The sequence below is a fragment of the Babylonia areolata genome, chromosome 22 (assembly GCF_041734735.1).
Source record: "Babylonia areolata isolate BAREFJ2019XMU chromosome 22, ASM4173473v1, whole genome shotgun sequence".
Taxonomy (NCBI): Eukaryota; Metazoa; Mollusca; class Gastropoda; order Neogastropoda; family Buccinidae; genus Babylonia; species Babylonia areolata.
In genome coordinates this window covers 5,572,943-5,645,031 of record NC_134897.1, presented here as the reverse complement: position 1 = coordinate 5,645,031, position 72,089 = coordinate 5,572,943, and the positions used below count along the sequence as shown (strand labels likewise).

The 72,089-nt window shown below is 40.9% G+C and overlaps 1 protein-coding gene across 1 annotated transcript; it reads left to right on the top strand.

Moving 5' to 3' along the window:
• The first annotated feature begins 17,117 nt into the window (after nt 1-17,117).
• On the top strand, nt 17,118-69,114 carry LOC143297533 (DNA repair protein complementing XP-A cells homolog). Its single transcript, XM_076609946.1, has 7 exons — nt 17,118-17,532; nt 25,384-25,504; nt 36,941-37,047; nt 44,624-44,735; nt 56,399-56,564; nt 63,814-63,931; nt 67,997-69,114. The coding sequence occupies exons 1-7, from the start codon at nt 17,511-17,513 to the stop codon at nt 68,146-68,148; spliced, it is 798 nt and encodes a 265-aa protein (XP_076466061.1). The 5' UTR covers nt 17,118-17,510; the 3' UTR covers nt 68,149-69,114.
• Nucleotides 69,115-72,089: the final 2,975 nt, after the last annotated feature.

Sequence of the window (72,089 nt, the reverse complement as noted above, 5' to 3'; positions counted from 1 at the left end):
TATATGAAGAAAAAAAAAAGATTTAAAAAGTTTTGTTTGTTTGTTTTTTTAATTGAGAAAAAAGAAAGATGACAGGAAAACAAAAGAAGACGGAGAAGAAGACAACTAAGAGGAAAAAGAAAGAGAACACGAAGAAGGAGACGGAGAAACAGAAGGTGAAGACGAAAGAGAAGGGGACAGGGAGGAGGGGGTAGACGTAGAAGAAGAAGGCGGAGGAGAAAAAGAGAAGCAGAAGAGAATTGTGAGAGGGAGAAGCAGAGAGAAAGAATGGAGCAAGAATAGTGAGGAGCATTTTTGTCATCTGTTAATATCAGAATTGCTTTTGTATGTGCGAATGTTTAAATTGATATTCATTTATTTGTAAATAGATGCTTATCTAACCTCCTCCCCCACGGATGAGTATCAGACAGCTAAAATAAAGCAGAACGGTGGTGTGGCACAGCTGCTTTGATCGCCATGGTTTGACGTCACACACACACACACACACACAATTAAACACAAACACGCACACTTGCAAACACACAATCGCACATGTATGCACATGTGTACACGTATACTTACATATGTATTCGCACATGGTCAAGCTGTATTTATTGTTTGGATGGACCTGCTGCGACGAAACATGACAGAACAGGTGAGGTTTGAGGCCAGGGTTGAAAGAGGTGAGGAAGTCACAGTGTCAAGGTTGTCAGGGAGTCTGTGCCACGTCTTCGGGACTTGAAGAGAAAAACATCTGTGTCCGTTGGTCTTAGTTCTGACGTGAGGCATCATGAGAATTCGAATATCAGAAGAGCGGAGCTGGGAGACGGATTATAGATATGGTGGAGTCCAGACCCAATTACTTCAGAAAATGTCAGAGTGGACAGCTTCTTGTTTATTCACTCAGAAACGGGCAATAAGTGGAGATACTGAAGGAGAGGGGAAACGTGGTCAAATTTAGACGCTTTGCAAATGGGAATGTCAGCACTGTCCTGAATTCGTTCAAGTCTGTATGACAGATATTTGGGAAGACCAGCCAAAAGAGAATTGCAGTAATCTATTCTACAGAGAAGGAAAGAAACTGGTCAAGAATGACACCAAGACAGCAAACAGAATTTTTAAAAAAGTAAAACAGCCGTGCTATTTAATAGATCAGTATCATTGGACGGGCTTTCACAAGTTCAGTCTTACCATCATTTGGTCGCAGCTCATTGAGAGTCATCTAGTCCTTCAATGCACTCTCCTGTCTGATACACCTGTGTATCAATTTCAGCAATTGAGGCCGACTGATAAAGTTCAGTGCCATCTCATGTGACTTCGCACGATGACCGATGACATCCGATACAGGATCCGCATACAACACGAAAATAACTGGATCTAGGACGGACCATTGTGGACACCATATCTCAAGATAGAGTATGTACCATCCACAATAGCGTCTGTGTACGGTCGATCTGTCAGGTAGGACTTAATCAATTTTAATGCAGTGTCACGAATTCCCAAGGAAGTTTTTTTTTAAAGTCTGTCCAAGCGGATGGGGTGGTCAATTGTGTCAACGATTTCTAGCAAGCCTTTAAGAGCTAAAACAGATATTTGTCATCATCAAATCAAGAATCACGTCTGGAGTGGAGTGATGGCCCAGAGGTAACGCGTCCGCTAGGAAGCGAGAGAATCTGAGCGTGCTGGTTCGAATCACGGCTCAGTCGCCGGTATTTTCTCCCCCTCCACTAGACCTTGAGTGGTGGTCTGGACGCTAGTCATTCGGATGAGACGATAAACCGAGTATGCACTTAGCGCACGTAAAAGAACCCACGGCAACAAAGGGATCGCCCCTGGCAAAATTATGTAGAAAAATCCCACTTCGATAGAAAAAACAAATAAAAATGCACGCAGGAAAAATACAAAAAAAATGGGTGGCGCTCTCTGTGTAGTGACGCGCTATCCCAGGGGAGAGCAGCCCGAATTCCACACAGAGAAATCTGTTGTGACAAAAAAGAGAAATACAAAATACAAATACAAATCTAAAAGCTAATTGGTGAGAATTAAGTAAACAATGTAGTTCTGGATGGGATTAGAGCTGATACAATACAGTCATTTCTAGCTGTTTTCATAAGAATGACAAATTTGAGACAGGCCTATAATTTTTCAGGCAGTTATGTCCCAAAGATGGTTCCTTGATGAGTGGGCAAATCACAGCAGATTTGGAACTTTTAAGGTGGCGCAAGGCATACAAAAAATGTGAAAATGTGCTTTGTGTTATTGGTGGAATACTCTTCTTTGAAATATCTAGAACGCTTTAGTGTTGTTCATTTTACAAAACTGGTGCCTTTTCTCTAAGAAATGAATTATCCAATCATGTGGGTGTACGTGGAAAATGTCAAAAAGATGAAATTCATATGGCTCTTGTCGTTCTGATTATTGCATATCGTACAGAAGGCATTACTGTCAACAAAAACATAAAGGAAATTCTCGTAGCTCAAATAACAAAGACACAGGTGATCACCAAACTTATGGAAGGTTTTGGACCGACGAAAAGCAGCCGCGGCACCTGAGATGGGTACCCTTCAAAATTAAGCCAGAAGGGACAGTGAGTCCCAAGATTTTTGATGTTAACATGATTTTTCGTGATCTATACACTCTAAAGCACCAAAAAAAAAAAAAATACATATGACTAATTTATCAAGGGTGGGGGGAGGCTTGGGGTGGGGGGGGTGAAAGGTGGACCGTTTCTCCTGACAGACTTATGCATGTTCAGTTCGCAAGCAAGCTGTCATAATCCCCACCGCTACGGCACATCTGACGGCCATCGACCAAATTGAATATTTAATTTAATATTTAAAGCTATGTTTTTCTTCACGCAATAAAGATGTAATTGTACTGGACGTAATAACACTGATTAAATCAACTTCTTTGTGTTTTTTAATTCAGCGGCAAAGGAGACATTGCCATCGCTTCATGCACACCGCAACACATGGCTGTTTTCTCTAGATCTGCACAAATCAGTCCACAATGGCCGAAACTGAAAGAAATGATCAATTCAATTTTCATTTTATGTTCATTCCAGTTAACTCAGTGTGAACTTTAGAATAGTTATATCCAGTTAACACGTCGATGGTGTAGTTAGTGTCACTGTGTGTGTTCTGTCTATAATTTGTTTTTCTTTTTCTTTTAATTGCGAAGAAGAAAATGAGGTCATGCCGTCTTCTTACCAAACAGCCTACGTTCCAGCAACTGGGAAATGGTAATACAGTGTTTTCGGAATCCGGAAGGTGCTTCGACGAAATAAACCGTCAACCGGAAATACGGTTTAATTCGGGAGACATACAACCTATTATTGATACGACTGTGAAGATTTTTTTTCTTACTGTTTTAGGCAAATTTGGCATTGGCAGACAAAGTATTTCCAGAGAAAATGGCAATGTTAAAGTTTACCACGGACACACACACACACACACACACACACACACACACACACACACACACACACACACACACACACACACACACACACACACACACACACACACACACACACACACACACACACACACACACACACACACACACACACACAACTGAACATCACTGGACTCACTTTGTTTACACAATTGAGTCAAAAATTAATGGCAATCACTTCCCCGCAACAAAACATGCATTCCGAACCAGACCACACCAACAACAGCACTGAAAAAATTACTGTTGTTGGAAAAAATGTGTTTTCAAAGCAGGCTTAAAAGAAGTCAGCCAAACAGAATGTAGCAATTTTTCTCGCAGTTTGTTCCACAGTGAAGACGCCTGAAAAGAGAAAGATTTCTGACCCTGTTGCTTCTTCTTTACAACAGGGATTCTTCTAATAGCCTGGTATCAGAAGCAGAACGAAGGTGACGAGTTGGAATGTACACTTCAAGGTCAGAGAGGTAGCCAGGGCCAGAGCTTAAAGGGGCAGAAGATGTCAGAGCAGAAAGTTTGTAATTAATCATTTTTGAAACAGGTAGCCAGTGAAGACAGTGGAACAGAAGAGTAACGTTCAAATCTGAAGGATCTGAAAATACGTCGAGCAACATTGTTCTGAACTCTTTGGGGTTTTTTAGGCGAATGTTTTGTTGTTGTTTTTTTGTTGTTGTTGTTTTGGTTTATTTTAGAATGCCAACAAGAATATAGTTGCAGCAATCAATCCTGGACAAAACAAAAACACAGAGTAATGTTTTGGTTGGTTCCGTAGTTCTATGGCTAAGCAGCTGTTCACTGTGGTGACGCAGTTTTCAACTCCATATCAGATCACTATATCTCAATACTCTCATAAATACATATCGCTCAGTGCTTCTGAGAATCTCCATGTTCCAGTCATCACATGCTCGAATGTCCCATATTCTCCAATCTGATAGCAATCGCAGTTGCACTTCAGGGATTCACAGATGTATGTCCCAAACCTCATCTGTAACATACCTTTACATTTTTATCTGATTATCTTTAACATTATTTTTACTTTTTCTTTTTCTTTATTTGCTCTAAACAACACATTTTTATGCATACGTAATACATTTTTTATGAATATGAAATACATTTTCCCTGAAGAATCCTTTGTTATGAGTCAAAGACTGTTCTGTTGTGATGACATGTCTCGTGTATTTATTAAGGTTGTCTTTTTTTCTTTGTTACCTTGTTTTATAAAAATGAATAAATAAACGAATGAATAAATAAAAGTCCTACAGATCGAGTGGTATGTTGTGTTTGTGCTGAGACTTGTTTTTACAAAGTCATGATCACTCGCTCCATGGACTATGCCGTGCGATTTTTGTAACTCACTTTGGGCGACATCCGTCCTTTTGTGACCCAAGTCCACCTGGGTGGAGTGAGGAACATCGGAGTAAAGTACTATTTCCAAGGACACAACACCATACCGAAACGGGGCCCTGAACACTGATCACTTGTAAACGCTTAATTGGAGCTGAAGTCCAACGTCTAACCGATTCAGCCATGGCGCCTCCTCGTGAACAGAAGGGAATATGAGTGCAAGTACATTTGTGGGTAAGCCTGCGATTGTATCTGGTAATGAAAATAATATCATCTGCAAACAGTAAAATAAGAGTTCAAGCACATCAGGGGGGAACTGTATGCCGTGTTTTCCAATTTTAATGATATCCCGAGCCATCTCGTTGATAAATAAGGAAAACAAAATATTGGAACTAGTAATATATTTCACCTTGTTTTAAAACACTTGAGGCAATGAAAAGTTTCAGATATTTGGCTTCCGACACGAATATGCGCCTTAACAGTTGCATACATGCTCTGTACTGTTTTAATATTTCCTTTTCACCCCTGATAGGGAAGAGTTTGCAGTGAAAAATAATGTCAAGGGCATTTTGAAATCAATTAAAGCACATAATTTTTTTTTAGTTTCTTAATATGTTTCTGAATCATTGCAAATAGCGTGAAAAATTGTTGTGCGGTCTTTGCGAAAACCTGATTTTATTTCATCAAGAATATCATTTTTTTTTCTTCCATAACAGCTAACAATCGTTCATCGTAAATTTTCTTTCTTTAGTATTGGGTGGATAAGGGCTTCTGTCCAGGTTTCTAGGTAATGTCCAGGTGAAAACAAAAACAACGATTAATTAAGGGAACAAGGAAATCATTTATTCTGCAGACTTGAACATTTCGGGGATAACGCCATTCATATCTGCTGCGTTGTTGTTCTTATGATGGTGAATGCCCTCAGTCACATCCTCTGCAGTAATTTCGATTGTAAGTCTGTAATGCCACCACCATATGGCGAGGAGTTAGCCAGATAAGTATTGTTTTCCTCTTGTCCACTTTCTCCACTACCTAAAACAGAGAGAGAGAGGTCTTTTGACAAGAGGAAAACAGCAATCGTTCTTATTTTATGTCATCAGATTACAATGCTCTCTTAAGCACTGCAACTAAAGATTGGCAACATTGTCACCATACATATGCAAAGTACGAGTATCATATAAACAATTCAAAGAAAAAAAAGAAAAATATTCGACCATCTACTCACGCATGTATTCTCTACTTTCTTTCAAGAGCATATCAGCATCCAATCTACTGTGGTTAAGTGCATTCTAATGCTTATGTTTCTCATAAATAACAAATCCATGTCTTTTTATCTATTTTGTGTGTGTGTGTGTGTGTCTTTTTTTATGTAGTCTTTTTTGTGTGTGTGTGTGCTTGGGCAATGAATTTGGCAATCGATCTAATTACAAATCTTCAGAAGATAAAACAGAAACAAGATCGTGTATTATAACATCTGATTTTTTTCTTCTTTCTTTTTTTTGTACTATCGCCCTTTGTCGTTGTTCAGTTTGCTCATGATAGAGATTGGAAGTAAGCACTTCCCACTATGCTTCTATACCCATTAATGCACCGTTTCTGTGTAGTGTGTTGAAGCCAGTATCCATGTTTCTTGAATGCCTACCGACAGAAATGTCCACCAGCATGACAAAACAGTTCGGAGCTGTAAACAGTTATATCACAGCGGCCTGCTATTGACATCAGTTAACTGAATCTTTAGCCATTCAAACATTTTCCTGAAGATTAGACAGAACGGGAAGTAAAAATTTATATTCTGCAGTTTTTGTAGGGAAAAGACTGAACGCATTTATTTCTGGAAACGTCTGAAAATTTGTGTCATTTTCGGAAATGGCTGCTTCCTAAAGCATGACAAAAAGAGTCAAAACAAGGAAACAAATGACACTTCATTCCACTGAACCACTTTATTCCACACAAATGTGACACTTTATTCCACAAAAGTGTGAATGTGTCGACGGCAGGTGTTTGTTGCACATTTATCATGTTCAGGCGAGATAATACTGTATCCTTGGAATATAAGAAAAGTATTGTTTGTTTCATGAATTTTAGACCTTTGCCAGAGTAATGTCCCAAATTGCCAACCCCCATGTAAGCACACGAGTTCTCGCAATCCCACGATTTCTCTGTGTGTGAGGAAGCGTGGGAAGTCCCCCTTATTTTTGTCAGACATATTTCCTTTATCTTTGGAGTTGGTTTCGTGTCTTTTCCCGGTGCAAATGTAAGAGAGAGAGAGGGGGGGGGGAGGGAGAGAGAGAGACAGAGAGAGAGAGAGAGGGGGGGAGGGAGAGACAGAGACAGAGAGAGAGAGAAATGGGGGCGCGACGACAACGACGATCATGATGATGACAGTGGCGTTAGCGAAGACATCAACAAAAGACGGTGAAGGTGATGGCACAGAACTGGTTTCAAAAACTGTGTGAATGTATATGTATGTCAGTAAGTGAGTGAGTGGGTGAGTGAGTGAGTGAGTGTGTGTGTGTGTGTGTGTGTGTGTGTGTGTGTGTGTGTGTGTGTGTGTGTTTTCTTTCACTCTGCTATTTTTAAATAATACTTTCATGTTCTGAGTGTCTTTCATAAAACTGACAATCTATTTTCAGTGCAGTCTTGCATGCGAAAGGATGCTGACACAAACAGATGAACAAATAAGCGAGCATAAAATGGAGAACATTCTAAATGAATGTGACAGAAAAGGTTGCATCACAACAAACATCAAAACTATTTGGTCCAGTTTTCACGCTCCCTACGTGAGAGTAAAGCATTGTGAAACACCTTTTTTTTCTATCGTATTTATGTAGAGAGCTGAATCATTTTGATGCTATTCCAAACATCACTCTGAAAAAATTTGGTTCAAGTCTTATTATGTTATATTGTGTCATATTATATTATATAATATTATATTATAGTTCTGTTTGAGTTATATTATATTACATTACATTATATCATGTTACATTATATTATATTTATGTTTGAGTTATACACATTGCTTTAATTCCTATGTTTGCCATTGATTCCGATGTTGAATTTGAGGTCGACGCACTGCAGTGGTCCATGAGGATCAGAAGAAAACGTTGATTAATTCGTATATGGGAGGGAGTGTAAGCCCACGATATCTTGCAATCCCACGATTTCCCTCATTTTAAGAGTGACTGCCAGAAAGTGTGGTCGTTCCCTCACACGTTTTCTCACAATGTGTGAGAGAGCGTGGCAAGTCCCCTTTATTTTATCAAAAATATTTCCTTTATCATCGGAGTTGGTTTCTTGTCTTTTCACAATGCAAATCTTGGAGGAAAACGAGAGAGAGGGAAAGAAAAAAGAAAGAAGGGGGCGACAACAACGACGATTATGACAGTGGCGTTAGCGAAGACACCAACAGTATGACACTGAAGCACATCTGTTTATTGTATTTCACATCAGATGGACTACTGCAGTGCGTCGACCTCAAACTCAACATCGGAATCAATAGCAAGCATCGAAATTAAAGCAATGTGTATAACCCAAACAGAAATGTACTATGATATAATATGATGCAATATAATATAATATAATAATAATTTGCTCTGAACAACACATTTTATGCATAAAAATTTCCATTTCCAGAAAACGATTCACAATGCTGTGATTCTTTCACAAGCAATAAAGTCTTCACAACAGCATTAGTCATTTTCATACTCTTTTAATTGAATCACTTAACAAAGGAAGCCAGTATAGGGAAATACATAAAATGAAACATGACAGCCATAAATAACACGTGAGGCGCTCCCACGAAGGGCACAGTAAGGATCATTTTGATACTTTTTGAGATACTTCCATAATCACAAACTAGAGAAATAAAGCTTCACAAACATATACTTTGTTTTCATGTAGGTTCATTCAAACCAAAGTTATATTAGTTTTAATACAGTATGTAGCATGGCAGCCATTTTGAGACAATGCCATCTAAAGTTGGCAGAGCTATGCTGATAAAAGGACCATAGCAACAGGGGGTACTTCTTCACTGAAATCAAAGAAACGTGGTGAAAATCATAATTACCTCTTTCTGCATCAAAACAAGCCAAAACGAAATGTATAGTTTATAATTTATTTACATCTATTTCAACCGATTTCCATGCAAGGACTTTACATAAAAGTGCATACAAAAGCATACAGTGTAGCTAGATATTCATGATTTTTTAAAAGCATGAACACTGATCTACATCATCTACTTATATATTCAAACATATTGTCTTGGTTTAGAACACATCTAAGACAAAGTTTTCTTGCTGTAATTAAAATGATTATCATACTTTTTAGTCAGCAAGTAACTCAACATGCTAGTATGAGGCAGTCTTTAGTTCACTTGGTATCTGATCTGGTGAATGGTAGTCCTAAGCACAAAGCCTAACCAGTAACATGCAGTGACAAAAGAAAAAAGTAGTAAATGACGCCTCCACTCTAAAACAATAAAAAATCACAAAATTCATAAAACAAAACAAAATTAAAATCAGTTACCTGAATTTCTTATGTGGAAATGTTGAAAAGTTAAGTCCACAGACACACTGAAGTCTTCTGAAATTACTTTCTCTCTATTTTTTTCTCTCCCTTTTTCGAAATTTTTTAAGCAGATGTGGAGTAGTGTTTATAATTATTTCACATTTACCAGGCATAGTCCACATAGTCCACATGCTGTGACACCTCATCCAGTCATGAAATGAATCTCTTGAAGTCCATGTCAGGCACACATGCAGCTGTACAGTATGCTCCAAAAGAGCAGATGATTTGTCAAACGCTCACACATAACAGATAGCACAGAGAAAAACGAAACAAAAAAAGGTTTCAAAATCTTGGCTCTGGCATCAAAATGTCCTTTTGCATCTTCCCACACAAAACTTCCAATGTTTTTGAAAAGGTAAGCTTTGGTGTTGTTGTTTTTTTCCTGACACCTCGTCCGTCCTACCGCTGACAGAGGCCTTCCTTCTTGTGGTGAGTCTTTTGTCTCCAATGCTGCAACAACAACACAATGTGTGGAAATAGTGCATCAATAAAAAGAAAAAGAAAATCAATACTACTTTCTCCTGCAAGGGAAAGGGTATGCAGTAAATTGGAATTAGTATATTACACAAGTATACGATACTTTTCATAACACTGTATAGATATCTCACCTTTAAGTTAACTTCTAATTAGTAATAGTACAACTTCCATTTACTTCCCTTCACACACACACACACACACACACACACAGAGAGAGAGAGAGAGAGAGAGAGAGAGAGAGAGAGAGAGAGAGAGAGAGAGAGAAAATTCATCTATGGTGGGCAGGAGAGACAAAGAAATATGTGTATGTATGTATGTATGTGTTACACACATGTGTTACACATATGTCAGTTTGTTAGTCTTAAACTGCTCGTGCAAAATTTCAGATTTCGATAGTCATTTCTTGCCTTTGGTTTTTATCTGCAAAGCGCACTGTCATTTTCATTTTAAATGGAAATTTACATCAGTGTACATTGTACTTAAACATTGTACATTGTACTCATAAACTGACCAGACAGAAACTTTGATAGAATTTAAAGTAGGTAATGTTTATCTTTCGTCTTTTTTTCCTCATCCATAAATCATATTTCTAATTGTGGGACTGGGATTATTCCGGAAGAAGCAAGGGGCCAACGGTCGCCAACGCCGCACTAGTAACTGTGTGGGGCTGTTCCTGCTCCATTCGTTTTGGAGTGAGGAGGTTTTTGCCGCTTCGGTTCGGGTTTGGGGCCTCCAGTGCCACTACGTTTCCTGGGTCCGTATCCGACCAGGAGGTCTGGAACTACGTTCTAGTTCCAGGGATTTAATCTCCCTTATTATTATTTTTTTCACGAGCTCTTGAGGTGAGTCAGGTTGGAAGGGTGAAGAATGCTAGTTTTGTTGTTGTTTTTCTATAGACAGGGAGCGGCCATTGATATATATTTCAGGTTTTTGGTGTTGTTGTTATTGCTGCATTTAAAATACATACTTTAATTTCAGTGCATTATGGCCCTGCCAATCCTTGTGGATTCAGATTTATGTATATCTGCGTGCACACATATTCTGTTTTTTTGTTGTTGTTTTTTACAGTTGTATTAAGGCATTCAGCTGTACGTGTGAGTGTGTGCTAAATCCCTCTGTGTGTCTGCTTTAGCACATGCGTTGTTTGCTTGACTCTTGACTCGAGTCTCTTTACAGCTCCGAAGAGTGTTCCGACGAGGCCCGCACGTTCCCCGGGTGTTAAGGTCGTCTTGGACTCACGCAATCCACCTTCCCCAGCCTCCGCCGTTCCTTCCCTGTGCCTGTGAATTACCTGAGACTGTCACAGGGGTGTCCCCGACGTTCATGAAGATCGCCGCTTTACATGCTCTGTCTACAGAAGGACTAGGACTCTCAGTGGTCGCCGGCATCGTGGGTTGTCTGGGGCAAGGACCCTTGTGTTCAGAACCTATGCGAGCCGTACATGGACGGTAGAGAATGTTTGTGTATGTGTGAGAGCAGTGCACAAGAGGGGTGAGTGTATGTGTTCGAGCGAATGTGATTTACTCATTTATTTTTCTCTCACTCCCACTTATGATGTGGCGATTTGTATTAGCGGGTTAGTAAGTTTGGGGAGTGGAGGGGGGATTAAGGGAAATAGTTAGGCCTCACTGCTGTTTCAGTTGTCAGTATATCTGTGTGAGTGAGTGAATAAAGTTTGGTATTGTGTATAAATTCTTGGTGTTGGCTGCATTTAATTGAGCGTGCGAGGATCCGGAGATCCATTTTTCTTAAATTTTCTTTTATTAGATTGCGCGGGGCCTGTCGGGTTGTAGGTGGGTCCTCAACCTCGACCGGTCACGTGACAGTATTCGTGCTTGAATGGGGAGCCAGTGAAGGGAAGCGAGTAGGAGAGTGATGTGTTGACGTTTCTTAGCTTTGAGAGTGAGTCGTGCTGTAGAGTTTTGAACTTTTTGAATTTTGTCAATACAGTGTTCGGGGCAGCCAGCAAGAAGAGAATTTCCATAATCTAATCTAGATAGAACAAAAGAACATACCAAAGTCTTTGTGGTTTCTGTGTTTGGATATTGCCGAATGGAGATGATTTGTAGGAGTGCTGCATATGCTGACCTACAAATGTGTTTGATGTGTGTGTCAAGTGTCATGTCGTCAGAAATCATGTAACCTAAATTGCGTGCAGATGCTGAGAAAGGTATGTCTGAAGTCCCTACCAGGATAGATGAAGGCTTACGCAAGTCAGATATGAGCGCTTTGAGTGAATGAGAAGTGCCTCTTCCTTGTTATCATTTAGTTTGAGCTTGCGATCTGTAATCCACGATCTGACACCTGTGATGCATGACTGTATAGTCTGTATGGTTTGACCTTTTTCTGTGGGGTAACATGTTCTGTAAAGCTGTGTGTCATCTGCGAAAGATTGATCGGAAACAAAGTGACTTTGGATGAGTGCATGAAGAGGTTTTGTGTACATGAGGAAGAGTATAGGTCCAAAGACAGAACCCTGTGAAACTCCGAACAAAACAGGTGCTGGCTGTGATGAGTGATTATTGATGATAACTGTCTGTATGCGACTTGAAAGATAGCTTTTGACCCAAGAAAGAGCTAATCCGCTAAATCTGCACCAAGCGCCAACAGTAATCTTATCTATTATAGCTGAATTCAGATAAAAAAAAATCTTTTTGTTTATTTTTTTCTTTTCCATCTATTCTGAATTGTCATAATGAATTTGTATACAAAATAAAACGGTGGTCGACCCAAAAAAGTCCGGGACAAAAACAACAACAAAAACAACAACAACAAACAAACAAAAACTTGTACAGAAAATATTTTTTCTTTCAAAAACATGAAGCACTGGCTCCCTCTGGATTCAAATGAGTCGTGGTAGCTGGGCACAGCGTCTCTCAAAGTCTCATGTATAAAATTAAAATAAACAACAACAGAAAAATACCTGAAATTCTTTTCAACTGAAGCATTAAGTTGTCGGTAAGTAAGTCTTCGCTTAGTTCAGCAAGACACAATACTGAATACTGGTGATTTTCAAGACTTTTTAAAACATTATCACAGACTTACTGTAGCGGCATGAGCACATCAAAGCACTGTTGACCATCTCATGCACGAGAAAGGACTGACACCAACACTAGTTGTTTGGGTTCCATATACACAGAAGTGTCATTTTGAACTCCGTGAAACTGCAATAAAATCATAATAACGGCTTGCTTAAAAACAAATTCAAAATAAAGATCTAACATACAGTTATCCCCCATACTGATTAAATTGCATTAAAGTTTAACAGATCTATAGTCTAGCTCTACACTGTCTTTCAAAATAAGATAAACTTTCTTGTGTGGGTGTTAAACAGTTAATCATTTCCAAAGTTCTGTTCACTAACATGATAATAGATTCTATGCTCTGTAACACTATTACATCAGAGCACTGAATTAGAGAGAGAGACAGACTGACAAAGTGAATTCTGGTGTGGTTGTAAGGTATGCGTGTTCCTATAGTTACGTTTTGTGATCATTCCAATTCGTCAGTCATGACAAATCATAACGCAAGAAATTCCGGATCTGGATCTGGATCTGTACGTCGCCGAACCAATTTTGATAATATTGCGACGGAAGAACAGGGAGAGTGCAGCATTAAAAAAAAAAAAAAAAAAAAAAAAAAATATATATATATATATATATATATATAATACAACACAATCATAAAACGGTAAATAAATCACTGCTAACCACCACGGCTCAGTGCTGATGTTGTGGCAAACCAATGACCGTCTGTTAAGTTGCCATTGGAAGATACTGCACAGTCACAACCTTAGAAAGTGAGGCCAGACGACGGTTACGAATCGACAAGGGGCGCAACCGCGTCACATACGAAACGATAACACTGAATAGGCTAATGATCAAACTGTGCTCTGTGTATCACAAATCGAAATAAACAAATCTCTTAACGCAAAAAAACAACAAAAAAAAACAACAACAACACATAACTGGTTGATAAAATGCGAAACAAGCAAATATATCATAATTATTTAAATTTTTAAAAAACAAAAAAAAACAACTGAGAACCTTTCTCAAGCCGTTGCACTTACTTTGTAAGCACGGTCCTAAAATATTTTGGAAATATGTGCAAGAAAAAACGAAACTTAATACAGGAATAGGGGTACTGAAAAAGAAGATGGAAGCTTAGCAGAAAACGATCAAGGAAAAGCAGAAACACTTAATAAATTATTTGCAAGTGTGTATACTAAAGAGACCTTGACAAATTTACCCGACCTTGGTAAAAGCTCCAGGTCGGGAAACATTAATATTTGTGACTTAAGAGTCACTCCATTGGCAGTAGAAAAGAAGCTGCATGCCTTAGACCCCTACAAAGCACAAGGACCAGACAAAATACCCTCAAGAATATAAAAGGAATTGAGCAGAGAGTTATCTCTTCCTTTGAGTATGATTTATAATAAATGACTTGAATCTGCTTACCTACCGAAAGACTGGAAAATGGCTGAGGTTAACAGCTATATATATATATATATATATATATATATATATATATATATATATATATATATAGGGTCAAAACATGAACCAGGAAGACCAGTGAGCTTGACTTGTATTTTGTGTAAGATCTTGGAGTCCTTTATCAGGGATACTATAGTATCACACATGACAACAAACAATCTGTATGCAGACCGTCAACATGGTTTTATACAGAGAAGATCGTATACAACACAGCTCCTAGAAGTAACTGAAGATCTCACAAAAATGATAGATATGGGTAAACCTGTAGACATAATTCATTTAGACTTTAGAAAAGCATTTGACTCTGTACCACATCAAAGACTTTTATTAAAATTAGCTACATATGGTATTACTGGAAGCATACTGAACTGGACAAAAAACTTCTTGTCAGAAAGAACACATGTAGTTAGAATTAGAGAAAACATGTCAACAAATGAAAATGTTGTTAGTGGTATACCACAAGGTAGCATATTTGGCCCAGTGCTTTTTACAATATACATAAATGAGCTTCCTGAAAGTATATGCTGAATATTTACAGATGATACTAAACTTTATGGCAGTGCACAAAGTAATACTACACTACAAAAGGACTTATATAAGTTACAGGACTGGACTGATAGAAGGAATCTATATTTTAACGTATCAAAGTGTAAAGTAACGCACATTGGAAGAAAAAAAATCCAGAAAACAAATACCATATAACAGAAGACACCACACAGGACATTGAAAACTGTCAAAGTGAGAAAGACCTAACTGGCATTTTTTGTTGTTGTTGTTGTTGTTTTTTTTATAATAAACTATCATTTGACATACATATACAGAATATAACAAATAAAGCCAACCAGATGATAGGAATAACTGAGAGAACACTTACCTATTTAGATAGGTTGCAAAGGTTCATAATTATCTTCGAAAAAAATTCAACTGCAACTTTTTTTCTTTCTTTTTTTTATCAGCAAGAACGTTTTAAAAACGTTTTGCCTGCGAAACGTTTCCAAGGGAGATTTGTTTCCCTTGCTATGGCTTTGACGAAACATTTTTGACTCACTTGTGTAACTGACAAAGTGAGTCTATGTTTTAACCCGGCGTTCGGTTGTGTGTGTGTGTGTGTGTGTGTGTGTGTGTCCGTGGTAAACATTACATTAGAAACTATAGCTCATGTATTGTATTGTGTATGATTTCATGCATACATACATACATACATTTCATTGTGTATGAATTCATACATACATACATAATCTCTCTGTGTGTGTTTAGCTCTCTCTCTCTCTCTCTCTCTCTCTCTCTCTCCATCTCTCTCTCTTTCTCTGTCTCCCTCTCTCTTCTCTCTTACTCTCTCCCTCCCTCTCTTTCCCTCTCTCCTGTCACACAAGTGTGTGTTGTCCTCTGGTAAACTCCTGTCACATCTATGCTGCATGTGAGTACAAAACAAAATATTTATTACTCCAAACATACTATTCATATTGTATACTGTATTACATTACAGAGAGAGGGTGAGGGCGCGCGCGCGCGCACACACACACACACATCTATGTCTGTGTATGTATATGTGTGTGTGTGTATATATAGAGAGAGTGAGAGATCATTATATATCAACAACAGTAGACTTGGCATGTGTTTTTATATCACACACACACATATATATATATATATATATATATATATATACATATATATATAATTTTTTTACCTGTCTGGGTATTTACCAGTGTTTTTTTTACTCACTTGTGTAAACAAAGTGAGTCTGTTTTAACCCGGTGTTCGGTTGTCTGTGTGTGTTTGTGTGTCTGTGTGTCCGTGGTAAACTTTAACATTGACATTTTCTCTGCAAATACTTTGTCAGTTGGCACCAAATTAGGCATAAAAATAGGAAAAATTCAGTTCTTTCCAGTCATCTTGTTTAAAACAATATTGCACCTCTGGGATGGGCACAAAAAAAATAAAAAATGAAGCCAAATTATATACAAACTGCATTTGCTGTTATATTTATATTTTTTGTATTCTCTAAACTTGGCACTTTGATCTGATATTCCGACACAACAACAAGAGTAGACATTATTATCATTTTTTGTTCAAACAGGAACTTCTTTTGCTAAGCATGGAAGTTTTATTTATTTTGCAAACGTTTTGGTGCAGATAGTAAAGAAGGGAAATTACTCTGTAATTAATGCTAGGGGACTTAATTTGCCACAAGTGAGTCTTGAAGGCCTTGCCTCTCTCTCTCTCTCTCTTTTTTTTTTTTAATGGCCCAGAGGTCTAGGCCAAACCACGGGTGTTGCCCAGGCTAGTTTATACGGGGGCACATTCTGGCCTAGGCCAGTTCATAAGGGGGTAAACTCTGGACAGAGTAAGATCTGGCCCGGCTGTTATACTGGCACCGCCGGTTTTCTGTCCCGGCCTATCTCCCATTTCTATACATCTCGATCTCGTTTTCTGTCCTACATCTATAGTTTTCTGTCCACTGAACATCTCCCTTCTATCGAATATCTCCCTTTTTCTGTCCACAATCTCCCGTTTTCTGTTCAACTCCTCAAAGTCAATTTTGCCAATGAAACAAACAAACAAGCCCGGTAAAATTCAATACTTCAGCAAGGCGTTGAAATATAAACACGGATAATTCAGAACGCGGAGACGACACACCGCTAAAAAAGTGACGTCACACGTCGAAAAGCTCGACCAAAGAACAGACCGTTGGAGAGTTCCGTGCATCGAGCTCAATAGTGGTGCCATTAAGCTCAGTGGTTCCGTGCTTGCTTGACTTGTAGATGTGGGTCATATAATCAGTGCTTTCGAAGTTGATTAGTTCTCTAAAGTTGCGAGCAACAAAGGCGATCGAGAGAAGCAAAACGTGCGAAACAGCAGGCTTATTTTTATCATCTTTATTTATCTTTTATTGTGTATACGATGACACTTCATTATACAGAGTTTGGTTGTACAGAGTTTGGTTGTAGCAATGGAAGCTATCAAGTGAAGAAATGGATGACAACACATGTTTGCTGCTTTTGCCTTCGTCGTCGCCATTTGGCATTGCTCGCGATTTCGAGTAAAAATTTGATGCGCATGCGCTAAATCCAAGATGGCCGCGGAACTCTCCAGCGGTTTATTCTTGATATTAAGATCAAGGGACATCATTCTACGAACCGATATTTGGAACATGCAGAACGCGAGCTAAATAAAATTACAATTCACAAGGACTAGATGTTCATCATGTCCAGAAAAGGTGAGTCAACGTGTTTTGCATCCTGAATTCCTGGAGCTGAATTTAGGATGCTAAATGAACGGTAATGTCGCAGTTTAGCATCCTAAATTCCTGGAGCTGAACCTTTCGAAGCAAACTAAAAACCTAATGACATGGTAAAGTTTCAAGAGAGATTATCAGTTCATCGAGTCAGGCATTTTCACGGGTCTGTGTTAGTCATCCATTGAATTTCAGTACGTTGTCAAAGATTAAAAAAAAATACTACAATAGTACAAACAAAACAAACGAGTTTTTAAAAGATGCACGAGCCGACAAAAAGACTAACGTATCCTTCTTTCAGTATTTGGGACCCAGAAGTCTTTCTTGCTCCTCTCGTATTCATACATTCATAAACTGGCACAACTGAAGTGAAAACAAAACCTTTATCAATCAGTGTGTCAAAGACATTGATGTAATAGGTTGTGTTAGATCCGTAGACACTGTTAAAACAATTACATATGTCGGTAATGTCGCACTTTAGCATATATGTCTGTATCACTCTCTATTATTTTCATATTATATACCTATATGTATTATTATTATATATAATATCGAACATAAACAGTGCTAATTGCTCATAATAAATGAAATGCCAAATATACTGTGCATAACTTCCCCATAAGCATTTTAAATATAGTTATTGTAATGCCAACATTATAATATTACTGTATGAAATAGGACAATAATTAGAACTGAGCAGATCAGATGGCAATAATCTGGAACTGAGCAGATCAAATGGCGAAAACCATAAACTTTACAGATCATGGTGGTAATGGTAGGCTTAGTTGTAAGAAGTAGTTAAGTGCAAAAGATTGTATGGGGTTTCATTCTATAATTACAGTTTTCCTATAGTTGAATGAACCAAAGAAGTTCCTTTTCTGATTCCTGTTGAAAAAAACTTAACAGAGCAAAACCACTGATGTTTTCTCTGTATGACAAAGCTGTATTTCAGGTGCTTTTGGCTCATTAATCATCTGAAGTATGTTTTCATCCATTTAATGCCCAAAATGTACATTTTGCTTTTGATGTTGTCAGAGGAATTGTCAAATACATTTTAAGTAGTTCTACACTTCACTTCTTGTTAAAATTTGCTTCTTGTGTGATATAAAAGCCATCACAGAGCTTGGGTTCTTTTTGATGTTTGCAGTGAAGAGCTCGTGACAGAAGAATAATTTAAACTGTATGTCATTTTTTAATGATGAAATAGAACTTAGCTGTTTTTCACTTCATGATGTATGATACCAAAGAATATGTTGTTGTTTGGGAGGGGGGGAGGCAGGGAAGTCAGACTGAGAACACCTTGGATTTGTGATGGTGTCTCCAGTCAGTCAGATCACTTGCGATGGGGAATAGTTCACTACCATTGCCAAGATATATATCTGATTAGTCTGTTGGGGACAAAGTTGTGTTCATTTCTTCATATCAGGTTTACAAATGGCTCCCTCCGTCAGTGAAAATTCATATGATTTCCAGTAATTGCTGGCTATGAGTATGAAGGTTTTACATCCTCCAACTACCCTAGCTTCGTCTTTTTTATGTGTTTGTGTCATCATTTTTTAATGATGGAAAGGTATTTAGTTGTGTTTTTTCACTTCATGATTTTAAATATATATTAATTATTACCAGAGGTCAGGTCAGGGGCATAGCCCTTGCTACTGGTACCATGTAACCCAGCACTACCTGCCACATGTGAAGTCTCCCAACAACGGACCAGGCAGAGGAGGAAACCTTTCCCAACGGCTGTGAAGATGGAAGAGGATGACCAAAGGGCAGAGGGAGCTCTTATCCTTGGCTGGAAGTCCTCCTAGGAGACAAAACTGGGATAAACGATAGGCTGATGACCCTGTGTCTGAAGCTGTCCGAGGATCGCTTCTCCACAGTCATCAGTTGCTATGCCCCGGCGATGACCAACCCTGATGACATCAAAGAAGCTTTCTATGAGGAGCTCAGCCGCACCATTTCAGTGGTAGACAGAAAGGGCAGGGGGAGCTCTTATCCTTGGCTGGAAGTCCTCCTAGGAGACGGAACTCCGAAGAAAAAACCTGCACCTGCTGAGGCTGTTCTACACGTGGCAGTATCTGCACCTGTGGGACTCTGAGCGTCGGTAGGCAAGAGAGTGGGGAAGGGACTGCACAACTCCTCTTCACTAAAAATAAGTTACCTGTGCTGGTCAGACAACCAGGCTAATGTCGGAACGATGAGCTAGCCCTTCAACACCCAGCTTTCCCAAGCCCTGCGGCGATGGAAAAGTGGTAACGGGGACAGGCAGAGGATGCTGCTGGCAGTTCCATGTCACGACTGCACGCAGGCGGCTGTGGGGTGATGGTCGTCTGCCGTAGACTGGGGCAGATGCGGTGCCCATATCCTTCCACAGCGTCAGAGCAGCCCTTTTTAGGGACAGCAGTGCACTCCCCACATGGGGTAGGGGAGATAAAAGGATGCCTAAACAAAGCCTGCCTCACTTAGTACCTAGTAGGAAACCGCACCTACTTGGACATCCAACACTAGTGGTCGAAAACAGCAGAAGAAAAGAACCAGGTGTCATGCCCTGACTCTGGGTGCCTGGAATGTTTGCACCCTTTTAGACAGAGACAACAGACCAGAAAGGTGCACAGCGCTCATTCCTAGAATTCTTGATTGCTACCAGGTGGACATAACAGCCCTGAGCGAAACCAGGTTTGCAGGTGAAACTCAGCTGGAGGAAGTTGAAGGGGACTACACCTTCTATTGCAGTGGGAAACCAGATGGCACCCCAAGAATCTCAGGCGTAGGCTTTGCCATACAAACCTAACTTGCATGACAGCTTGACAACCTTCCACGTGGGATAAACGATAGGCTGATGACCCTGTTTCTGAAGCTGTCCGAGGATCGCTTCTCCACAGTCATCAGTTGCTATGCCCCGGCGATGACCAACCCTGATGACATCAAAGAAGCTTTCTACGAGGAGCTCAGCCACACCATTTCAGTGGTAGACAGAAAGGACAGGCTGATCATCCTTGGGGATTTCAATGCCCGCGTCGGCGTGGACTTCTCCTCATGGCCAAAAGTCCTTGGACAGCATGGCACTGGCAAGTGCAACTCAACGGACTGCTTTTGCTCTCGCTCTGCATGCAGCATGGACTGACCATCACCAACACCCTCTTCCAACAAGTGGACAAGTACAAGAACACATGGATGCACCCCCACTCCAAGCAATGGCACATGCTGGACTATGTGATTGTCTGGCAGAGGGACAGAGGTGATGTTTCCATTACACGTTGCATGAGAGGAGCAATCTGTTGGTCAGACCATCACCTGGTACGCAGCAAGATGAACATCAGACTTGCACGCAAGCTCCAACCAGCCAGGCAGAAACGCCCTAGGAAGCTGACCATCCACCGCCTCCCTATCACCATGGACGTGCTGCAGCAGCAAATCCAAGCAGCTCTCCAAGAAATTCCTGCATCAACCGATGTTGAAGAAGTATGGAGCACCTTTAGAGATGCTGTGTACACAGCAGCAGCTTTGTACAGAGAAGCCACAAATACTGGTTTGACGAGAACGACTCTGGAAGCTCCTGAACACACTGCATGTACAGCATCAGGATCACATTTCCAATAAAGACTGCCAAGGAAAGAAGAACCAGTACTTGCAAACCAAGCAACTCGTACAGAAGAGGCTGCCTGAGATGAAGAACACCTGGTGGGAGAGTCCGAAGAGCTTCAGTCCGCAGCTGATGCTCATGACATGAAGACCTTCCATGATAGTTTCCGAGCTGTGTATGGGCCGAGAGTCACAGGATCAACCCCTGTCCGAGCCTTGGACCAGACCACCCTCCTGACAGACAAGAAAGATATCCTTGCCCGTTGGGCAGAGCACTTCAACACCCTCCTCAACAGGGACTCGTCCTTATCTGACGAGGTAATTGCAGCCCTCCCACAGCTACCAGTCAATGACTCGCTAGCTGCCCCTCCCACCAAGGCTAAGACCCAGAAGTCCAAGGATACTTCAATAGTCCACATTTACAAATGGAAGGGAGACAAAACATCCTGCGATAACCACCGTGGTATCTCTCTCCTCTGCATCGCCGGCAAGATCTTCGCCTACATCACACTGAACAGACTGGTTGACCATGTCTCCAACACAGTCATTCCTGAAGCACAGTGCGGCTTCCACTCAGGCAGGGGGACATGTGACATGGTGTTTGCCGTACGCCAGATGCAAGAGAAGTGCCGGGAGTAGAACAAGGAGCTTCACATGGTTGTTGTAGACCTGAGTAAGGCCTTAGACACGGTGAACCGCCGTGGTCTGTGGAAGATCCTCCTAAAGTTCGGCTGCCCAAAGAGCCTAACCCAGCTGATTGCGTCATTCCACGATGGCATGCAGGTGAGAGTACAGGAAAATACTGACGTCGGATCCGTTCCTTGTGGTAAATGGAGTGAAGCAGGGCTGCGTCCTGGCACCCACACTGTTCTCCATTCTCTTCTCTGCCATGCTGATTGACGCCTTCCAAGACAGTGACCGCGGCATCTACATTCAGTTTCGCACAGATGGCAAACTTTTCAACTTGTGATGACACCACACTAAGTCCAGGGTGTTCGAGGCACTGTTGAGAGAGTTCCTCTTCGCTGATGACTGTGCGCTTGCTGCACACACCCATGAGGACATGCAATTCATTATGGACAGGTTCTCAACCTCCTGCAGGCGCTTTGGACTCACCATCAGCCTCAGCAAGACCGAGTCCATGTACCAACCAGCTAACTCACAGAACACTAGTGCCTCCCCCCACCTGCAATCAAGATCGATGACACAGAGATCAAGTCAGTCGACAAGTTTTGCTACCTGGGCAGCACCCTATGCAGCCCTTGATGCAGAAGTGACGCTGCGCATTGCCAAGGCCAGCTCCGCCTTTGGCAGACTCAACAACAGGCTGTGGAACAACAAAAGCATCAGGCTTAGCACCAAAATCAAAACCTACAGAGCTGTTGTGCTGACCACCTTGTTGTACTGCTGTGAAACATGGACGACGTATCGCCGTCACATTCAACAACTTGAGCAGTTTCATCAGAGATGCCTACAAACGATCCTCGGCATAAAGTGGCAAGACAAGGTCTCCAACCTCCAGGTCCTAGAGAGGAGCGGCCTGCCCAGCATCGAAAGCCTGCTGATCCAGTGCCATCTATGCTGGACAGGACACATTGTCCGCATGACAGACAGCAGGATCCCGAAGATGCTATTGTATGGCCAGCTGAAGGAAGGCCACTGTGAACTTGGAAGACCCTGCAAGCACTTCAAGGACACCTTGAAGACAAACCTCAAAGCCTGTGACATAGACGTCGCTTCCTGGGAAACTGATGTCCTTGAGGATGCTCTGCTCCAGTGGCATAAGACGTTTGAAAACAAGAGAATGCTGGCCATTAAGGAGAAGCATGAGCGAAGGAAGCAGGGCTCAACTTCTGGAGACGTTTTCCCTTGCAAATGTAACACCTGTGGGAAGTGCTGCGCATCCAGAATTGACCTCTTCTCCCATATGAGGACACACACCGACAGATAAGTCTGCCTGCCTCCTCGTCCGTCAGCCCGACAGGAAACTTCATCAGTTATTACTAAAGAATATGTATATTTATATGTGTGTGTGTGTATATATATATATATATATATATATATATATATGTATATATATATATGTATGTATGTATCTATCAGTATCAATATGTATGTCAGTCATCATTTTTATGCTGAAGACACTCAACTCCAGAAAAGTGATACCCCTGAAAAATTGTTGTCACTCTTGCAAGGAACATCCAACTGCTTCCTGGACATTCAAAACTGGAAGACTCTAAATAAGTTACAATTGAACGCAGACAAAACTGAAGCAGTGATCATATGAACTAAACAAAAACTCTCTTCCATCATAACTGACACAATCAAACTTGGCACAATGGCAGTACATCCATCCCTCTTTCCAGTTCAGGCAGGAACCTCAGCGTTGTCCTTGACAACACACTGTCCGTGCAAAAATTTATCAGTCAGACATGTCAATCCTGCTACTCTCATTTGCGGCGCATCAGTTCCATCCAGAAATATCTGTCCACTGTCGCAACGTGTAGATTTGTCATTTCTCTTATTCTCTCTCGCCTTGACCTCTGTAACTCTCTGTTGTCTGGTTTGCCTGCTGCATCCATTCAGTCCCTTCAGCGCATACAAAATTCTGCTGCCCGACTCGTCCTCAGAAAACTCGTCCCCATCAAAGAAAGAGCCTACAAGTCCCTCGTCAGGCCCATCCTCGAGTACGCCTCCACTGTATGGGACCCCCACCAAAAAGACGACATCAGCAAGCTCGAGGCAGTACAACACAGAGCGGCGAGATTCGTCCTAAACCGACACAGAAACACCTCAAGTGTCGGAAATATGCTGGAACAACTAAAGTGGCCCAAACTACAACAGCGAAGGAAATCAGCTAGACTCGCCATGCTCCTCAAAATCCATCACAACCTGGCCAAAGTCAAAACAAACAACCTCATACCAAAGAACAGAAGAGGGAGAGGCCACAACCAAGCGTACAGAATACCATCATGCCGCACTGACTACCAGCAATTCTCATTCCTGCCACGTACCATCAGAGAGTGGAACTCACTACCAGAAGCTACTGTCACCGCCCCTTCCCTTGAGGCTTTTGTCTCAAGGATGACCAGAATGTCTTAGTAAAAGCCCTGCCCCGCCATCATCCAAAGTAAGTCAAGTGAGGGACTAGGGCTCTGCTGGTCGGGGCTTGACCCCGGGGGCCGCTTCGGTAGCCGGAAAGGCCTGGTCCTGATGCCTGAAACAGATGATGGCTTCCCCCCCCCCATCCCCCTCCCCCGCCCACCCCCCCTTGGGCCCACCATCTTTCTACCCCCTCCATCCCATCACCTAGGAAGGTGGGTCATGCTGCTGCGCTCCTCACCATTATGGTGTCAGAATGGTCAACATGATGACCGTGGACTCCTAACAGGAAGAAGAAGAAAGAAAAGATCTCAGCACATCACTCCTCTTTTGCAACATCTCCACTGGCTCCCTGTCTCACACAGAATAAAGTACAAGATCAGCACTCTGTGTTATAAATGTATTCACAAATCTGCCCCTTCCTATCTCTGTGGCTACCTTCACATCTACACTCCATCTCGCTCTCTATGATCGGCTTCGGATCCACTCTGTTTACGCATACCCAGATTCAAACATTCGACTGTTGGCCTGCCATTCTTTCTCTGGACCTTGCAATTGGATTGAACTTCCTCTTTTGCTTCTTCAAGTCTCCGCACTCAGCTCTTTCAAGTTTGGCCTTAAAACCCACCTCTTCCCAAAATAGCCTCCCTTCCCTGCCTCTTCCTTGTATTCAGTTTCTCCAGTTTTAGAGTTATGCATGCGTGTGAATGACTGGTGTGAAAGTGCTTTGATTTGTCTCTGCACAAGATTCAGCACTATATAAATACCATTATTATTATTATTATTATCATGTGTGTGTGTGTGTGTGTGTGTGTGTGATGATATAGTTATAGATATTTGATTTCATTGCATGTATTTATATAATTATAAGTCCAAAAGGACAGCCAAGGGCTGAAATATTTTGAAAAATTGTTTGGACTTGTTAGCTTCTGTTGTCTTTTTTGTTTTTGTTTTATCTAATACACACACATACACACCTCACATGCACACATCTCACACACACACACACACACACACATATATGTATATTTACACACACACACACACACACACACACACACACACACACACACACACACACACACACACATGCAAAGGGATATTGAGAGTTCATGTTTATTTTGATCAGAGTCGTTCCCATTTTTGCAGTGGCAGGAGAAGAGAAGGTGACCCTCTCAGCATCTCAGAGAGCTCGAATTGAGCGAAACAGACAAAAAGCTCTGCTGCTGAAACAAGCCCGGTTAGCCAGTCAGCCCTACACACGTGATGGGCAAGTAGCTCTTCTCTCTTCTGGCTGTTTTATTTTGTTCTGATGAACAGAATGATTGAAATGTTTAACTTTAAGATTTAGTAAATGATAAATAACTTGCATGTGGAAACAAATTGAGAAAGACAGGGAGGTTGTGAAACAATATTATGCGCAGTGGGTGACAAAAACAGTGTGTGCATGTGTCTGTATATAACTGTATCTCTTTTTTTGTCACAACAGATTTCTCTGTGTGAAATTCGAGCAGCTGTCCCCAGGGAGAGTGTGTCGCTATACTCTGTGTGTGTGTGTGTGTGTGTGGTATTGAATTTATACAAAGTTCAGTAATGACCAGTCTGTACAAAGACCCTTTCAGGACTGATTTTGAAATTGATAACACTCTCAGTGGCTGATGGTTGTACTATTTTTAATTTCTGTAGAATGACCCCTTCAGGATACAAACTTAGTGATTTTCTTTCACTTTTTTTTTTTTTTTTTAAACTCAAACTGGATGAAAAATTCCCCAACACTGACCACTAAAGAGACCATTTCCTTATTGATGTTGAAAATTGACATGGAAAACCCTTATGAAACCAGAGTTGATGACTTTGCACTTTGGTGTGCTCAACATCAACAAAAAACCTGAGGTTCCCAGGACAACAGGTATTATTTCTTTTTACTTAAAATCATACTGTGTACTACCTTCTAAACGCCCATTGTAGATCTAGTAAATGCTCATCCCCCATTTTGGGTCAAAAATGCATATGTAAAACACCTGGTAAACATGCAGCTCCCGCTTTGAAAAAAAGTATGTGGGTGTGGCATAGGCAGACATTGCAGTTGAAAGACATGTAATGTATACAATCTTTGTGTAAAAATAAAATGAACTTGTATCCATCAGAATTTGATTGTCTGTTAGTTGAACAGCAGAAAGAAGCATTTTCTTTTTGTTCAGTACAGATGTCTATTATTATACATCATATCATTATGGATATATATGTTCAAACTGTTATAATCATTTTCTAGTTCCTGGAACCTCTGAACCATCAAGAACTCTTATGCAGACTCAGTTTGGGGTCAGCCCTGTGTTCCCTCAGGTCTACGTTCCCCCAGGTACAATGTCCCCCCAAAAGTTCCCTCAGGTCTGTTTTCCTCCAACTCTGTATTGTGCCCTTGGTCTTTGTGGCTGCTGTGCCTTTGTTGCACCTGGTCTGTGTTACCCCAGGTCAAGTCACCCAGGTCTATGTTTCCCCAGGTTTAAGACCATTGCTGACCACTATTGACCGTAACCCAAAGGTGCTCAGATTGCGTTATTTGTCATATCTGTGCATTATTATGTCTTGGCAAGTGTTTGACCGCTGCCTGACCACTACTAACCACTGACCACCTTTGACCACAGATAACTACTGGCAGCTGACTACTACTTACCACTGCCCACTAGTGACCACTAATGACTGCTGGCCACTAATCATTGATGGCCACTGGCCACTACTGATGGTTGACCACTGAGTACTGCTGACCACCAATGTCCACTGACCACTGATCACCACTAACAGCTGACCTATGGTGACCCCTAATTACCACTGACCACTTTGCTTATATTAACATCTTTCCGCAATATGAGTAGTCACTTACAATATTGATATTATAATTAATATTATTATGAGCATTTACGCCTAATCTTGAAAGTAAGCCCTTGGCATTTACAAATAGATCACATATGTAAATATCAAAAAGGAAAATTTTAACACAAGATACCAAACATCATTGAAAACTATTCATCCCCCCCCCCCCCCAACCCCTCACCCCCACACAATACACACAAGCACGTGCGCATGCACACACACAAGTCATAGCACACAATCATAAACAGTACACAATCAAAAATACCACCAACAAATCCTGAAACTATCAAAACTCACTCACTCACAGATAGTCATTTACACAATCAAAAATACCACCAACAAATCCTGAAACTATCAAAACTCACTCATTCACAGATAGTCATTTCAGTTCATACTGGAAACGGATGAGCTGTTGAGAATTAATCTGGAGGGGAAAAGGTGGGTCTTCAGACTTGATCTGAAAGATTGCAGTGAAGATGAGTAATGTAGAGGCTGAGGAAGTTGATTCTAAAGAAAGGGGGCTTGGTATGAAAAACTGCGTTGGCCATACGTTTTGGTTCCAGCAGGGAGGATCCTAAGCATACGGGTGTCAGAAGAAGAGTGGAGTTAGCGTGAGGGTATGTAAGGATGAATGAGATCAGAAAGATACTGTGGACCAGAAGCTTCAATGGACTTGAAACAAAGAGAGACCACTTTGTAAATAATTCTTTCGTGTACTGGGAGCCAGTGTAAAGTATGAAGGAGAGGAGGGACACGATCAAATTTACAGGAATGAAAGACAAGATGAGCAGCATAGTTCTGGACTTTCTGAAGCCTAGCAATGAGGTAGCTGGGTGAACCAATGAGTAGGGAATTACAGTAATCCAGGCGGGACTGCACAAAGACACAGAGGAGAGTTTTGGTTGCATCTTCAGTCAGGAGATGACGAATGGATGCAATTCTGTGAATTTCAAAGTAACACAGTTTGCATATATTTGCAACATGCTGCTGATAGGAAAGAGACTGGTCGAGTATGATACCAAGATTGCGGGTGGAAGAGGAAAGAGGAATGTCAGTGCCACTGAGGAAGACTGAGGAAGGCAGAGAGACTGAGTGGTAAAGTCTTTGTGGGGTGATAATCATGATTTCTGTTTTATCCTCATTTAATTTAAGCTTGTTTTCAGTCATCCATGTCTTCAGATCGGAGATGCAGGCCTGAGTAGAGTCAGTGAGAGAGGGAAGGAGAGATGGAGGTCCTGACAGATACAGCTGGTTGTCATCAGAAAAGCTGTGGTGGGCACAACAAATTACGATTCAGAATGGTGGAAATCGGTTGTGTATAGAGAACAAACAGAATGGGCCCAAGCACAGAGCCTTGCGGCACACCAAACTGTACATTGGAAGGGGAGGATGAAAGACCGCAAACAGAAACAACATTGGACTGGTCAGACAGGTAAGAGCGGAACCACGAGAGAGCAAGATCGCAGATTCAAAAAGTGCCGATTCAGACGGTTGAGGAGAATCAGATGATCAACAGTATCAAAGGTGGTTGAAAGATCAAGGAGGGAGAGAATAGAGATTTCATTGTTGTCAAGAGAAGTTAATAAATCGTTCGCAGTTTTGAGAAGGCCTGTCTCAGTGTTATGACCGATGCAGTAAGCAGACTGAAATGGGTAATTTAAGTTATTGGTGCTGAGGTGGTCAAGAAGTTGAGCAAGGACAACTTTCTCAGTTACTTTTGAGAAAAAGGGAAGATTAGAAACGGGTCTGGATCGAGACTGGGCTTTTTGAGCAGTGGCCGTAAGATAGCAGACTTAAACACAATGGGAAAAGAGCCAGACAGAAGAGAGTTGTTGATAACAGCAGTGATGTGTGGAAGAAGTGTGTGAAGGCAGTGGTTGAGGAAGGAAGCGGGAAGAGGTTCAAGTTTGCATGTTTTAATGCTTGACTGTCTGATAATTCTCTGACAGTGTCAACAGAGATAGGCTGGAAAGAGGTGAGGGGGTTGCCAAAGAAAGGTGGGTCAGGAAAGACGGAGGAGGCGACAGAATGAGAGTCACGAGTCTGACGGAGGTCCAGGATCTTACTTGTGAAGAAATCTGAAAGTGCTTGTGGAAGTTGGGAGGGTTGGATATAGGTGGGAAAGAGAGAGGGGTCGGATTTGCCAAGGAGTTTGTTGGTGATCGAATACATTTTGGAGGTGGCACATGCAGCAATTTTGATATGCAGTTTTAGCGGCATGTACTAAATTGTTCACAGCTTTGTTAGCAGCCTGAAATATTTGTTTGTGAATGGTGAGGCTTGTTTTCAGCCACTGTCTCTCGGTTCTGCCACGCTCTCACTTTGCTTCCATCTCTGGGGGCCACCGTCAGAGAACCTCGGTGATGGCGGGCGCTGGGAGACCCTGCGTCTGGTGGCAGGGGCAAACTGGTCCAGCAGGTCAGCCAGCAGCTGGTTGAAGTCATCGGCAGAAACAGGGGGACACCCCATTCAACCCTAGGGAGCTTACAGCTGTGGCAGGCTTCCCTGCCATATTGATGTGGAAAAATGCAGAAAAAAAAAAATGCTGAAATCAACTGTTTTTTTCGCAAATTTATATTTTTTTCATTTATTTTTTCAAAATTAAAGTCACAAAGGAAAAAAATCATTTCTAACTCACACTTGCTTTTGTTTAAATGAAGGAGGAATGCACCTAAGTGTGACCAACACACACACACACACACACACACACACACAAGATACGAAAAAATAAAATAAGGTACATTTTATGCATGTATAAATATATGAGATGTAACTGAACTTTTTAAATTTTTTTATACTATTAAGTAATGCATTATAAGCTTAATTATAGAGAAAAAATGATGCAATGTGAAAAACTCAACATGGGTATTAACAGTGTGCCTGTCTGCTTTATGATTACAATTAGTATTAGAAAAAATGACATTCACAATTCATTTTCATCATATTACAGATTTTTGTGATAACCCTGATTCAGTAAGACCCAACATATATAATTACTTCATAATCTAGACCATTTTTTAACCAGTTCAGTGCCAGAGAATTTTGTAAAAAAAAAAATTAAAAAAAATACTCTCCACTTGCCAGGGAATTTTGAGGATTCGGGGGTAATAAATCACAAAAAATTCTAGCACAAAATCTGTGGGCGATACAGAAAGAAAATAAATGTTTTTGTGAAGGAAAATGAGTGCAGATTCGTAGGCATCTCTTGTGAAACTGCTCAAGTTGTTGAATGTGATGGCGATACTTCGTCCATGTTTCACAGCAGTACAAGGTGGTCAGCACAACAGCTCTGTAGGTTTTGATTTTGGTGCTGAGCCTGATGCCTTTGTTGTTCCACCGCCTGTTGTTGAGTCTGCCAAAGGCGGAGCTGGCCTTAGTGATGCGCAGCGTCACTTCTGCATCAAGGGCTCCGTTGCTGCATAGGGTGCTGCCCAGGCAGCAAAACTTGTCGACTGACTTGATCTCTGTGTCATCGATCTTGATTGCAGGTGTTGGGGGAGGCACTGGCATTCTGTGAACTAGCTAGTTGGTATATGGACTCGGTCTTGCTGAGGCTGATGGTGAGTCCAAAGCGCCTGCAGGAGGTTCAGAACCTGTCCAAAATGAACTGCATGTCCTCATGGGTGTGTGCAGCAAGTGTGCAGTCATCAATGAAGAGGAACTCTCTCAACAGTGCCTCAAACACCCTGGCCCTGGCATGGAGTTGCCGCAGGTTGAAAAGTTTGCCATCTGTGCGAAACTGAATGTAGATGCCGCGGTCACAGTCTTGGAAGGCGTCAATCAGCATGGCAGAGAAAAGAATGGAGAACAGTGTGGGTGCCAGGACACAGCCCTGCTTCACTCCATTACCACAGGGAATGGATCCGACATGTCAGTATTTTCCTGTACTCTTGCCTGCATGCCATCGTGGAAAGACGCAATCAGCTGGATTAGGCTCTCTGGGCAGCGGAACTTTAGGAGGATCTTCCACAGACCATGGCGGTTAACCGTGTCGAAGGCCTTAGTCAGGTCTACAAAGACCATGTGGAGCTCCTTGTTCTGCTCATGGCACTTCTCTTGCATCTGGCATATGGCAAACACCATGTCACATGTTCCCTTCCCTGAGCGGAAGCCGCACTGTGCTTCAGGGATGACTGTGTTGGAGACATGGTCAACCAGTCTGTTCAGTGTGATGCAGGAGAAGATCTTGCCAGCGATGCAGAGGAGAGAGATTCCACGGTGGTTGTCACAGGATGTTTTGTCTCCCTTCCGTTTGTAAATGTGGACAATTGAAGCATCCTTGAAATCCTGGGGGACCTTCCCTCTCTCCCAGATAGACTGGAACAGGGCGGTCAGCTTGTCTGTCAGCACCTCGCCTCCATACTTGTAGATGTCAGCCTGGATTCCATCTGCTCCTGGTGCTTTTCCTGACATTTTCAGCTTCAGAGCCTTCTGGGTCTTGGCCTTGGTGGGAGGGGCAGCTAGTGAGTCATTGACTGGTACCTGTGGGAGTGCTGCAATTACCTCGTCAGATATGGACGAGCCCCTGTTCAGGAGGGTGTTGAAGTGCTCTGCCCAGCAGGCAAGGATGTCTTTTTTGTCTGTGAGGAGGATGGTCTGGTCCAAGGCTCGGACAGGGGTTGATCCTGTGACTCACGGCCAATACACAGCTCAGAGACCATCATAGAAGGTCTTCATGTCATGAGCATCAGCAGCGGACTGAAGCTCTTCAGACTTTCTCTCCCACCAGGTGTTCTTCATCTCATGCAGCCTCTTCTGTACAAGTTGCTTGGTTTGCAAGAACTGGTTCTCTTTCCTCTGGAAGTCTTTATTGGAAAGGTGATCCTGATGTTGTATATGCAGTGTGTTCAGGAGCTTGGAGATTCCAGAGTAATTCTCATCAAACCAGTCTTTGTGGCTCCTCTGTACAAAGCCGAGTGTGTCAGCTGCTGCTGTGTACACAGCATCTCTAAAGGTGCTCCATACCTCTTCTACATCAGTCGATGCAGGAATTTCTTGGAGAGCTGCTTGGATTTGCTGCTGCAGCACGTCCTTGGTGACAGGGAGGTGGTGGATGTTCAGCTTCCTAGGGGGTTTCTGCCTGGCTGGTTGGAGCTTGCGTGCAAGTCTGATGTTCATCTTGCTGCGTACCAGGCGATGGTCCGTCCAACAGACTACGCCTTTCATGCAGCGTGTAATGAAAACATCACCTCTGTCCCTCTGCCGGACAGTCACATAGTCCAGCATGTGCCATTGCTTGGAGCGGGGGTGCATCCATGTGTTCTTGTACTTGTCCGCTTGTTGGAAGAGGGTTTTGGTGATGGTCAGTCCATGCTGCGTGCAGAGCAAGGGCAAAAGCAGTCCGTTGGAGTTGCACTTGCCAGTGCCGTGCTGTCCTAGGACTTTTGGCCACGAGGAGAAGTCCAGGCCGATGTGGGCATTGAAATCCCCAAGGATGATCAGCCTGTCCTTTCTGTCTACCGCTGAAACGGTGCGGCTGAGCTCCTCGTAGAAAGCTTTTTTGATGTCATCAGGGTTGGCCATCATCGAGGCATAGCAGCTGATGACTGTGAAGAAGCGATCCTTGGACAGCTTCAGATGCAGGGTCATCAGCCTGTCATTTATCCCAGGTGGAAGGCTGTCAAGCTGTCGTGCAAGTTTGGTTCGTATGGCAAAGCCCACGCCTGAGGTTCTTGGGGTGCCATCTGGTGTCCCAGTGCAGTAGAAGGTGTAGCCCCCTCCAACTTCCTCCAGCTGGGTTTCACCTACAAACCTGGTTTCGCTCAGGGCTGCTATGTCCACCTGGTAGCGATCAAGCATTCTAGCAGTGAGCACTGTGCGTCTTTCTGGTCTGTCGTCTCTGTCTAAGAGGGTGCGAACATTCCAGACACCCAGAGTCAGGGCATGACTGCGTGCAGAGTCGTGACTAGGCATCCTCTGCCTGTCCCCGTTACCACTTCTCCATCGCCACAGGGCTTGGGGAAGCTGGGTGTTGAAGGGCTAGCTTGTCATTCTGACATAAGCCTGGTTGCCTGACCAGCACATGTGACTTTTTTTTTTTTTTTAGTGAGGAGGAGTTGTGCAGTCCCTTCCCCACTCTCTCGCCTACTGACGCTTACAGTCCCACAGGAGCAGATACTGCCACGTGTAGGATGGCCTCGGCAGGTGCAGGTTTTTTCTTCGGAGCTCTGTCTCCTAGGAGGACTTTCAGCCAAGGATAAGAGCTCCCCGGCCTGCCCTTTGGTCATCCTCTTCCACCTTCATAGCCATTGGGAAAGGTTTTCTCCTCCGCCTGGTCCGTCGTTGGGAGACTTCATATGTGGCAGGTAGTACTGGGTTACATGGTACCAATAGCAAGAGCTAATGCACCTGACCTGACACACAATTTAAATAAACAGATATGAATAAACACACACACGCAAACATACACACATATGCAGGCACACACACACACACACACACACACACACACACACACACACACACACACACACTCACACTTACATGTGTACACACACACACACACACACACACACACACAATACATACACACACACCAATACATACACACACACATACACACTCACAGCACAAGAAATATGCAGATTATTAATATGCAGTCTCACAGATCTGTGTGAAAGGGCAAACAGGTCCAACACTAAACATAAAAGCACACAAGTTCCAACACATACACACACACACACACACACACACACACACACACACACACACACATTCCTACCATAACAGCCTGATGGTTCACTGAATGGAAGATCCTTGTTGTGGAGTGAGCTCGGAAACTGCAAGCATGCACACATCCAAAGACACACCTTGAGTGCAATGTTGAACACTTTGCAAACTTTATTTGAGGAAGATAGCGATGACTCAGAGAAAGGATGCTTATCTCATCCCAGTCCCTCCTAAACCCGATGATCCCGTAATCACTGTGCTAATCATGATTACTGATTATGAATTGGAAGTAGAATGATACACCAATAATAATGATAATAATGGATTCTTATATAGCACACGATCCAGAAGTCTGCTCTGGGTGCTTTACAAAAACACTTTTGTTTACATATCACATTACATCAATGTCACATACACACACCAAAATGTGGCAAAAAAAACCCCAACTAAACACACCTATACACACATACATGCCCCTCTCCACCCCCTGTGCCCCCAATACAAATGTCATGGAATGGAGTCCAGTCTACCAGACCTTTTTTCCCCCTATCTCTCTCTCTTTTACAAGGGGTAGATTCTGCCGGTAGTGGGCAACACCATCCCTTGTGGTGCTGTTGATTCGTGGATAGCGTCAGAATGTATGTAGACATTGAGGTGGTTGGGGTCGTACCAACGTGGTGTCCATGTCATGACTTCATCAGGTCAGGTCAGGATAGGTCAGCTGCAATCACATGAACTTGTGTACAGTCCATGTTATTTACAAAAATTGTAAGGAAGGCAGTGACTGAGATAATGGACCGTGACACTCCTTCACAAAAAAGAAATCTTTACATTAAAGGTTAATGCTCTTTTTTTTTCATCAAGCCTCAAGAATATGATTTAAACTTAAGGGGGTTTGCAACATCCACACATTAATAAACAACAATATGATTTTAAAAAATGATGAAGAAAAGGTACAACACAGAGGACTCACACATGCATGCTCAAATAAACTAATGCACAAACACTGTTGTATGAGAAAGGTCCCCTCTGTTGTTCTACTGTATGAGAGAAGGAGACAGAAACTCTGTTTAGCAGAATGCGAGCTCCACATGTAGAAATATTTTATATTTGCAAGTCGTCGCAAACTCTACAAACACCCAGCTTTTAATAATTTATCAGCTAAAATCTTCCCACAACTACTGTCACCTCTGTTAATGCTACAATCATGCTCGCTTCAACACCTGGTGAGAAGTACAGAAAAATATAAATAAACACCACTGACTGCCCAACAAAGGGGAGTCCCTGACCCACAGTCTTGGGGTCCAAATGAATTTTGCATTGAACGAACATTCAGCCTTGGACTACTGAGCTAGGTAAAGCTCACATCATTAAAGTGATGACTCTTTATTTTTATGGTGTAGTGCCAAACCCAGTTACCAGTAACACCTCACAACACAAACATGCCTTACTCCACACGTCATTCTCACGTTACATCATTTACAACAAAAAACGTCTATGAACCAAACATTTAGATTCCTTCAACTATTTATGTATCTATTTATTCTTTTTTTTTTTAAACTGCCCTCACATTTGGCAGTTGAAACTGATTTGGGACTGATCCGTGACACCTACGCATCACAGCTCCAATGACATTCACAGACACACAGACACACACATGAACACACACACATTCACATACACACATATACACACACACACACACATTCCTATATTCTGTAGCTTACGTTAACACATCCCCCCCCCCCAACCCCCTATTTCTACAATTGCAGCTCCCATCTCTCTCTCTCTCTCTCTCTCTCTCTCTCTCTCTCACAGTATACACACAGTATACACACACATGCACATGCACAGAGTTCTCATGACAAATATATGTACACACCCACACACCACACACACACACACACACACACACATACTGCCACCAGTTTGCTGCAAGAAGGGTGGGAAAAGATCTCTAATGCTATGAACGTGGCATCTGGCATGTTGCTGAGTCAAATATATTTGGGAAAGCCTAAAGAGACTGTTCCATTTTGAAGAAATCTGTGCATTGTTGGTTTGGAAATTATGCCAATAATGGTTTGATTAACAAAGGATTGTGCTGTACCTTTCATGCCAGACTTATGGCCGCTCCCTCTGTCTTTCTTTCTTTGAGGTGATCAGTGGTGTGTTGGCCTTGTGCCTGGTTTTTGAGGTACTCTTTTACTTTTCATAGGATCTCGGATTTTTCCAGATGTAGACCACTCATTGTTGGGCTACCAGCAAGCCTTTCGACTCACTAATTTCCCCTTGACGCCTGCATGTCCAGGGCAGTATTACCATGTAAGCTTTTGAATATGAAAGTTGCACAGTGCCTCATCCACTCTGGGCTCCCCATTCCAATTTCATTGCCGCTACTGACCACTGACCACTACTAATTACTGACCACCATTGACTACCAATGACCACAGACCACTGTTGACCACTTACCACTGATGACCACTAGCCACTACTGACCACTGATCACTACTGACTGCTGACCACTACCGACCACTGTTGACCGCTGACAAGTGCTGACAGCTACTGAGCACTGAGCACTACTGACCACTATTGACCACTGACTGCTGCTTACCACTGACCACTTACTACCACTGACCACTGAAAAATCACTCAACTGATAACATTTTTCTGTATTAAATACTATTATTTGCAGTATTAGTTCTTTTTAATTGGTTTTGACTACCAACCATTGGCCACTGCAGGATTACTGACCATTGCTGACCAGTGACAACGGCTGACCACTACTGACCATTGGCCACTACTGTTCATTGACCACTAACCACCATTGACCACTTATTGTTGATGTACACTGGCCACTTCTGACCACTACTGGCTGCTGGCTACTACTGACCACTTTCTACTGACCACCACTGGTGACTGACCAGTGCTGACCTGTGACAACTGCTAACCACCACTGACTACTGACAACTGTTGACCAACACTCAAAAGTGTATGTATACATACATTGGCCAGGGGGAACATAGACCTTGTGGAACTTGACCTACCAAAAATATTTTGGAGATGACATAGACCTGGGGGAACATAGACCTGGGGCAACATAGACATGCTCCCACTCAGTTGTACTCACTGTTCTTTGTGTTTACCATTTTCTGTCTTCTTTTCCAAGCCAAACGGTTAAGGGAGCTGGTAGAGAGATTGACACAGGAGCTGGTTTCTTCATTGAAGAAGAGGGACAGGACAGGATTGGAGCAGAAAGGTGCCAGAATCAACTAGGTACTGTGCCACAATACTGCAGTCATTCATTTGTTCTCTCCATATTTCTGTCTCCTCTGTTTTACTTTCTTTTCGTGTACCTCTAAGTGTCATGTGCACATCACTACTTCTCTCTTGTCATAGCACATTTCTCTTTGTGAAGTTGGAGCTGCTTTGAGAGCATACAACTGCAACTGTGTGATGCAGTTCTCTTAGCCCACGCTTTCTTGCAATCCCACAGATTTTTCACAGATTGTCATTAGGCATGGAGGGCGCCCCTCACATTTCTGCAAGAAAGCATGGGCTAACAACCCTGCATTGTATGATTGTGTTATGGGAATGACCATGCTTTCTCGCAACGTGTGAGAAGGCATGGAAAGCCCCTCTTATTTTTTTTCATATATTAAAAACAATTTCTTTGTTATTGGGGTTTGTTTCTTGACATTTCACAATACAAGTCTTAGAGAAAAATGAGAGTGAAAAAGAAGAGAGTGGGGGACAATGAAAATGATGACAATGATGACGCTAGTGAAGACTTCAATGGTGAGTGTTTTAGTGTGTGTGTGTGTTTACACACAACTTAAGCCCTTGTAATAAACCTGCGTTTTAGTCGTTTGTCTATTCCTGTATATATGTATGTGTGTGTGGTAAACTTTAACAAATTTATTTTATCAGAAAATGATTTTTCTCCAAATTTGGCTCAATAGTTAAAGATAGGAAAAAATCAATTCTTTCCATACGTTCTAATTATAATGATAATGCACTTTTCAAAATGGCACAAAAATATAAAGAAGCAAAAAATGTTTCCTTGGTCAGTTTACTGTTATTTCTTATGTTCACAAAACAGCACCTTTATCTGACATACTGATTGATACTAGCATTTTTGGCATATTAGTCATTTTTGGCTCACATGTGTGTTTACACACTACATAACTATGTAATAACATGGTGTTTCGGTAGTGTGTGTTGTTGTGTGTGTGTGTGTTGGGTGTGTGGAGTGGGAGGTTAGGGAGGGGGAGGGTGTGTGTGTGGAGGGGGTGAGGGGGGTGTTTGTGTGGTGTGTGTGTGTGTGTGTCCATGGTAAACTTTAATTATTCAGTTTCTCTGGATATACTTAGTCTCTGGACATCAAATTCACCCTTTCCACATATTCAAATTATAATGACAATGCACTTCTGATAAGGGCACAGAATGTTTTAAAAGGTTTCACAGTCAGGCTACTGTTACATTTTTGTTTCTTATTCATGAAACTTATCAATTTAATGTGACATAATGACACACTGATTTATACAATAATTGCATTTGTTTTTTTATAATTATTTTTAGTTCAAGTAGGAACTTCTTTTGCTTACAGTACGGAAGGTACATTGATGCACACATCTCTCAAATGCATCAAAATGTACTTACTAAATGTACTATGGGAAATAGTTTTCTTAGACAGATCTCACTTTTCTTAAACATATTTTAAAATATGACTCAGGGCACAGAAAAGCTTTTGTGTTTTACACTCAGTGTAAAGGTCTTTCACTACCTACATTCTCTCAAGTGATCTTTTCGAAAAATGCAAGGGCGTAACCTATTTAATGAATATTCAGTAGCAAGCACATGCGATTGTTCACGATAACTTATTTTTTATTGTCATGAAAGGAAGCGAAAGAGTCAGCTAAATTTTATTCAGACAATAATTTGTGCATTGGCCCCATCACAAAGTGTATAATGTCCCCGAATGACCATCAGAATCAGCAGATCTTCTTTTATTTTGCCTAGAATGTTGGCTTTTAAGGAGACTGTTACACTTTGCTTGAAAAGTTGAACTATGCATGCATGTTTGAAGTGTTTTTTCTGGTATCAATTTCTGATTGATGCAAAACTGCGCTAGTCACTTTGAGAGATAACTCGCCATGTGTGTTTTCATGGATTCCGATAGTGAGTTGCTATTATTTGAGTGGAGAGAGGTTGAAACTGGCTTGCATATTTCAGTCAGTGACTTTTATTAGTGTACACACCTCAGGTCCCTCTGATTTCAGCCATGGAAAAGAAGACATAATCAAAATTCATGTCTGATCTGCCAAACATAATTTGTTGAAAAAAATGGACTTGTCTGGAGTGATTATCAATGTACATTACACTCAAAGATGTGTTTGGTAATTTCTTTTACAATCTGTCAAAGTCAGAAAGTCATGTTGTAGACAGGGAAAGTTTGAAACTTTGACAGATCTGTGTTATGAATATAAAGTAATGATGGTATAGATATGGATGCTTATATAGTGCCTATCTTCAGTCATGGACCAAACTCGAAGTGTTTTATAAACACAGAGTTTTTTGCACAACAGGCGGCCTTCATGGGTAGAGCTGACAGACGGCTGCTGTTGTGCGTTCATCATTCATTTCCTGTATCATTCAATCAGGTTTCAGTCACACACATGTAAACACTCGCACAGACATTCACATTTTTACATGTATGACCATTTTGTGTATTTACCCTACCATGTAGGCAGCCATACTCCATTTCGAGGGTGTGCACACTGGGTATGTACTTGTTTCCATAAACCACTGAATGCTGTCATGGATTACAGGATCTTTAATGCATGTATTTGATTTTATGCATGCGTATACACATGAAGGTTGTTCAGTCGCTAGCAGTTTTGGGCATATGTTGACGTGGAAGATTGGAAAATCTCCACCCATAACCCACCTGGTGCGATGGGGATCAAACTCAGGAAACCTGGGTGAGAATCCAGCGCTCTAACAATTTGACCACTGCACCCGTCAATGAAGTGCCAATGGATGTGGGCTGTTTGGCATAGAATTGTTCTGCTTCCAGCAAGCTCCTTTCTGTTTGAGAAACGCTAGTTTCTGATGGTGAGTTCTGGCGTTTTTGTTGTTTTTAGCAGAAATCACATGTGATCATGAAGGTGCCCCCAACACTTTTTTGCAGTGTGTGGAAGTACTTTGTCTGTCAACACCAAATTAGCTTAAAAATAGAAAAGAAAAAAAGAAGTTGTTTGCACATATTCCAGTCATGATGACAGTGTGTTAATGAGAAGGGCATAGAAAGCAATAAATGTTTCCAATAAGACCCTCAAACAAAAACAACAGAAAAACAACAGAAAACAAAACATTCCCAAACAATATACAACGGCACTACATACAAACACCTACACAAAAAACATGTATATAGTGCATATAGTTTTATATTATGTTCATCTTTGCCCTCATCTTGTGACTCTGAATCAGACTCTCCATCATCACACCCAGTCTGCAATATTCCATCTAATTCTTGTTCAACGGTGAATGTCAAAGCATGGTGTGACATTTTAAGAATTGGGCAGTACACATACACACATTTATTCAGAGAAAGGGAGGGAGAAAGAGAATGTTTGAACCACACTGAAGTTAACATCCTTCTGAGAAGACAAGTAGGGAGAAAGAGAACATTTGAATCTCACAGAAGTAAACTTTCTTATGTAGAATACAGTAAAGAGAAGGATATTATTATATATGCAGATGGTTCAGTCACCAAAGATCAGTATGGTTGGAGATTCACTGCAAAGCAAAATGGAAAAACAATCAGGGAGAGAGAATGCCATGTACAAAGTCACAACTTCCAGCCTCACAATGGAAGTTGAAACTGTGACACACACCATGCTTTGACATACAGAGAGGCTGTCATCCATAAGTGTGCCTGCAGATTAACATGCTGTAATTCTGAATTCTGACTGACACTATCAACCTCCTACAAAAAACTGAAAGTGGAATGGGAAGCCCAGAGTGGCATGAGGCAATGCGCAATATTTAGATGCAAAAGCTTTCATGGATGTACAGCCCTGGACATGCATCCTTTTTTGACTTTCTGAAAATGATTCTTGCAGCATTGTTCAAAATCATCTAAGGTGTGATAGCCTATCAGAAGGCAGACCAGCAAGTTGTGAATTGCAGTAGTCAGTGCAACTTAAGATCAAGGAACAAACAAGCTGACTGATTGCTTCACTAGTTAGATACAGTCAAATGGTACAGATTTTCCTCAGCTGGAAGTTTGTAGTTTTACATGGATTACTGAGATGGTAAGTGTATGGACAGAGCTGAATCGAAAAATGCACCCAGGTTTCTGCCAGATTGAAAATTGATATCAGCACAGCAGACAGTCAATGTGTGGTCAGAACAACAGTAGACTGAACCACACAATCTATGCCACGTCAATGGCCTCAAAGATCTTACCATACCCATTTGTGGCAAAACTGTGGCGGAATAATAATATGTGTGCATGCTCTTGTGGTTTATAAGATACAAAAAAAACAAAAACGTAAACATGTTATGAAAAGAAACATTTGTGAACAAATTTTGCCATCCTTGGCTGTAATTCTTTTAGTAAGATCAGCTGACTAGGTTTGGCATTTGGATAACATGTATCATTTAGAATCTGTTCCTATAAATATTGTATTTCACACAATTGTCTAAAAGATGAACCTCGTCTTCTGAACTGTTACAAGTAGCACGCAGTCTTTTTGTTTTTTTGATGTATTTTTGTACCTTCCCTGTTTGATCTGTAAGTCATGGGCACTGATAAGTGTGTTAGAGAGATCCAAATATGAGTGTGAATATGTGTGGATTATGGGAGCTATGTGTGAGTGTACTCATACTCGTACAGATGCATGCGTGAGCTCAGTGTTCTTTTTTGTGGAATCAATGTTGTATATATATATATATATATATATATATGTATGTATGTATACATACACAAACACATCTCTCTCTCTCTCTGTGTATAGATAGATAGATAGATAGATGTATTAATCTATTGACAGTGAACTGATTTTTCCAGTCATGATCTGTTCCAGTGCTAGTTAATATATCTTTTATGAAAAGTAGTTGCCACTGAACATTTTTGTTTGTATGATGATACATGCATTTGTAAGGTGTATATATATGTATTGTCAACATGAAACCAAAGGTGAACACTCATGTCACAGATACCTGAGTGCCACAGACCCAAACTCACATAATGTCAGTTGCAGTTTAAGAATCCAGACAATGGGTTTTTTGTTTTGTTTTTTGTTGTTGCTTTTTAAAGAACCTCACCAACTCCCCCTTAGGAAGTTGAGAAAGGTGTGGCCAACATGAATAGTAGACTGTTCAGAGTTAAATGCAAAATTTGATTCTTGTCATCCGTCTTGAATTACAGAAAGGATCACTGAGTGGTTCATGTGCATTACCAAACTGTGCTGTCTTTACTTTCGTGCCATCAACAACCTGTTTCTTGTATTTCACATATTGATACTATACTTTTGTAGATTTTTTTTTGTTCCATTTTTGGGGACTTTAAGATGCCCATTTGCATCCTCGGAGAGTTGTACCTGGTGAGTTTTCAAGAAACTGTTCCAGAAGAAGTCTCCCCAGAGCTTCCAACACTGAGTCTAATATGAGCTCTGATTGCACAGTTGTTGCGTTTCCAAGCTACAGAGTCTTCAGTGGAGCCACCAGCACAGATGCAGGACTGAATGAAGCTGTCTCTAAAGCCTGCTTCTCTCATGAGTTTTCCCAGAGTACCAAGGAAAGAAACAAGTGAAATGAAATATACCAAGACATACTGCATTCTTCTGTGAGAAGACACAAATGATCGATAAATGGCTCTTAAATATAGAAAACGAAAGTAGCTACGGCCGATAACCTCCCGATTGCAAATCTGGGTGTTTCTCTTGCATGCATGATGCAACTCTCAGCATGGGTACACACTCTACTTCATTTTCGCCAATGATGATCTTTTCCATTTACTCGCACACATGGTTAAGAGCATCCCAGCGGGCTTCCTTTTGCTCTGTAAATGATTTCTCTTCTTCCATGTCTACCCACATGCCTCAGAATTAAATCCCTTCCAAAAGACTTTGTGGTTGTATGCTTCCCTTGCCACGAGATCTTTCATGTATTTTGACAATCCCTCGGTTAGAGTAGCTGCCTGTTTGATCGAATCTTTAGTGATTTTTGCCATATTTTTCCCCTTTTGATTGCTCTGGTCTGTAGAAACTGGGTTCCATTTCCATGCTTTGTCACACATGATGCAGCATTTTTTTGGAAACAAAGCAGTTGAAGCATGCAGTGGAAGTTTTCTTTTTGTAAAGTTTTTGAAACACTCCATGAAATATGTAAAATGTATCGTTTACTCTATTTGCAAACTTCATGCAATCTTCAAAATTGGTACAGGTTTTGTGAACACTTCAAATTTTATATTTCTCAGTCTGAACCTTGCTTTGTTCAGTCACTATTTTATGTCTGTCTCGCGTTGGGTTACGCTGCTGGTCAGGCATCTGCTTGGCAGATGTGGTGTAGCGTGTATGGATTTGTCCGAACGCAGTGACGCCTCCTTGAGCTACTGAAACTGAAACTGAAACTGTCTCAATGTTGTTTTTGTTGTGAATGATACAGAATTTATATTTCGACACTTATATTTTTTTCTGTTTAAGATAAAGAAAATAAGTTTATATTCATTTTGTGGGTATTATGGCATTGCAACCAGGTATACCCCAGACTTCATCTACAAATCTATAGAAGGAAAACCGACCTATATATTATATTCCTCTTGCATTCAAACCACAAATAGACCCAAGTCAGACTGATATAATGTGATTTCTTTTGTAAAAAATGCATCAGATAAAAAACAACAACCCAGTTTTGTTTATAATATAGCCCATGTGGTCAGCTGGGCCATAAACCATGATAATTAGACTGATTAAATGCAATACTACATATATAACACAAATGTTTTGTAACACAGTGCCTAATCATGTTAGCGGTTACCTCATACTGATAAAGAAATCCTTCATCCAGTAACAAGATTGCTGGTGTTTGAGTATTTTCAGTATTTGGTCATATGACAAGCTATTACACCACTGATCCAATTGTAAGATCATACATGGAATAGTTCAATCTAATTAATTTATGTAGATAAAAACAACAACAACTGTGTGATGAAATATGTTGATATAGTGCTATTTCTACCAGAAGTTATTTGTAGGGCCCAAAGACAGAAATATGATCAATACTTACCGTCCCCCTGCATTTAAACCTTAATTTGAACTTGGAAGACAGTTAATTATGATTTCTGACATAAGAACACACAAGAAAATCACAATGAAAAATCATCCCCTCCCCGCCACCCCCTCCACCCTCCCGCACCCCCTCACACACACACACACCTCCTGCCAGTATTACCATTTGCCATTTGACAGACTCTCTCTACCAAATACACCATGTTGAAACAAAATCTCAGTTCATATCTGGCCTCAAAACACATCTGTACAAATCTGCTTTCATGGATCAACATGTTGTGTGTGTGTGTGTGTGTGCGTGCGTGCGCGTCCGTGCTTTGTCATGGACATGTTGGATTTCTCTTGTTCCTGAGTTTTAATTATAGTGCTCTGTGGTGCTGATTTTTGTGACCATTTTTCATCCATATAAATGTTGATTGTTAGCACTCTGGACCCCTGTGCTAAGGAGGTAGAGTGTATTATAAATGCTCACTATTAGTATTAGTGTTATTCACTTGTGATCGGCCTGTGATAAATGAGAGATGAAATTTATAGAGATGTATTACGTATTTCAGGGCCTGTCCTTCCTCAGGTGTCAGATCACCTGGTGTGTGAGAACTGCAGTCAGGAGTTCCTTGAGTCCTACCTCAACAATCATTTTGACCTGGTTGTTTGTGATAACTGCAGGTTGGTGTTTGTGATGTGTTCCCTGTAGGTCATATCTGTGGATAACAACTGTGTACTGAATGATTCCTAAAAAACACTATCCACTAGCAAATTTTTGTTTGTTTGTTTGTTTGTTTTTGTTTTAACTGTGTAGTAATTTTAATGGTCAAATTAGTAAAAATCACATGTGAGTCATGAAAGAAAAAAAAACCTTGGCAAAGTCTTCATGACTGATGAGTTATTCCTATTGAATTTTGTATTAAAAAAAGAAGGGGGGGTGGGGGGGGAGGGCAAGCCTTCATCACTCCATGGCTCATGTTCAATTCCTGCAGAACAACAATAACAAAACCAAAATGGAGAGGGATGAGTGTGTGTGTTGGGAGTGGAAGGGGGGGGGGGGGGGGGGATAGCAGTACTTCATTGATCCAAATCATATTTTTGCTCACAATTAGAAACAAGTGTTTATCTAAAGCATCCCACATTGATCAGCAATTCATTATTTCATGATCCCTGTCTTCATATCAGTTTTTTGTTTTTGCATCGCTGTCATAAGGAAATTGCTAAATGTGTTATGAGTGTAATATATTTAATAATCACTTTAGACAAGTCCAGTTATTCCAAGAAAATTATGATCAGGGACCAGACATGTTCTCCCACTCAAAAAAATTCAGTCACGATGTTGTCATTTTTGTGATGTAAATGAGGTTGACCTTAGATGTGCACACTACTTAAGTCTTTTACTGTAATATCCAAGACTGTTCAAACCTCTCTCAGCATGAGGAAGGTGGCCGAATGGTTAAGAAGATTATCTGCCAGTACAGTGTGAAGGTGTGGGTTTGATTCCCATTCTCACCCTTTCTCCCAAGTTGCTCCAAGTCATTTGGATGAGATAATAAACCGAGGTCCCATGTGCAGCACACACTTGGCGTTTTGAAAAAGAAACTATAGCAACATAAGTGTTGTCCTCGCTGATAGATGTACCAATATAGATGCATGTATTGAAGGCCTTGTTAGGGCATTGGTTCTGTTGCTTGTCGGGCATCTGCCTAGTAGATGTGGTGTAGCATGTATGGGTTTGTCTGAAGGCAGTGGTGCCTCCTTGAGAAACTGAAACTGAAATGATATCTTAGGCACAAAAGTAAAAAAAACAAAAACATGAGAGGCAAGGCCTTCAAGACTCACTTGTGATACACTTAAATGTGATACACTTTAAAAAAAAAAATCTAATCGTTAAAATGTATTCTGTATTTGTTATTATAAAGCTTTGGTTTCAAAGAAAAAGAAAAAAAGAAAAGAAAAAAAAGTCCTAACGGCAGATTCGAACCCTGTGTATTAGGATGAGAAGAAACTGTCTTATCCATTACACTATCGTGGCTCCTTAACTGACGTTCAAAAATATAATATTTAAACATGCTTTTTTTTAAAGGGCGATAAATCGATTGCGGTATTCGCAGTGAGAACGCTGTTCAAATCATATTATTCTGGTGTATCTTGGGCATTCAAAAAATCTTTAAGGACAATTAAAAATTCTGTTTAAGTCCGCGGTAAAGGAGACGTTGCTATCGCCGCAATCACACTGCAACATTTAGCCGTTTTCTCTGGATCTAGATAGATGTACAAGTTTAGTTACACCTGGTTGACACGGTCGATTCAATTTCTATTTTATGTTCATTCTAGTTTTATAGTTTTAAAGTTGATATGAAAATTGAGTATTTTGTTAAACTAATAACATGTAGAGCCAAGTACAAGTACTTCTAAACGTTGTAAGAAGTGACAGGGACTTCATTTTGAGAAAAGTCAAGACTCGGGAAATTTTTGCGTTTCATCAATTCAAGGGTATTAACTCTCATAGTTTATTATTTTTAACTGTGAATTCCGACTGATTCTATGGATATATTTATGGCAGTTTGGGGCAAAATCCAGTAAGTGATGAGGCGTTCACAAATCTTTCTTTGAATAAATATTTAACGGTCTCCTTCTCCAACTTTCCATCACATGTTATCACATATTGTCGATTGAATATAGGATTGAACGGGCAGGTCAACAACGTGAAACAAAATGGCGTCGTTCGTGTTCGCAAAGAATATGAGCACGCGCTTTGAATATGTATAAATATGTGTACGCAATTGATTTTTGCCTATGACCTTCAGGGCTCAGCCAATAGATGTATAAAGTCCACTCGTCGTATTGATTTTAGTATTTTCCGAAAAAGACCACTTGGGCGAATGAACATAGTGAAAGCCCTGTACACTGAGAGTAAAACACACAAGCTTTTTATGTATTGAGTATAATTTCAAAATGTAATGTTTAAGTTGAGAAAGACCAGTTTAAAGCAAATTAAGTCCCCTAGCATTAATTACAGATTAATTTCCCTTTTTTACTATCTGCACTAAAACATTTGCAAAATAAATATAACTTCTATGCTTAGCAAAAGAAGTTCCTGTTTGAACAAAATATGATAAAAATGACTGCTCTTGTTGTTGTCAGAATATCAGATCAAAGTGCCAAGTTTAGAGAATAAAAAAAATATAAATATAACAGTAAATTCAGTTTGCATATAATTTGGCTTCTTTTTTCTCTCTCTCTTTTTTTTTTTTTTTTTTTTTTCCCCCATCCCAGAGGTGCATCATTGTTTTAAACAAGATGTCTGGATGGAACTGAATTTTTCCTATTTTTCTTCTGGGAAGCTCTGGTGTCTAGATCTGTTGGTGTGCAATCCATCATTGATCCTGGACTACGAGTGAAAAGTGCACGATGATCTGCATGGGAGTGACCACTTTCCTATCATCCCCTGTTCCACTGATGTGGAAGGTGACTCTCTGCCTGACCGCCTGAACTTTGACAAAGCTAACTGGGGAATTTTTACTTCCAAAATAAGAGTGGAGCTGGAGAGAAGTCTTGCAAAGCAAAGATCATGCTGACACTCTGACACAGATAATCAAAGGAATGCGCCAAAGTAGCAATCCCGTCATCCACCTCCAAGCCTCAGATACCAAGAAACCCTGGTTCAACACAGATTGTAGGGATGCCCGGAAGTCTTGGAAAAGAGTGCAACAGCATGTCTTTCGGAGACCGGAGGCAGACAGCATATGAACCCATCAGCAGCTGAGGGAGAAAGCGAGATACATTTTTCAAAAAGAGTAAGCAACAATCTTGGAGAGGTTTTTGCTCTTTGCTGACCTCCAACACACCCAAGAAGAAAGTATGGAGAGTTTTATAGAAAATCAGATCGAAAAACCATACTTTACAGATTACAGAGAAGAAAGCAGTTGCCAATTGGCTTGCCTCCACTATTGAATCAAACTCTGCATCTGCCCATAAATCATCAACTCATCAGATATGTCAATGAAGACACAAGATAGTTGGACTGCACACTTCCTCAAAAGGCCTGGTGAGATGTTGTCAGGGCCTGCGGCTTTTCTCATTTTCAGATGACCGAAGTGGCGCCTGACTTCATTCTCTTGGACTATGAAAGGGAGAGTGGTGGTGATTTTGGGTGCAACCATGTCAGAAGAAGACAGTGGTTTGTCAAACCTTGAGTAGAATGTGTTGAGTTTGTCTGGAAGAGTTCTGTCAGTGATGTTGACTGGTGGGTCACTTTGTAATCAGTGATGTTCTTCAGTCCAGTCCACACATTCCAAGAGTTGTTTGTAGACTAATTTTCTTCTAATTGTTTCCAATATAAAAACTTTGCCTTCTTGATGCATTTTTCAACACTTCTTTTTGCTTTAATGCGGACTATTCTATCATCAGTTTCATGAAAAGCTCTCTCTTTTTCCTTAACAGCCCCGTTACACCAAACTTTGTTGTTTGAAAATATTTTGATATTTTTTGTTGGAATGCACACACTTTAACAGAAAGAAATGTAATCACACACTGTGTTCATCTAAGTTCATTCAGAGTCTTTAAAAGTACTCCAGTCTGTACATTCGAAACAGTCCTGCACAGTCTCCAAAGGAGACCATTGTTTTACAGTTTTAACAACTGGTTTTTCAGTTTTTAGTTTTTGTTGGTTCACTGGCACCAGATATATCATGCTGTGATCAGAATATCCCAAAGGCACATGGCGGATCATGTGGTATGCCTTCTTGATGGAGGTGTAGCAGTGGTTGAGGTTCTTGTCACCACGTTTAAGTGTTGGACATTCCACTTGTTGGTACAGACTTGGCCGTTCTTTCTTGAGGCTGGCTTTGTTAAAATCACCAGCAACACTGATGGTGGAGTTGGGCCAACTGTTCTCGCACTTGCTAATTTCGTCTGCTAGCAGACCAAGTGTGGCAGAGAGGTTTGCTGAGGGATGGATGTACACCGCAATCAACGTCACTGAAAAAATTTCATGTGGAAGGTAGAATGGTCGGTACTGGATGGTAAGAATTCCACGTCAGGGAAGCAGGCCAGCAACTTTTCATCTGACAACACTGAAAACTATAAGCTCTGATCAAATTAAAATTTGCCCTTCAAACCTGTACAGATTCCTCTCCTGGATTGGACAAGATTCATTAAAAAGTTTTGCAACATCTTCCTGAATCCTGTCTAGAAACTCTAATTAAAGTTTACAATCATATCTGGACCACAGGCCTTTTCTCACCCTCTTTGTGGAAAGCCCTCAATCCTGGAGAGGTTTTTGCTCGTCGTTGACTTCCAACACACCCAAGAAGAAAGTGTGGAGAGTTTTAAAGAAAGTCAAAGGGAAAAACTTTTTACCCTGTAAGATAGAGAAGATATGTTTTTCGCTTTCTAAGACAAAAGAAACACTCCATTTATCTCCTTCATTCTTTTTGGAAATTTAGCAATTCTTTATTGAAAAACATATACTGGAGTCTCCCGTCGGACCGACAGACGAGTAGGTAGGCAGTCTTATCTGTCGGTGTTTGTCCTCATATGGGAGAAGAGGCCTCCAAAAGTTGAGCCCTGCTTCCTTCGCTCACACTCCTCCTTAATGGCCAGTGTTCTCTAGTTTTCAAACGTCTTTATGCCACTAGAGCACAGCATCCTCCAGCGAGAGCAGTCAAGGGCATCAGTTTCCCAGGAAGCGATTTCTGTGTCACAGGCTTTGAGGTGTGTCTTCAAGGTGTCCTTGAAGTGCTTGCAGGGTCTTCCAATTTTGCGGTGGCCTTCCTTCAGCTGGTCATACAAGAGCATCTTCGGGATCCTGCTGTCTGTCATGTGGACAACGTGTCCTGTCCAGCGTAGCTGGCACTGGATCAGCAGGCTTTTGATACTGGGCAGGCCGCTCCTCTCTAGGACCTGGAGGTTGGAGACCCTGTCTTGCCACTTTATGCGGAGGATCTTTCGTAGGCTCTCTGGTGAAACTGCTCAAGTTGTTGAATGTGACGGCGATACGTCTTCTATGTTTCACAGCAGTACAACAAGGTGGTCAGCACAACAGCTCTGTAGGTTTTGATTTTGGTGCTGAGCCTGATGCCTTTGTTGTTCCACAGCCTGTTGTTGAGTCTGCCAAAGGTGGAGCTGGCCTTGGTGATGCGCAGCGTCACTTCTGCATCAAGGGCTCCATTGCTGCATTGGGTGCTGCCCAGGTAGCAAAACTTGTCGACTGACTTGATCTCTGTGTCATCGATCTTGATTGCAGGTGGGGGGGGGGAGGCACTGGCATTCTGTGAGCTAGCTGGTTGGTACATGGACTCAGTCTTGCTGAGGCTGATGGTGAGTCCAAAGCGCCTGCAGGAGGTTGAGAACCTGTCCATAATGAACTGCATGTCCCCATGGGTGTGTGCAGCAAGCGTGCAGTCATCAGCGGTGAGGAACTCTCTCAACAGTGCCTCAAACACCCTGGACCTGGCGTGGAGTCGCCGCAAGTTGAAAAGTTTGCCATCTGTGCGAAACTGGATGTAGATGCCCCAGTCACAGTCTTGGAAGGCGTCAATCAGCATGGCAGAGAAGAGAATGGAGAACAGTGTGGGTGCCAGGACGCAGCCCTGCTTCACTCCATTTACCACAGGGAACGGATCCGACATGCCCGTATTTTCCTATACTCTCGCCTGCATGCCATCATAGAATGATGCAGTCAGCTGGATTAGGATGTCTGGGTAGCCGAACTTTAGGAGGATCTTCCACAGACCACGGCGGTTCACCATGTCGAAGGCCTTAGTCAGGTCTACAAAGACCATGTGTAGCTCCTTGTTCTGCTCACGGCACTTCTCTTGCATCTAGTGTATGGCAAACACCATGTCACATGTTCCCCTGCCTGAGTGGAAGCCGCACTGTGCTTCAGGGATGACTGTGTTGGAGTCATGGTCAACCTGTCTGATGATGCGGGCGAAGATCTTGCCAGCGATGCAGAGGAGAGAGATTTCACGGTGGTTATCGCAGGATGTTTTTTCTCCCTTTCATTTGTAAATGTGGACAATTGAAGCATCCTTGAAATCCTGGGGGACCTCCCCTCTCTCCCAGATAGACAGGAACAGGGCTGTCAGCTTGTCTGTCACCACCTTGCCTGCATACTTGTAGATGTCAGCCTGGATTCCATCTGCTCATGGTGCTTTTCCTGACGTTGTCAGCTTCAGGGCCTTCCGGGTCTCAGCCTTGGTGGGAGGGGAGCCTGGTTGCCTGACCAGCACAGGTGACTTTTTTTTTTTAGTGAAGAGGAGTTGTGCGGTCCCTTCTCCACTCTCTCACCTACCGACACTCACAGTCCCACAGGTGCAGATACTGCCACGTGTAGGACGGCCTCGGCAGGTGCAGGTTTTTTCTTCAGAGTTCCGTTTCCTAGGAGGACTTCCAGCCAAGGATAAGAGCTCCCCCTGCTCTTTGGTCATCCTCTTCCACCTTCACAGCCGTTGGGAAAGGTTTCCTCCACCACCTGGAAAAAACATAGGTTATGTAAATGAAATCAAAGAAGAAATCAGTCATGTTATTAGAGAATATGCAGTTCCAGTATACAACTATGAAGAATTAATAAGCATTCCAATGTCAGAAATAGTGTTTGTAATATCAGACCAATTATTGTTAGATGTTCTGTTATTGAAGATTAGATTTAAAAAAACCCAAAAAAACCCAAAACAATCTCATATTCCACAATGAAAAAAAAACAACCCCGTAAAACAGAGGAGGAAGAACAACGGCTAGAAACAGAAATACAGAACTTAGAAGGCAGGAATGTTAGAACATGCCAAGAAAATGGGCCAGGTGGATAGCAAAAGGGGAAAAAGTATCAAAGTACTTTTGTAATATTGAAAAAAGTACACTTTTTAAATAAGAGTATGAAGAAACTAGTTTCAGACAAAGGAGAAGAACTTCATGAGCATAGCGCAATACTGCAGGAGGTTAATGATTTCCATAAACATTTATAAAAAGAGGCCTATCCAAACATGTGAAATAGCAGGAAATGCCTAAACTTAGTAACATAGAAATAGAAAACCTTGAGGGTGAATTTACCTTCGAAGAAGCTATCCAGGCACTTAAAAGCATGCAGAACAATAAGAGTCCAGGTACTGATGGCTTTTCTGCCAAATTCTAAAAATTCTTTTGGAAAGATCTTGGTTATTCAATTTTCAGGTCACTAAATGAAGGTTTGAATAAAGGCGAACTGTTACAAACACAGAAAGAAGGCATAATAATTTGTATACCAAAGGGTGACAAACCATGAGAATTTATTAAGAACTGGAGAACGATATATTTATTAAATGTTGTTTATAAAATTGGATCTTCTTGTTTAGCATATAGACATAAGTCTGTGCTCTCCACTTCAATTAGTGATGACCAAACAGGATTGCCCACGCAGGCCAGCTGTCCGAAAGTTTCGAGGTGAAGACCGGAGTTCGTCAAGGGTGCCTGCTGTCACCGTTCCTCTTCCTCCTGGTCATCGACTGGATCATGAAGACCACTACAACAGGCAGGAACAATGGTATACAGTGGACACTCTGGACACAGCTGGATGATCTCGACTTCGCTGACGACCTGGCGCTCCTGTCACACAACCACAGCCAGATGCAGGACAAGACCACTCGCCTGGAGACCACGTCAGCCAGGACAGGGCTGAAGATCAACAAGAAGAAGACCGAGCTGATGAAGATCAACACCACTGCCAACACTCCAGTCACAGTCGGTGGAGAGCCCATCAGGGAGGTGGAGTCTTTCGTCTACTTGGGAAGCGTGGTTGACCGACAGGGAGGCACGGACCAAGACGTCACAGCCAGAATCGGCAAGGCAAGAACAGCTTTCATCATGCTCAAGAACATCTGGGCATCTGGAGCAATCAGTATGAAAACCAAACTCCGCATCTCCAACTCCAATGTGAAGTCAATTCTGCTCTACGGATGCGAGACATGACGGACAACACAGACGATGCAGCAGAAAATTCAGACATTCTTCAACACCTGTCTGAGGCGCATCTACAAGATCGATGGCAGGAGAAGATCCGAAACGAAGATCTGTGGGAGTGAGCGGGACAGGAACCAGTGGCCAAGCAGATATTGCGGAGGAAGTGGGGCTGGATCGGACACACCCTCAGGAAGCCAGCGTCCAGCATCACACGCCAAGCCCTGACCTGGAACCCGCAGGGAAAGAGGAAGAGAGGCCGGCCTCGAAACAGCTGGAGGCGAGATACCGAGGCAGAGCTGAAGCAGCAAGGGACCAACTGGACTGGAATGGCCAGAACAGCCCAGAACAGAGTGCGATGGCGAGGGGTCGTCGATGGCCTATGCTCCACCAGGAGCGATGGGCAAAATGAAAATGAATGAAACAGGATTTATGTCTAACAGATTTATTGGTGACAGTCTTAGATCAATATATGATATGAATCATTATTTCAGTTCAAAACAGTTGCCTGGCTTATCAGTTTGTATAGATTTTGAAAAAGCATTTGACACTGTTGACTTCACCTTTATGATGAAAGTGCTAAAAGCATTTGGATTTGGTCTGGTCTTTTATAGATGGATAAGTACCATTTACCAAAATATTAAATTGGCAGAAGTTTTAAACGGAACAGTGTCTTCTTGGTTTCCAGTAGAGAGGATGTCGCCAAGGTGATCCTATTTTACCCTAGTTATTTCTTTTATGTGTTGAAATTATTGGCTTGATGACGAATGCTGACATGCATTACAGGATCTTAAACATGTGTATTTGATCTTTGTGCATATACACACGAAGGGGTTCAGGCACTAGCATGTCTGCACATAAGTTGACCTGGAAGATTGGAAAAATCTCCACCCTATACCCACCAAGTGCTGTTACCGAGTTTTAAACCTTGAAACCCTGAGCTTGAAAGTCCAATTCTTTAACACTCAGCTATTTAGCCACTTTCATATACTAATTGTAATAACAGTGCACTTTGGGAAGGGCATAGAATTGTTTTAAAGCAGTCAAAATATTTCCACATTCAGGTTACTGTTACATTTCTTATTCAAAGCACTTTTGTTTGACATGCTCAGATACTGACACACTGATTAACAGCAGTTATTTTTTATCATTTTTTGAACTTGCTGTGTATGGAAGTTACAGTGATGATTACATTTTTCCCTGGAGCAGTTGACTAATGGGACATTAATTTGAATATGCCATGGGTGATAATTTTCTTAAAACTGATCTCTCTCATCTTAAATATTTAAGTTTAAAATATGAATCAATATATATAAAGGATTTTGTGTTTTACTCTCATTGTGAAGGTGTTTAACTATCCACATTCACACAAGTTGTCTTTTTTGCAAAAGGCACAACAATAGCATAGACTATTTTTTGACTTACTTGTGTAAACAAAGTGAGTCTATGTTTTAACCCGGTGTTTGGTTGTCTGTGTCTGTGTGTCTGTGGTAAACTTTAACATTGCCATTTTCTCTGCAAATACTTTGTCACTTGACACCAAATTTGTATTAAAATAGGAAAAATTCAGTTCTTTCCAGTTATCTTGTTTAAAACAATATTGCAACTCTGGGATGGGCACAAAAAAATTAAAAAAAGAAGCCAAATTATATGCAAACTGAATTTACTGTTGTATATATATATATATATATTTATTTATTTATTTATTTGTTGTTGTTGTTGTTGTTGTTGTTCTGTAAACTTGGCACTTTGATCTGATATTCTGACACATTTTTTTTATTATTTTTTATGGCAGTTTGGGGCATAATCCAGTAAGTGATGAGGCGTTCACAAATCTTTCTCTGAATAAATATTTAACGGTCTCCTTCAAGAGCAGTCATTTTTGTCATTTTTTGTTCAAACAGGAACTTCTTTTGCTAAGCATGGAAGTTATATTTCTGGTGCATGTCTTTGCTGCAGATAGTAAAAAAGGGAAATTAATCTGTAATTAATGCTAGGGGGGTTAATTTGCTTTAAACTGATCTTTCTCATCTTAAACATTACATTTTGAAATTATACTCAGTACATAAAAAGCTCGTGTGTTTTACTCTCAGTGTACAGGGCTTTCACTATGTTCATTCGCCCAAGTGGTCTTTTTCGGAAAATACTAAAATCAGTACTACGAGTGGACTTTATACATCTATTGGCTGAGCCCTGAAGGTCATAGGCAAAAATCAATTGTGTACACATATTTATACATATTCAAGGCGCAAAGGACGCCATTTTGTTGCAAGTTGTTGACCTGCCTGTTCAATCCTGTATTCAATCAACAATACATTCGACAATGGTGCATCTTTGATATTATATATTTTTCTGTATCATTGTTGTCTTTTTTATTTTTTTATTTTTTTATTTATTCTATTATTATTATTATCATTATTATTATTATTTATTTTTTTATTTTTTTATTTATTTATATTTTTATTTTTTATTATTTTATTTTATTTATTTATTTTATTTTATTTTGTACGCTTATAGTTGACTTCATCAAGTTTTTGCGCCTTATACATATTATTATTAGTAGTAGTAGTTCTTTTTTTATGTATTTATCTTTTTTTATCTTTTTTTTTCAAGGCCTGACTAAGCGCGTTGGGTTACGCTGCTGGTCAGGCATCTGCTTGGCAGATGTGGTGTAGCGTATATGGATTTGTCTGAACACAGTGACGCCTCCTTGAGCTACTAAAACTGAAACTGTATTTTTGGTGTTTGTGTATGTATGTTTGTGAGTGCTTTCATGTAAAGCACTGTGAGCTTTATGTGAGGAAGGTTGCTGTATAAATGTGTGTAGGCATTGTGCATGGATTAGGACCTTCCTATTTTACTGATACTGATATTTTACAAAGCAAATGTGTAGAATACATTTCATGAATTAGTCTGCATTCTTTGATGTCTCCCTGAAACTGAAAGAGATAAACATGTCATTGTGTGAATTTTCATTGTGAAGATCTCAGTTGAAAATTTGTTTAGTCACTTTTCGCAAATAATTTCATATCAATTCTGTGTCCTGTCTTGCATGTCATATTTAAAAACTATATAAAAAAAATATTTAAAAAAAGAAGAAGAAAAAAAAGGAAAGGTGGTCAGCGCATCTCAGAAAAAAGAGAAGCAAACAAAATGAAAGAAACAGAGACAGGAATGTATTTCAGATATGTACAAGTGGCCTGGGGATGATAAACAAAGTGCCACAGATTGTTCAAGTCTTCTTTTTTGTTTTGTTTGTGTGTGTGCATGTGAGTGAGTGTGTGTGTGTATGTGTGTGTGTGTGTGCACGCGCACGTATGTGTGCTTGTATTTGTGTGCGTTCTGTGTTTGTATGTAAATAGCACAGGAAAGCAGACCATGTGCAGAGGTTTGAAGTGTGGTTGCAGAGAAAATGAGGAGAAATATGAACTCATCACGAAAACGGATGCCAAGAACAAGTATCTTCTGAAAGATGCAGACTTTGATGTGAGAGATCCATCACTGAAGTTCATTCTGAGAAGAAATCCCCACAATGCTCGCTGGGGAGACATGAAGCTTTTTCTGGAATTACAGGTATTTATTGCCATCTCTGGAATTGCACAGATAATAATGATGATGATGATAATAATGATAAGAAGAAGGAAAACTCTTTCCATGTAAAACATGCTCATATGCACTATATAGTGTAAAAACTAACAATTAAAACATTCATTTGAACTCTTAGATGAAAATATTACATGGATGTGCAGGCAGGCAAACATAACACTCACGCACTCGAGTATATTAATTCATACACACACAATCAACACAGATTACACAAAACACATCATTCATATCATACATCACAATACCAGAACAATGCACATATCTTATTACAATATTTAAGCCTTTCACTTCTGACCGTAGATATATTGGGTAACCGCATAATCAGGTGTCCAGCCACTTATTTGCATCGCTTGCCTACCTTGCAAATGGCGACTGCCTTGATGAGTGTTTGATGCAACTTCTCGGCAAATTTTTGCTTGATTTTGATGCGTTATTTGTGTTTTATAAAGCAAAAAGCTTTTGAGCTTGTCAGTATGTCTGCCAGATCAGAAGAGGTGGCCAGAATTTTGTTGATTTTCCGCACAATATCGACAATTGCAACTACGAAAACATGATAGAAAACGAAAATAATGTTGTTGATCAACTGAAGTGATTCTGGTTATCTTGATGATGATTACATGCTACATGGTACATTAACAGGAAGGGGGCGGGGTCATGTCAGAAGTGAGGTTTGAAAGAACCCAATATTTTAGCTTGAAATATTCATTTTTGGGTTTTCACCTACTATGAAATGCTGCAGATGAAAGCTTCAAGCTGAAATATTGTTTACAGTTATTTTTTGTGTTGTAATATTGTGTGATAGTATTTGTGGGTGTTTGTGTGGGAAGGTGTTTGTGTGGGTATATGTGAGTGGTTTTGCGTAGTGTTTATGTTTAAAACCACATGATAATGCAGGAAACAACATAATTGCACTGGGTTGTTGTGTCTGGTAGGTAACAGGTCGTTTCGCCCCTGTATCAATTCGTCCCCAACCAGTTCGCCCCATTGCCAGTTCGCTCCCTTTGCCGTCGTTTCACCCCTAGCTGCCTGGTTCAGACAGACAGTTCTATATCGCTAACAGACTTTGATATCGCATGCACGATTGATACCAATGAAAGAAATGTGTTTGTGTGTGTCTGTGTCTGTGTGTCTACGATGTGTGTGTGTGGGTGTGTGTGTGTGTGTTCCTCCAATAAAGACAAAAATATAATGTACTTTTTATGTTTTTATTTGCATACATACACCCAGGATTAAAAAAAAATACATAGGTACATACTATTTCTGGTTTCACATACACCCAGGATGCATAGTACATAGGCACACACTATTTCTGGTTACACATACACCCACGATGAAAAATATATAGACACATACTATTTCTGGTTACACATAATAATAATAATAGATACTTATATAGCACACTATCCAGAAATCTGCTCTAGGTGCTATACAAAAATGCTTTTGTTAACATAAAACATTACATCTATGTTACATACACACACCAAAATGTGACTATACACACACACGCACTCGCGCGCGTGCACACACACACACACACACTGCATACAAACATTTTAACATACATGTGTATCTAACAGCTACCCTAACACATACGCACACATAGGCAGGCACAAACTTACATAAACACACGCACACACAATACACATTCATATACATGCACGTAGTTATGTACACATACATATGTATACACACATAGTCAAGCACAGCTAACGCAAAGGAAGTGGACCTGCCACAATTGAACGTATTGCTGAGGGAAAAGGTGAGTTTTGAGACGAGATTTAAAAGATGCGAGGGAATCAGAATGACGGAGGTTATCAGGGAGCTTGTTCCACGTCTTTGGCGATTGAAAAGAAAACAATCTGTGTCCATAGGTCTTACTTCTAACGTGAGATATCCTGAGAAGTCGAGTATCAGAGGAAGAACGGAGCTGGCGAGACAGGGTATAGATATGGAGGAGTTCAGAAAGATACTTGGGGCCAGATCCGTTGACTGCAGAAAAGGTCAGAGTGGATAGCTTATAGTCTATTCGATCAGAAACCGGCAACCAGTGGAGAGACTGAAGGAGAGGAGAAACATGGTCAAATTGAGTAGCTCTGCAAATGAGTCTGGCAGCGTTATTCTGAATTTGTTGGAGTCTGTCTAACAAATATTTGGGAAGGCTGGCCAAAAGAGAGTTGCAGTAATCCGATCTTGAGAGAACCAGAGAGCATACAAGTGTCTTGGTTGCATCGGTTGAGAGATAGTGGCGGATAGAGCTGATTCTACACAGTTCCAAATAGGCAACTTTACAGATATTCGAAATGTGCTTTTGGAAGGAAAGAGACTGGTCTAGGATTACACCAAGACTGCGAACAGAGGGAGAAAGTGAAACAGGTGTGCTACTGATCAGAACAGAGTCAGGAAAGGAAGGATGTTGACGAAACTTCTTTGGACAGGTTATCATTAATTCAGTCTTATCATCATTTAGTTGCAGCTTGTTGAGAGTCATCCAGTCCTTTAGGCCAGCAATGCACTCCTGTGTTTGAGTCACCAGTGCATCAAATTCAGCTATGGAAGCCGACTGATAAACTTACATACACCCAGGATAAAAAATACCTAGGCACACACTATTTCTGGTTACACATTACAAAGAGCAGTTTCAACTACAGCACACGCTTAGTACCAATTTAAAGCAATTTTGCAATAAAAGCAATTATACTTATTAAAGCAACTAAAGTAATAATGAATTAGTTCATTGTCTCAGTCATTTATCAGTTAAAAATTACCAGTTGAATACATGTATCACACTCAATTCCAACACATTTTGCAACATCTGTAAAACATGTGAAAGCACACAATACTTTCACTTTCTTTCAGTTTTGTCCTTTATCTGTTCAGTCTTAGTCAAGTTTTGGTCCATTTCAATGCGAACATGCCTTCAGGAGTACACGAACCGATTTTCATCCCTTTTTATATTCCTCCCAGAGGGCAGACAATTTTGCCTGCTGTTGTCGGTACTTTGGTCATTGGATACGTTTTAGTTTTCATTCCGACACCAGCCAGGCATGAATCTTGGTCAATTTGGCTTCAGTGTGAAGAAGTTCTATGAGGAGGTTATAGGGGGAGTTGGCATTTGCCAGCAGCACGGCGATTTATGGCATTGTGCACCAGACTTCCCTCAGATCAATCGGCCACCAGCAACATCAAACATAGCCCCGATGCTCTCATTTGGAAGAAAAGCTGAATTGGAAACACTAACCGTTCTTCGGGATAATATACAACCACAAGTCATGAACTCGGACCATTCTTATCTCCAAACACATCTCCCAATCTCTCTCAGCAGTTAACTACCAGTCACGTCAAAATCAAGATGACGTCATTAGACAGAGTGACGTTCAGCCTCAGCCAATGAAAATCAATTATACATACAAAACAACACAGGGTCACTGCTTCAAGTCAAAATCAGCTAAAACCCCTGAATGTTTAAAACAAGAAATACCAAATAATGATGCAAATGCATCCGTCACAATGTCATATACCAATCACACAGTCAGTTTTCCAATAACATAGCACTTAGTACTATGCTTGTGATGATTATTGTAATGAAAAATTCATATTGATACTGTAATGGTTGTATGCAGTCGTTTCAAGGCATTGTAAACGAAGAACGCCACATTCCACAATACAGACTCATTCCAGGATGACATAAGTGAATTGAATCCAAAACAGTGTATGCTGTTATAAAACTTAAGCTGAATATATTTCATCCCTAGGTCATTCAGACCAGGACAACGAAATACATATATTGAGTTTCATCTACAACAAAGTACTGTGTCATTTCTTCTTTCACCAAAGCGGTGGCAGGCAAAGAAAGTAAACGCCAAATCTTAATTTGGTCATAGCAACTACATCTCTATTCTCAGCTGTTCCAGTATATGGTTTCACATTATTTGTCAGCTTTAATTTAAGCATCTTATGTTGCGTAAATTTGTTATTCTGAATATGGTCATGTCAGTCCTGCCATCTGCACTCAACAATTTTGGGTTTGAAACATTTTATAAACCATTTAACTTTTTCAACACCCTGGCAAACCTAAGAACACAAACATTTCTGTACACCTGTGACTTAAATATTGTTTCCATTATTGTCCAAATTAAACCCTCTTGCATTCATTACGCCCCAGACCACCCAGCAGGAAAAGAGCCAATACTGTTCACAACACTCCAGACCGACCTACACATGGTGATAACATTCCATCTCACACTGACCTTGCACCACGTTGCTCTCACTGCCAGACATTCACTGAGGGGAACACAGGGGGGGGTGCCTGAAATATATCTGGTTTTTTGGAATGAATGAATGATACCACTGTGTAGTGAGATCTTTGGAGCTGGCTGTGAGGCACTTCACTCACAACTTGTGAAAATGGCAGCCATGGGTGAAGAGGATGAATTTCTCAATATTCTGAAGCTGAGCTGGATATACTTCTATAAGAAATTGAGCAGTTTAAAGAAGAGAGGATCCAGCATCAGATGTTGAAATAGGTGGTAACTCCAAGGAAGTTGTGGTGAAAATAGTGATCCTGGTGATGATGTGCCATAAGCTACATCACAGCAAACATGGCAAATTTACACAGGCCATTGACCCATAGCATGAACTGCCAGCTGGAATGAGGTTTCAGATTATCGTGTGCAGATTTTATGAGTAAATGAAATTCATGGAACAGAGAGAACAGTCGAGGAACAACAACGTATGTATGTGTATTGGCAAAAGTCTTTCTTCTGGGGCATCAATATAAGCACATGGCAACATGTTTAAGATTCTTATTCTTTTTCGTTTGAGGGCTGCGACTCCCATGCTCTTTTGTATATACGAGGTAGCTATTATGTGTAAGTCATCCTTTACTCCCGCCATCTAGCCTGTCATCCTCTGTTATGCTTAAAATCAAATGAACCGTTTTTAGGTAAAACTGCTTTATGTATTTGAACACTGCAGGGACACACCACTGCCATGTATGACAATCTATAGTTCTCCATTGTAGTTGATTTTAGCCAGTTACTGATAAATTGTACATGAAGAATTTATATATATTGGGTATCTGTCAATATTCTGAGCCTCATGGTAAACAAGTGTAGTGGGGAAATAAAGAGAAGTTTGTTTGCAGGTTCATGCAGAATGAATGACGCAGGAAATGAATGAGGGGTGCCCAAAGGCAGCTCTCAGTGGGCTCTGCCCAGGAAGGCATCTGTTGTTCAAATGATTCCATGTTTGTAAAGCACTCTGAACTTGGCCCTGACCAGAGGATAGGCACTATAGAAGTATCACCATCATCATCATGCATGACCCAAGAAGGTGTGGGAAAATAAAGTGAAAAAGTACACTGTGTGTCTGCATGTCCTGCCTTGGAGGTGTGGGGAAACACAGAGAAATATATCGGACAGCAGGTGCCTCCTCTGCTGTTCTGATGGTCATAGTTGGACACAGCTGACTATCATACATGCATACATTATTTGCAGGAACTTGCACAGGCGTGTGGGGAAATACAAGAAGTACATTGTCTGTCTGCACGTTCATGCATGAGCTATGGAGGTGTGGGGAAATACAGAGAAGAGATTCAGTTTGAGTTTCTGAAGGAGGCGTCACTGCATTCAGACAAATCCATACACGCTACACCACATCTACTGGGCAGATGCCTGACCAGTAGCATAACCCAATGTGCTTTAGTCAGGCCTTGAGTGCATGCATATTTGTGTACCTATCAGAGTGGACTTCTTCTACACTTCTACAGAATTTTGCCAGAGGACAACCCTTTTGTTGCCATGGGTTCTTTTTTAAGTGTACCAAGTGCGTGCTGCACATGGGACCTCAGTTTATCATGTCATCTGAATGACTGGATGCTGCTAAGTTTGACTTCTCCAAACTTGGGAGAAAGGGCGAGAGCAGGAACAGGCAGACCCTCACAAATACTGTAACACAGTATTGACAGATGAGTGTCTTAACTCTGTGGAGACGTAGTTAAATAGTGCATGTAGTTTTACTGTGACGGGCAAATATGGACATATTTGAAAAATTCAACACACTTTTACACAGAGACAAAGACATACAAATTACCTATCGCTAGAAAGTTTACCTTCTCTTCTTTTAACATTTTAAAACTGTTTTCTCATTAAATGCTGCTAAATATTTTTTTAAATATTTTAAGTTATGTCACTAAATACTGAAAAACCAAAAAAATGGAAAAATAGGTATACTGTACCCACCAGGCATGTCATATCCATCAGCTAATCCACAAGACAGCTTAAGATGATTTTCTCACACAGTAAGGTTCCCTGATTCTTATGAATCAGTTTGAAGTCAAATGTTGCACAACAAACTGTTAAAAAAATAATAATAAAATAGAAGATCACAACACTGGTTGGTTATGTAAAGATCGATCTCTCACCCAGTCAGAAAAGTCTAGAAAAAAGCCTTTCACACAGGTAACGGTCAAGGGGAAATAGCTCAGTTTTTTCCTAGACTGATCCCTCAAGACAGTCTGATTAGTTTCCCTTTAACTGAACACTGCTGAGTGTATGGAAAAAAAATTCCGCGATCTGCCGAATCCTACACTATGGCACGTCATTCTGAGTGGGCAGAGCGCCAGTGCCGAAGCGCCGGCACATCTCCAAAGAGTTAATCATTCTGCCTCCTTCCTCAGCGAAGAAGTACATTGTGTATCTGCAGTTTGTGCATGAGCCATTGAGGTGTGGGGAAAAACAGAAAATACAATGTCTGTCTGCAAGAATATGAGCCATGGAGGTATGGGAAAATATAGAGAAGTACAATGTCTGTCTGCAAGAATATGAGCCATGGAGGTGTGGGGAAATATAGAGAAGTACAATGTCTGTCTGCAAGAATATGAGCCATGGAGGTGTGGGGAAATGAAGAGAAGTACAATGTCTGTCTGCAAGAATATGAGCCATGGAGGTGTGGGGAAATATAGAGAAGTACAATGTCTGTCTGCAAGAATATGAGCCATGGAGGTATGGGAAAATATAGAGAAGTACAATGTCTGTCTGCAAGAATATGAGCCATGGAGGTGTGGGAAAATATAGAGAAGTACAATGTCTGTCTGCAGGTCCAAGCACGAGCCATGGAGGTGTGGGGAAATATAGAGAAGTACAATGTCTGTCTGCAGGTCCAAGCACGAGCCATGGAGGTGTGGGGAAATATAGAGAAGTACAATGTCTGTCTGCAGGTCCAAGCACGAGCCATGGAGGTGTGGGGAAATGAAGAGAAGCTGAAAGATGCAAGAGAACAACGTGCTGCCAACAAGGAAAAAGCCAAAAAGAAAAAGTTTGATAAAAGAGTGAAAGGTAAGGCATATATATAAAACACATTTTATATGGAAATTATTTTGGAAATATGTATACATTCTGACCAGCAATTAAGCACTTGCATTGAAAGCCAAAGAAATGATAAATGAGTTCTGTGACAGTAAAGGATGAGCTGTAGAGCAATTTGAATCCTTGTCTTTGACTAGGTTATGTCTGTTGTGCTTATTAGGGATGTCAGTGCAACATCTGTATTAACAGCAAAGATTATACTTCATGCAGCAACAGAGGAGGTTTGAGCTTTCTGGTCTATTTGTAACATGTCTATTGTGGAAAGTGACCGTACTTCATCAGTCATGGTTGGGTATAGGGTTGTGCTGGTGAAGGGTTTAGAAAGGTAAATTTGTTTGGTACAGTTTTCATGACTAGAAAGATGACAGTGGTGAAGACAATCAGTGCAAGTGTTCAAAAATGATGTTGCGAACAGCCAAGCTGACTGCAATGGGGCCATTTCAACTGTATTTAAAAACCACTGTAAGAGAATGCACAGTAATGAAAAAAAAAGTCATTTAACACCATGTTATAAAGACCAAGACTGTGACCGGTGCATCTACATTCAGTTTCGCACAGATGGCAAACTTTTCAACTTGCAGCGACTCCACGCTAGGTCCAGGGTGTTTGAGGCAATGTTGAGAGAGTTCCTCTTTGCTGATGACTGCGCGCTTGCTGCACACACCCATGAGGACATGCAGTTCATTATGGACAGGTTCTCAACCTCCTGCAGGTGCTTTGGACTCACCATCAGCCTCAGCAAGGCCGAGTCCATGTATCAACCAGCTTGCTCACAGAACGCCAGTGCCTCCCCCCCACCTGCAATCAAGATCGATGACACAGAGATCAAGTCAGTCGACAAGTTTTGCTACCTGGGCAGCACCCTGTGCAGCAACGGAGCCCTTGATGCAGAAGTGACACTGCGCATCGCCAAGGCCAGCTCCACCTTTGGCAGGCTCAACAGCAGGCTGTGGAAAAACAAAGACATCAGGCTCAGCACCAAAATCAAAACCTACAGAGCTGCTGTACTCCTGTGAAACATGGACGATGTATCGCCATCACATTCAACAACTTGAGCAGTTTCACCAGAGATGCCTACGAAAGATCCTCGGCATAAAGTGGCAAGACAGGGTCTCAAACCTCCAGGTCCTAGAGAGGAGTACCCTGCCCAGCATCAAAAGCCTGCTGATCCAGTGCCAGCTACGCTGGACAGGACACGTTGTCCGCATGACAGACAGCAGGATCCCGAAGATCCTTTTGTATGGCCAGCTGAAGGAAGGCCACTGCGAACTTGGAAGACCCTGCAAGTGCTTCAAGGACACCTTGAAGACAAACCTCAAAGCCTGTGACATAGACATCACTTCCTGGGAAACTGAATCCCATGACCGCTCTCGCTGGAGGGTGCTGTGCTCTAGTGGCATAAAGACGTTTGAAAACAAGAGAACGCTGGCCATTAAGGAGAAGCGTGAGCGAAGGAAGCAGGGCTCAGCTTCTGGAGACGTTTTCCCTTGCAACACCTGTGGGAAGTGCTGTGCATCCAGAATTGGCCTCTTTTCCCATATGAGGACACACACCAACAGATAAGCCTGCCTGCCTACTCATCCGTCGGTCCAGCGGGAGACTCCATCATCATCATCATAAAGACCAATTTACTTAAGTCTAGCTTGATCCACAAAATTTAAATCCTATGGATTTGGCAAAGAAGATTGAATCCCTAACAAAGGAATGTCTGGATCAAAATCATCAGCCTAATGTTAAACCCACTGATCTGAAAATAGACAAACACACCACCACACTGCCCCTTATCTCCCAACTCCGCCTCTTCCTGTCTGGCTTCACTCAGCACACTGTAATCTGATACCTCCCCTACTCTTACTTCCACTGGCAGGCCTAACTCTCACACCGTATTCTGTTCTCAAATCACCCAAAAACTGTCTTCTGCAAGCAAAAGAGAACTCTCTTCTGCTCTGTGGTTGAAGAGTAGGAAGTGGAGGCTGATATTCCTTGCATTCCTCTACTGAAGAATGGTCAGACAGCAGCTCATCTTTGCCTTCTTTAAGCATTTATTTTACTTTTTATTGAGCAGCACTTAAATCCATGTGCCACAGCATTTAGTTTTGCTGCCACTTGGCTTGGAACAGACATGGTTATTTTGCTTTCCCAGCATATATAATGAGTTTTTTTTTTACATACTCCAGACATCCAGTCAAATCATTTGAAAAACCACACTCCTTGGTTATTGTTAGAGTCAAAGGAAATCTTTGCAAATCTAAAACTACCAATTTAACCTGCTGAGTGCTTATAAGACATCAGCTGACATCCTACAAAAAGCGTTGCCATAGTGCCAATAAGACGTCCACTGACGTCCTTCATATGTTCTGATTTTTCCTTCATTGGAGTTTGGTTCAATTCACATGGACAGACTCTGAACGGTTAGTTTGATGTGTCTGGATTTTAAAAATACTATTTAAATGAACATACATGAGGTAGAAGACCCCTTTAATTACACATACTTAACCGTGACCCAACTAGTGCAGACTCCGGCAGGGGTCTGACATTCCTGTCCTGTGCAAACTACTATCGGCAATGATGATGATCCAGTGATGGCAGTTTCACATGAATTTAATGATTCTATGATAGGAAAATATATACAATGATGTCAACAGAAAGTTCCATACTGGGACACTTTTTTTGCACACTGATTGTGTGCAGAAATTTGTCCTGGGGCACTCAAGGGGTTAATTTTCTCAGGAAATACGTTAATATATTTGTCTGTCAACTCCACGTTATTCTTAAAAAGGGAACACAAGTTTTAGGGGTTTAATTCTTCTGTGATAAACCATGTTTTTGGATCATGAGAAAACAATGTTGAATGCTTTATTTTGTTTAACCTCAAGATCTGTGAAATTTTCTTGGATCGTTCCTGGTTCTTAGCTGGCTGCCAGATTAGGTTTTGGGTTGCTAAATTAGCATTTGGTTATGTTGCAGATTTCGTACAGTGTGTGAGTGTGTGTGTGTGTGTGTGTGTGTGTGTGTGTTTACATTTTGTGATTTTTGTGGTTATTTGATTTTGAAATACAGAGAGCTTGATCTTTCAAGGAAAAGGAACAAAATATATGCCACTATTTCAGTGAGTTGCAGAGATCCAAGGACGTTTTGTCTATTCTGACTACATATTTTATTTGTCTAGTCTGATTCCATTGATTGATTGATTGCTACGGATACTTATATAGCGCCTATCCTCGGTCGGAGACCAAGCTCTAAGCGCTTTACAAACACGGGGTCATTTACACAACAGGCTGCCTACCTGGGTAGAGCCGACTGACAGCTGCCATTGGGCACTCATCATTCGTTTCCTGTGTCATTCAGTCAGATTTCAGGCACGCACACATACAGACTCAGACAAACATGTAACATTTATTATAACATTTTACGTGAATGATCATTTTGTTTATTTACCCCACCATGTAGGCAGCCATACTCCATCTGTATTTTATTTGTCTACTTTCTGCATTTTATTTATGTATTAAATTTGTTTATGTTGGTTTCAATTTTGATGATTATGACACATTTAGCATACTGTCATTATTTATTCATGAATAAATAGCAGACAGTAAAATGAAATTCTGTTGGTTCAGTGCAAATGAAATAAAGTTAATATTCATGAGTAAACAGAAATACAGTCACGGAAATCTGGGAAAAACAAATATGTATACGGATAAGGAGAGAGCGAGTGGGTTTGATGATGGGTGAGTGAAATTGGATAGCATTAACATGCTGTCACCAGGAAGAGCAGTTCAGATGTCATATCAGGACATTTGTTGTTATTAAAGAGTGTAGAGTAGTACTCAATAAGATGTGCATATGCATTGAATATGGAAGAGAATGATGTGACTGTAGTGTTGAGTAATATTCAACAAAATGTGCACATATATTTGATATTGAACAGAGTGAAGTGTGCAGTCCTTCCTAACAGAGCTTCAGAGTATAGAGAGGGCAGAGTACTCAGTTCAGTGACTATGGACACGGTGAATAGTTTGCTGTCCTTTCTTTCAGAATTACGGATGGCAGTACGAAGCAGCCTGTGGCGGAAGGACATGTCATCTCATGAACATCAGTATGGTGATGAAACCTATGATGAGGCCATTGATGAGTACTCCAAAACATGCATGACATGTGGCCACATTCTGACTTATGAGAAAATGTGAGAGAACTACATGTTGAGAGACCTTCTGAGAAAATGTGAGAGATCTGTGTTGAGTACATAGAGCATTGCTGTAAATGAGAAAAATTGTCTGATATGCAACAAAAAGGGACAAGGTCTCTGTTGAAAATGCTGTCACTTTGCATTATGAATCGGATATACATTTGATTTGTCTGATTTGTAAGAAAATGCAGCAGATTTTCTGTTGATCTATACCATGTCCCACCTTTGAGGTGTACACCATGTCAAAGATGCTCCCCCTCTCAAACCCCGAAAAAACAAAAAACAAACAAAAATACATCTACAATGTGCTTGTCTTTAATATGAATTGACAAGTTACTTAGCAGCAATTATGTTCCACAAAACACAACTTTCTGGGTACTTTCAATTTGTTTCAGCTTCTTCCAGAATCTCTGGAGATGCTTTTCATAAATGTTGTAGTTGTGATGTATTCATGTAAAAATTTAACACAGAATGATGGAAAGTAATATCCCAATTCATGTTGAATTCAGTTGATAGCAAAGCTACAGATGGCAAGATGATGCAGCATGAGGCAGAATGACATGTCAGCTCATGAATATCAATAACTGTTATGGTTTTATTTCACAATATTTGCAGACCATCCTAACTCCAGTCTGATCTTCCATACTATTAATGTCAGTCTGATCTGGAATTGATACTCACAAACACACACAACTGCATATCATATGCACACACTCAGACACTTTCATACTATAGTGAAAACAGTAAATAAACACACACAACACAGGCAAGAGAAAAGAGGCATGGAAAAACACATGAATGAATGAATGAATGAATAATTTTTATTTTCTGAGGGTAATAGATTAAGCATACATGCTTTTTTTCATCCAGCCCTCGAAAACAAATACATAAACAACAGCAAAACGAAAAAAGAAAAAAAGAGGGAAAAGTGAAAAAGCAAGAGAAAAATCGCGGAAATACGAGAAGATAGTTACACAGCTAGATGGAAAGAGACAGACAAAGATATACAGACAGACATACAAATAGACAGGCAGGGAGAGCGACGAGAGAGAGATAGAGGCGGGATTGTTTCTATATTTGTTCATTTTACATATATGGTGCATATACGCTTAAAAAATAATAATAATAATTTAAAACAAACAAAAAATAATATGTAGCCGGGTTGGCTACAATCTTCGTTGGACCAGCTTAGCAGATGACTTTTGTGACTCGCCGAAGGTTACCAAGGAAGTTGTAAATCGGTCACAAGTTATCTCCCTTTACAGGGAACCGTATGATGATTTTCATCAATTTGTTGAATTATAAACACTTCCTTATAGATGAGATTATAGTTTTTATGTTATTGGACTTCAGAAAGATCATACTTCTCAATTGTAATGATATCATTTGGCCAGGTAGCCTATAACTCTTTTAAACTAATATTTATGTGAATGAATTTTGGCGCGATCTTCGAAATCCACTCAGTTGAAAAATATAAAATACCTTGTTTTCTATAAATCGATATAGCTGCCGTGGAATTTAGATTGTGCATTAACCCTTTCGCTGCCAGGAAAATAAGATTTAAGTGAAATCTATTTGCCAGGGTTTTTTCACAAAAAACGGGTATAAATTTTCAAAAAATTCTGTGCTCTTTGTTATTGGAGAAAGACCCATAAAAGTATATATTTTCTGAAAGGGAAATGAATAAAGAATACAAAACACATGATGTTTTCCCATTTTATGCATTTTAAGTGACATGCTGTTGTTTTGAAATCAGTGTTTTGTTTTTTGTCACATTTTCAACTTGTTCATTACAAACATTAGTCTGGTAATTTGCACAAAAATATCATTTTCTGGACAAATGGATATCTGCACACACAAAATCATACTAGAACAACCACAATATAAAAAAACTGAAAAAGAAATAGATGCATTGTGACTTCTGCAAGTGATAATATGATTGTGAGGCCACGCCCCCTCAGTCTCCACCCCCCTCCTCTTCACCCCTCTCACACCGTCACTTCATCAGACCGCTTTGGCTGAGTGCCAAGAAAATAGCTCATACGGTGCCCTGCTAAAAATTCGTCTGCTAGAGTTGAACAGCCTGCATCACTCACTGATAGTTGTATCTTGGCCACTCTCTTGATTGCTCCCTTTATTTTCTATCAAATCGTCCTATAAATGTTCACCACTGTCTTCTCCTTCGAATTTATGCTCCAATTCTTTCTGAGCATTAGCTAAAGAAAGTAATCTTGGTTGATTTAGTTCGCCACGAGCGCATGTCTTGAGCACGGAGTCAGTCCGACATTTTGTTGAGCGAGCGAGGAGAGGAGCCAGGCAAAGACTGCGGCCAGTAACCCAACCAAAACGTTCAAATAAAGGACTGCCTTATGACGCAGATGGTGTTTCTAGCTATGAATAGAATCCAGAAAGATTCCCCAAGCTAAAGCTACCAGCATTTTTGTCAACGAACTGAATGCAAAGCAGGGAAAAGTCAGAATATTTCGATGACGAGTTATCTCGTCATGCAGGCAGCGAAGCATACATGCTTGCCATGACGAGTTATCTCGTCATGCAGGCAGCCTAGGGGTTAAAATGTAAATGATTAAGCTTTCTTCTCGTATATCGCTTTCCGTGTACACCTAAGTTATAGGCATGCGATAGTACGAAATGTCTGACAGCATTTCGGCCCCACAAAACTATCTCTTCTTCAAGCCATTGGAATTCGTCAGTGCCGATTTGAGTAAAATACGTTTTTACAATACCTAGACATTTTTATAGCGTGTCTTGCAGATGTTTGCATTTCTGTTATCAGTCTGATTCGTATCATACATGTATAGTTGTGTTGTAGTTGGTTTAAACGAAGTATTTCATTGTCAATCACAAGTGCCAAAAACACCGCCAAGCGGTGCCGACACAGGAGCTGTCCGTTGAGTTTTCTTTTGAATTTTGACATAAAAAATCTTTACTCTAGAAGCAGATTCTATAGATGATTTTTATATAGTTGGAAATTCAGGATTTTCAGTTACTTAACTGTTGCAATTACTAGGTAAAATGAAAAACACTCCTCTCCCTACAACATTTTCGGTGCAGGAACCCCCTCAAAAGTTTTCTGACTTCTTCACCGGCAAAATATCATGCATTCGTGAGAAGCTTGACTCTGTTGTGTCTCCTTCTTCACCCGTTCAAGAACGCGTGTACAGTGGTCCTGTTTTACATTGTTTCCAACCGGTTACTGAAGATTTTGTGAAGAAAGTGTGTCTGAACGCTTGTCTGAAATCCTGTGAGCTTGACCCTGTCATGTCTTCTTTGTTGGTCGGATGTATTGATGTTCTACTGCCACATATTACTCATGTCATCAATTCTTCCTTACTGTCTGGTTGTTTCCCTGAAAGCTTCAAATCTGCTGTTGTACGTCCACTCATCAAGAAACCATCTTTGGATCATAATTGTTTGAAAAATTATTGACCTGTCTCTAATCTGTCATTTTTATCAAAACTGCTAGAAAAGATCATATTGTCTCAGCTCTTAGCTCATCTGGAGCAGAATGGTTTACTTAATTCCCACCAGTCAGCTTATAGACGTGGTCATAGTTGCGAAACAGCCCTTCTTAGAATAGTGAATGATTTGCTTTCGGGATTTGATGAGGATAAGATATCTGTTCTCGCTCTCTTAGATTTTTCAGCAGCTTTTGACACTATCGACCACTCTATCCTCTTGAACAGACTTAAAACTTCCTTTGGTATTCGTGACACTGCACTAGCATGGATCACGTCTTACCTGTCAGATCGTACACAGAAAGTGTGTGTAAATGGTACATACTCTAGAGTATCTGCCTTGAAATATGGTGTCCCACAAGGGTCCGTCCTAGGTCCTGTTCTTTTCGTGCTGTATGCGGCTCCTGTGTCGGATGTCATCGGTCATTATGCGATGTCGCATGAGAGCTTTGCTGATGACACACAA

What these genes read in the sequence shown, in the direction of transcription:
- LOC143297533 (XM_076609946.1), top strand. Translation starts at nt 17,511, where the DNA reads ATGTTCATCATGTCCAGAAAAG. An exon ending in GTTGTTTGTGATAACTGCAG is followed by an intron (nt 44,736 to 56,398) that starts GTTGGTGTTTGT and finishes GTGTGGTTGCAG; the next exon opens with AGAAAATGAGGAGAAATATG. An exon ending in GTTTGATAAAAGAGTGAAAG is followed by an intron (nt 63,932 to 67,996) that starts GTAAGGCATATA and finishes CCTTTCTTTCAG; the next exon opens with AATTACGGATGGCAGTACGA.